The sequence below is a fragment of the Pagrus major genome, chromosome 13, assembly GCF_040436345.1.
Source record: "Pagrus major chromosome 13, Pma_NU_1.0".
Lineage (NCBI taxonomy): Eukaryota > Metazoa > Chordata > Actinopteri > Spariformes > Sparidae > Pagrus > Pagrus major.
Window position 1 is genome coordinate 7,785,820 of NC_133227.1, and position 71,857 is coordinate 7,857,676.

General features: G+C 40.2%; 3 protein-coding genes across 4 annotated transcripts; 2 read left to right on the plus strand and 1 right to left on the minus strand.

The window, feature by feature from the left end:
* Window positions 1-1,640: 1,640 nt before the first annotated feature.
* hephl1b (hephaestin-like 1b) lies at window positions 1,641-19,815 on the minus strand. 2 transcript variants are annotated; one of them, XM_073479412.1, is made up of 20 exons: window positions 19,262-19,508; window positions 15,699-15,943; window positions 13,447-13,659; window positions 12,278-12,478; window positions 11,757-12,011; window positions 10,968-11,136; window positions 9,512-9,651; window positions 9,257-9,388; window positions 8,873-9,078; window positions 7,755-7,899; window positions 7,437-7,649; window positions 6,162-6,378; window positions 5,908-6,047; window positions 5,694-5,819; window positions 5,464-5,570; window positions 5,142-5,367; window positions 4,471-4,610; window positions 4,003-4,156; window positions 3,865-3,879; window positions 1,641-2,070 (listed from the first exon to the last, which is right to left on the minus strand). In XM_073479412.1, exons 1-20 carry the CDS (start codon window positions 19,432-19,434, stop codon window positions 1,985-1,987), a joined length of 3,303 nt encoding a protein of 1,100 aa, XP_073335513.1. In that variant the 5' UTR covers window positions 19,435-19,508; the 3' UTR covers window positions 1,641-1,984. The 2 variants fall into 2 exon arrangements, with proteins under 2 accessions (XP_073335513.1, XP_073335514.1); XM_073479413.1 differs by lacking the exon at window positions 3,865-3,879 and having other exon boundaries at window positions 4,001-4,156; window positions 19,262-19,815.
* A 3,039-nt stretch (window positions 19,816-22,854) lies between these two features.
* tmem135 (transmembrane protein 135) lies at window positions 22,855-30,288 on the plus strand. The gene is made up of 15 exons (XM_073479250.1): window positions 22,855-23,031; window positions 23,503-23,630; window positions 24,210-24,302; window positions 24,478-24,511; window positions 24,621-24,686; window positions 24,994-25,040; window positions 25,125-25,166; window positions 25,257-25,436; window positions 25,526-25,595; window positions 25,689-25,856; window positions 26,115-26,178; window positions 26,308-26,384; window positions 26,561-26,659; window positions 27,455-27,522; window positions 27,741-30,288. The coding sequence occupies exons 1-15, from the start codon at window positions 22,894-22,896 to the stop codon at window positions 27,874-27,876; spliced, it is 1,410 nt and encodes a 469-aa protein (XP_073335351.1). The 5' UTR covers window positions 22,855-22,893; the 3' UTR covers window positions 27,877-30,288.
* A 1,689-nt stretch (window positions 30,289-31,977) lies between these two features.
* Window positions 31,978-45,851, plus strand: ltn1 (listerin E3 ubiquitin protein ligase 1). Its single transcript, XM_073479289.1, has 32 exons — window positions 31,978-32,088; window positions 32,297-32,503; window positions 32,697-32,795; window positions 33,296-33,526; window positions 33,623-33,675; window positions 33,776-33,956; window positions 34,738-34,911; window positions 35,109-35,299; window positions 35,784-35,931; window positions 36,021-36,278; window positions 36,441-36,755; window positions 36,996-37,208; window positions 37,359-37,400; window positions 37,761-37,950; window positions 38,051-38,290; window positions 38,372-38,525; window positions 38,655-38,805; window positions 38,927-39,128; window positions 39,247-39,403; window positions 39,725-39,838; window positions 39,944-40,071; window positions 40,164-40,299; window positions 40,414-40,558; window positions 40,845-41,058; window positions 41,515-41,752; window positions 42,197-42,274; window positions 42,410-42,596; window positions 43,406-43,571; window positions 43,665-43,885; window positions 44,101-44,295; window positions 44,497-44,664; window positions 45,039-45,851. Exons 1-32 carry the CDS (start codon window positions 32,047-32,049, stop codon window positions 45,099-45,101), a joined length of 5,301 nt encoding a protein of 1,766 aa, XP_073335390.1. The 5' UTR covers window positions 31,978-32,046; the 3' UTR covers window positions 45,102-45,851.
* The last annotated feature ends 26,006 nt before the right edge of the window (window positions 45,852-71,857 follow it).

Consider the following 71,857-nt stretch of genomic DNA (forward strand, 5'->3'; position numbering starts at 1 on the left):
CCAGCCTCTCTCTCACACAACACACACACACACACACAGTACTGTACGTGCACCCACACACAATCTGCTCCACCAGGAGGAGGAAAGTAGTTGAACATCTCATGGGGGGAAAAAAACAACAACATATAATTACAAATAGCCTGTTTCTGTTTATCTGCTCTCTCATTTAATTAAAAAGAAAATAAAAACAAATACCATCCCATATTTCATTCATTCTCCTACAATACAAAGTAAATCTAAGGTATAAGAGCTCCAGACAAGTATCAACCCTCCTTACCTCTCCAGGCTCCAAGCAGCACATCCAGCTCCAAACTTCCTGTTGTACTCTGGAACAGTAAAGCGACCAGTTATCTGTAAAGCACCAGGTTTATATACTCAGGCGGGCCTCACATGGCGCCCCCTATTGACCAGTGTCTGCCTGATGTCTGCACATTGTATGCAGACCTTTCATGCTGTCATATCTGTCTAATGATAGGGGCTTGTAGATTGGGAGTCAGTTTATTTAACCTAGAGAGAACACATTTCTAAACATTTCCTTCTAATAGCTGCAAATGAAATAAAAAGGCGTGTATTACTGAGAATAACAGCACTAGTTTGGTGTTATCAAACTCTAACTGACTGAGTGGAAAGGATTAATAAAGCCAAACAAAGTCTAGTGGAGGACATGATGGACTTGTTCAGATAAGATATGTGTTTTTGTCCGGATCAATAACGGGGATTGATGGAGAGATGACTCCCCTGTTGCTGTTCCAGTTGTTGCGTAAACTGTTTACTGATGTTTACCGTGTTGCGTTCAGTGTCCACCGGCGATGAGGTTGGAAGTAGACAGCGGTGCAGACATTTTAAAGCAGCTATTGTTTATTTGCATGATCAATACCGCTTCGTCTGTCTTCATGGATCAAGCCGAAATGATGCAACAGGAACTCTCATCCAAATGTATTTCAATCTTTCATTTGAACCATTTTGATCTTCTTTAATATTTAAATGAAATATATATATATTTTTAAAAAGATGGTTATATCAAAAGCAAACTCGCAGTCAAACTCTGTGTTCCGTGCGGAGCTCTGTGCTGAAACCGCTGATCTATATGCAAATCGATCACTGAGTGGTCAACAGTGAGACATCTACATAAACACTGATATGGTAAATTGTGCTGTTGTTGTGATCAATAGTTCAGATTAAAGGTAAAACACACACAAAAAAAACCCCGCCTAGTTTGAAATTGAAATGCAGCCTGTAAAAGAATTCATCCTGATGGGACATTTGATCTATCGATCCTAGATTAACCAATCAGACTGTTTGAGTATCAGCCGTTAACTGATCAATTGATCCCACGCTGCTGTTTACACACTCATTACAACACATCAAATGCAATTAATCACTGGTGTGGTGTTTAATTTCCTGCAGCTTATCAAACACGTTTAATGATCTGATCAGCTGCGTTACATCAAGCACCCAGTCCACCACAGTGTGAAGTCCGAGAGGTTATTTGACTTCACATGTAGTCTGGGGAGCTGAGTATGGGTAAGTAAGGTTAGAGTTGAGGTGGCCTGCTTTCTTGGCAACTTTCTGTTTGCAAGCAGAGTCAGCGCCCCCTTGTGGCATGAAAGGAACACGACACACTGCCACAAACATCCCAACACATTTGAATAAATGTCTTTATTGCACATTCATAACTGGAATCAAATATTTGGTGAAGCAGTTCTTTGCAAAACAACATCAAACACAGTGCAACACGCCAGAAAACGGCAACATAGAAACAATCCACCAATATAAAATGCTTCTTCGAGTAAGAAACTGAACTTTACACGATTGCACAGTCGTTAGTTTGTTCTGACTCGCTTGATCATTGCTCGATATTTACATACAGAACCTCCAGCTATTACAACAGTGATTTTGCCCCTGGATTTTGTTTTTTAAGTGCATTAATGAGCAGTGTCATGGTCACACACACACATTCAGCCCAGTCGGAGTCCCTTCTTCATTAGTGTAGTCCACCCACAGCCACGAGACAGAGCGCCAGTGACAGCAGCAGCGTCTTCATGGAGACTTCAGTTCCTGCTGCTGCAGCTGGAGAAAGGAAGTGAGAGACAGCAGGGCGTGAGAAGAAAATGGTGAGACAATTAACATGTAGAGTTTAATGCAATATCCGTCAGTCCTTAGTGCGAGTCAAAACCCAACGTGTTTTGGTTCACTCATTCAGTGGTGCACTGTACTTAAGTACTTCACTTGTGTATTTCCATTTTCTGCTGATATAAATTTCCATTCTACCACATTTTTGAGGCAAATATTTTACTTTTTACTCCACTACATTTTTTTGATAACTTCAGGTGCTGGTTACTTTACAGACTACGTGCTGCGTCAGAGCCCAAGCAGCTCATTTTTAAAGTAATTTATTTTATTGTCAGTTGGAAAAAAAACCCAACACTAATTCTGTAAATAGAAAATGGTGATGAAAATATAATAATTATAATATAAATACGACTAAAAATAATCGTAAAAATGCTGAATATCAGATCTGATAATCGGTGACCCCATACAAACCCATATGTATGATTATTTGTTACCTGTACTTTTGATAATTAAGTTCATCTATTGCCAGAAAATTCTGATACTAACATACATTCAATATCTGATACTTTAAGGGGACTATTTGTAGCTATTTACGTGTATCATTCACTTTATTATTGGCCATATGAGAGCAGATTGTAACGTGACGTGAAAAATGAGACCTTCCACGTCTCTCTCAGTTGTCTATACAAGCCTTTGGATGATTTGCTGAAGTTGTTTAATGCGGCTGGACTGTGGATTTCTTTGTGAAGGACTCGGGTCGGAACAGTCCAAAAGATGTGACTTTATGCACGTTCTCAAGTGCCTCGTCTCAGTGCCTCTCTCTGCTCCACTAACAGAGAGCAACAGTAGCTGACGTAAGTTTTGGGGGGGTCGTCTCTGATCTTCACCTATACAGGCCTCAAAGGTCACAACTTAAAATTCTTCCACAAATTTGTATTCTTTTATGTCTGTCTTATCTGGGCAGAATTTATCCGCTGCACTATTTTTTTCTATCAAGTGTCACAGCTCTGGAGGAATGCCAGACCCAAATGATATATTTCTTTCCCTCTAGCCAATACAAACTAAGCAAAGACAGATACCATTCAGCAAAACATTCCACATCTGTTACATAACAGCACAGACAATACCTCCTGTCCTGCTTCTGGCCTGTGTTGAACTACACAAGACAAATGAATGGTACGCTACGAACGTGACCAAACTAAAGAACCAGTGCATGTTTTATATTATTTAAAACCTCATGTTTTTCATCACAGCTTACAATTTTACAGACCAGGTGTATTAGTCATTGAGATGCACTGTATTTTGTCGTTTGGCTTCTTTTCATTACCATGTGACATGAAAATCTAATAGCACACTATTGAAACATGATCGTGTTGTACACTAATAATATCTAACAATCTAAACTGTGTGGCTAATAATCCGTAGCTGAACACGAAATCTACAAGATTTTTGATCAGTATTACATTTCAACTTTTGAATGTTTGAACTACACTACAGTTGAACAGTTTTCACACTTAAATGTCGAAATATTTGTTTCTAAAATCTACCTTAACATCAGTGATTAAAGCCAGTATACGTAGAATTCTATGTTAATATACATCTCTCAAAGTTATTCACTAAAAGCTATGCTGAATTAAATTGGTGTTATGGTTAGATTTACTAATATGTAATGATAAGCTGCAAAAAGTGACGCATATATTTTAAACACAGCACTGAAACAATACTTTTCACCCCAGGCTGTGCGCTGTGAGGTGTTTCAATACTTTATTTGACCAAGAAAACAGATCTTACCCGGTGGGGAGGTTTCTGCAAATGAAAAAGATAAAAAGAGATGTTCAATAACTCTTCTCCATAAGATGTTTATGCACATGTACATAGTGAAGATGCAAACGCACACACACATACACATACATGCACCCACTCACACACCTTTAATGGTGAAAGTGGTCTCCATGCCAGCATGGATGTGGTCAGTCACGTGACAGTGGAGCAACCAAGTCCCAGGGATCCCTGCCACCATCTCCACGGTCTGGAAAGTCCCGGGGAAGAGGTCAAAGACGTCTGCACGGTGCACACGGTCCGTCTGACACACACACACACACGCACACACACACACACACACACACACACACACACACACACACACACACACACACACAAACGAAGCACATACAGTACAGCAGAGGGGAACAAAAAAAAGGAAATAAGCATTGAGTAAAGAACTGGGCCAGCATCACTTCCTGAGTGAGCACAGAGCCGTTTACACACCACATCCGACAGCATAATGAATCGTGATAAGACTTGAATTTTTTGTATATGAGTAATTTGCCTGGTGCTGTTTTCATTATGAATAATAATAGTAAGGTTTGGTTGTGGTGCTGAATGTCACCATGTTACCTTGTAGGTAAAAGTCTCAGCATGGAAGTGAACAGTGTGCATGTCCACCTCGTTGCCCATTCCCAGGAGATACCAGTCGACTTTCTGGCCCTGTGTCATCACCAGTCCATGGAGGTTTCCGTACAGCTTACCATTGATCCCTTCAATAGACACAATAACACAGTGACATTACCACACACACACACACACACACACACACAAACATGCAGACACAGGTGTAGCAGCAAACAACAACAAAAGAAAAGTATCATGAAATTGAATGCTTTTCCTGTTGGTGTGATCCAATTCTTCCTCACAGGGATCGATAAATCTGGAGGGGGCCCAGAGTTTTAACAGGGGTGTGCGGCATGGCCAAATGACGGACACATGGTTCTACATCGCTAGCAAACCATGGACGAGTTTGTGACAGGACTTCCAGGTAAACTTAAGCAAACACTTAATCTACACCAAACTACCAAAACAAAGACAAGAAAATATCGAGAGGCATATCTCGGCACGGTGAATTTCAGTAAGATGTCAAACTGAAGTTGCACTTCTGTATTAATTACAGACAACAATGTCCAAGCAAAAGGCTTGTAGATGTGTGTGTGGGTGGACCCTGCAGTTTGGGAACCAGTGCTTTCATAGATAAGACAGTCTTCCCCTCTGTGCCTGTGCGTCTTATCTCTTACCGTGCATCATGTTACTCTCCTCAAATTCGTCACTCGGTTGAAAAGTATCAGGGTTGACACCGAGGTATTTTCTGATGTTGTCGTCCAAGTACCAGGACTGGTTTTCATCATGGACCATAAAGAGCAGAGCGAACTCCTTCTCCACGTCGCCCCTCTGTCTGTCGGGCCCCTTCAGAGTCCCGGGCCTGCAGATCACCAGCGGCCCCAAGAGACCGCTGTACAGATCCTGAACGTAAACAAATGTCACAAACATCCAAGTTAACACATTTTATTACAGCAACACTGTGAAGCATGTGATCCATGTGACTGTGGGAGAATGTACCCTAATGAAATCGACAGTGGAGTAGTAGGCGTAAGAGATGCAGTTAGGATCTGAGATCCCTGGACCGGAGCGTTTAGGAACATCCCACGTCAGCTCGATTATGAGGCCTGAAGTCGAGTGAACAAAAAACAAACAGATATCAATCCCACTGCTTCTGAGAAGATGCCTGTTGTTTTAAAAACACCAGCAGCAGCTTGTGTTTTCTTTATCTTTTCAGATATAATTCTCACCAGGTTTGACATGAACATGTGCGCCGCTGGCCTTCACTCCATGTGCGCTGATGGAGTACGGCCGGCTGGCTTTGTTCTTGAACGTGATCACGATCTGCTCTCCGACCTCCGCTTTGATTATTGGACCTACAGGGGACAAGAAAACCCCATGTCTTCTTCAGTCTTTTCTTGGTAAAAAAAACCAAACAGCAACAGAAAGAGCAGCTGAACTTACCGATAATTCCCAAGTGCTGCTGGTCGGGCTGCCGCTTCTTCTGAACTTTGAAGGAATCATCAGTGTATTCTCTGTACACCACCTTCTTATAGCGCGAGCCGATTCTGTTTTGCCCTTTCTCCACGAATATATTGCCTGGACTGAGAGACATGTGCCAATTTGCTTCCATTAACAAACAGTAATAAGTAACGCCACTAATCACAGGCTCCGGTTACAACCCTGAAATACATCACCGTGCAATTATATTCACACACCTGTCTTCTAATGTGGTGTGGTGCTTCTCCAGCTCCCAGTCTCTCTCAGGTGAGTAGTCCCACTCGATTTCTTCCGCACTGATAAAATACTGCACAATCTTTGTCGGCTGTGTGTGCGTGTGCTTCACTTTGCTCTGCGGGCAGAGGTTCACTCTGTACTGCTGCCTCATGCCGGCTGAGTAGTGGTCTGTTACTCTGCAGCTCACCTCATACACACCTGTGAAGAGAGTGAAAAGAGGTCAAGGATTTGGACACATGAATGGATGTATTTGTGGCTTCTCTTGCTCAAACATAGCAGTAAAGAAAAAAAACCAAAACATTTGTGTTACTGCTCTCTGAGCACTCTTCTGTGGGTTTTATCTTGGAGGGTTGTCCGATGACAGCTAGTTCTTGTTTCTTGTTGACTTCAAATTCACTTTTGCTTTGGACAAAAACATCTGCCAGAAGAATGTAATGTAATGTACGGTACAGACATTTTGACCTGCAAATGCACGTGTCATAGATTTCCTGCTGAGGCCAGGAAATGAGAAAGTTCTATTTTTGCAGTGGTTTGCAGTGTGTTGCACATCTCTTCATATTTGATTCGCTTGAAACACCTCGACTGCATATTATCCCACCATTACTCTGTTCTGTGCATTAAGAGGTTGTTTTGTAGGTACATTTTGAAGTCCTCCTCCACACAAAAATGTGCTTTGTTCATTGGATGTTTGAGCTTTACTGTGCAGAAGGATGTCTGTGCAGAGTTTGAAATGAAAAATATTTGCATATTATAGCTAAAATTGCTAACTAATTGATAATACTAATAGCTGTTATTTTAAGGTAAAAAAGTTACATAATGTTGCTTTAAATTGGCAATAGACTTATCATATCATAATGAAGTACGGCACCATTTCTTTATGATTTCTCCATTATAGACTAAGTGGATCCTTTTCCACTTTAGAAACTGCACATCTAAGTTTAACTAATACTGCTACTAACCAAGGAAATACAACAGAATAACCTTATCAAGTAATCTAGATTTGCAAAATAACAACTTCACCATAATTTATTGTGGGATTGTCTTTTAACTGGGTGAGGGTGAGTGAGATTAGATCTCAGGATACTGTAAATAAGACAAAGATTGTTCTGACATTTCCTGTTTGCATTGTAGTTATGGATGTTTTCCTGTGAGAGTAGTCGACATGTCACAGGAAAACACTTGTGTGTGAGAGAAAGGGATGTTGTTTGGGAGTGGAAGCACTGTGTATGTGTGTGTATGTGTGTAAAATGACTAACCAGGAGTGTTTGGCAGCATGGCGGCAGAAGTCGTGGTGTGAGGGAACAGGTTGAGGGTGTCTCGTGTTGTGCTCTGCTTCTTGAAGGTGTTCCCCTCGAAATAAACACCGTGGATGTCCACCTCTGTACCTAGCCCAAAGGTGTACCACGTAACTTTGTCCCCGGCACACATTTCCAGTCCATGAAGGTTCCCATACATACGACCATTTACAGCTGAAATCAAAGGGAGGATTCCAACAGAAATCAGTATCATTCAAATTATATCAAAATGAAATACATTGAGAAAATGCTGCACACATGCCAACACACACTGATTACCATGCATTTTATTGCTCTCCTCAAATTCCTCTTCAGAAGGACTTGTTTCGGTGCTGGCAAACAACTTCTTATTCTCCTCCAAATACCAGCTCATGTTTTCATCCATGACAGAAAACAAAAGGAAGAACTCCTTATCGACACCTTTCTGTTAAACAGTGCAAACATAGTCACAATAAGGATGTCTAGAGGCTGCAGATTGCAATGCAACAGCATACAAACAAGAAAATGTATTACATTGTCTTGAACTCTTTGATGCGCCATTCATGGATGGATTATTTAAAGGTCTAATGTGTGTGTGTGTGTGTTTAACATAATAATTATAATTGTGTTTTCAGTGAAACTAAGAATTGTTGTGTTTTCATTTGCTTTGTAAAAGTGGGTCCCCCATGCTGTTTGTACATTATCTCAGAGTGGACAAACCACACAGAGGCTCTACATTTTTCGCAATTCTAGCGGGAACGATAGGTAAGGGGTCTTCATTTGGTTGCAATTTCCACCCTCACCTCTGTTTAAAGTGACTGTTAATATTTCTTTGCAAGTCAAGTACGACTACAAAGAGACACATAATGACCAGAAAGAGACAAAAAATAACAACAGACACAAAAGTACCACAAAAGAACAACAAGCTACCAGGAAGAGACTCAGAACCACCACAGAGACACAAAAGTACCATAAACAGACACAAAACTACTACAGGGACACACAAAGTAGCACAAAGAGACCCAAAATGACCACAGGGAGAAAGAAATCGACTATGAGTAGATGTTTAACTACCACACAAAAGACACAAAAGTACCACAAAGAGACAGAAAAGCTTCCAAAGAGACATGAAATGACCACAGAGACACAAAGAGAGTCAAAAATAAAGTAGCACATACATAAAACTAGACATAGACATAAAGCTACCATGAGGAGACAAAAAGACTGAGAGGGGACACAAGGCTACCACAAAGAGACATAAAGGGACACAAAAGTACCACAAAGTCACACAAAGTACAACAAAGTGATGCAAAACTACCACAAAGACAGAAGAAGAGAAAAAAAATCATTTACTGGTTGTCATTTCTTAAATGTGTGAATTTCCTTCACATCTCTGTGAATGGATAACAAAGCAGCACCTGGGTTCCGTTCTTCTCCAGCGCTCCCTTCTTGCACACAAGCAGAGGTCCCACCAATCCTGAGTTGGTGTCCATGGTAGGATCAGTGGCAGAGTAGTACAGGTAGGGGATACAGGGAGAATCAGATGACGATGGACCTTCTAGCACCTGCCAGACGTAGGTGAAGTTCTCCCCTGGGCCAACGTGAGAGCCTGGCTTGTCGACACCTACAGCACCGCACACAAAGAACTAACACGATCAGATCTGCTATGACTTCAGTCATCTGCACAAGTGTGTGGCCATTTTTTTTTACCCCCCCCCCACTTCTTATCACTCAAGTTTAGTCCTACTCTAATAATTAAAAGATATCATATCCAGAGAGGTTGCTCTTGGCAGCTTCCTCACCGTCTTCATAGCTGCTTCCCTGGAACTGCTTGTCGTAGTTGAGGCCATGGGGCTGGATGCTGTAGTTTCTATCGGCTTTATTCATGAAAGTCACTCTGAGAGTATCTCCTTCCTCTGCCCTCAGGACCGGCCCTGGATGAATGCAGAAGACCATTGTAACCACACAAAAGGTACTGAAAGAACTTGGAAGAAAGACAAGACACTATTGTACTAGTACAAAAGAGGAAGTATGAGAAATCAGGAGCTAGGCCTTACCCAAGAGTCCTAAGTGTTGAGAATCAGGCGTCTGTGGTTTTGTAGTGGTGAAGGTATTGTCTGTGTACTCTTTGTATATCACTTTCTGGTAGAGACCTCCGATCCTTCCACCATCTTTGCCAAAAAAAATCTCAGATGCACTATGAGAGGAAAGGGTGGGGAGCGGGGGAGGAAGGAAGTGATCAAGATGATATACATAAGTGAAGGGGGCAGGGAAGGAGTGAATTAGATCGGATAAGAGAAAATAGCCGGCCAGTCAGAGTAGTCTTACTATGTCAGGTCAGAGTACAATAACAAAGACACAATAACAACTGAGTCACTGCATCACTCTCTACAATGTTTACTCTAGACACCACAGAACTGCCTCACCACAGGAATGACGAGCTCACGTACAACCAGCCTGGTCCAGAGGCCGTACACACAGACAAGCAACTGTGTCCAAGCATTAAAGGGATAGTTCACCCCTTAATGAAATACTGTTTCTTATTTAAAGAGTTAGTTAGCTCCTTCTCAAAAACAACTAAACATGTCCATTTGATACATATTAGACTTTTGGGCTATAAAACACCCAGATTATTTTTACATTTGATCTAATGGTTTAATTACGTCATATAACCCCCAACCTAATGAAAGATTAAGACACATTTTCAGTTTGTTGAAGCGCTTCAAATTTTGTGTGAGGAACCAAGTTTTGAGACATCGGCCGCAGAGATTTCTGAGAGAACTAGATGGCACTTGTGGTGCTCACTGTGCCAAAAAAACACATTGAAAAGTCAACAGCAATGTTTCTTTTCCTAAATCATCACAGCTGTTTATGTGGGAACTATTTTCTTAATGTATCACCTCACTGAAGGAAGTCTGCATCTATTTAATGGACGAGAGGCTAACTAACTAGGCTAACTAAGGTAACTAACATTATAGCTCAAGTGATGACCGCACCATTGATGTTTACGTCCCGTGCTATCAAGAGCACGAGTAGATGCACGCTTCCTTCTTTGCATGATACTTGATATGTTGTACGTCGTTGGAAGGAAAATAGCTCAGACATAAAACTAGTGTTCCATCTAGTTCCATTATATTTGAGATAAGGCAGACATGTCTACGGCCAATATCCTCAAAAGTTGGCAACTCACACTAAAACGAGATGGATAAATAGCACTACAGGTAAGAGAAAAAAAATCAATTTCTGATTTTGGGGTGAACTGTCTCTTTAAGGTTTAAACAGTTTAAACTCGAGCTTCTGTAAAACTGTATACGTTTGGCAACAATTACATGGAGTAAAAATGGTGTCCTCTTTGGCAACATTGGACATGAAACAGTTGAAATTTTCAACATCTTCTTTCAGGCCGATTAACTGTGATGAACAGACCGGATTTGGCAATATGCCCTGCTATTACTACTAATGAGGTTGGATGCAGCAGTATGTTGCTCATAATTTGATAAGTTCTCTGCCCACCTGTCGGCCTCAGTCAGGGATACGTTGTTGATCAGATCCTTTCCTGAGGGAGCATAGTCCCACAGGACTTTCTCTGCTGCCAGGTAGTAAATCCTCACAACGCCGCCCATCTCTGTGGAGCCGGCCTCACTGTCACATGAATTCACTTCATAAAAGGCCTGCATTCCAGCTGGAGTAGAGAGATGGACACAAACCTTTCACACGCCATAACTCACTCAAGTAAAAGCTTGTGGTTAAACTAGACCTTTACAGCCTTTTAGGAAATCTTTATGGCAGAGAATCAATGTGAGAAGTCTAAAAGGTTAGATTTATGAGTCTATAAAATAATCAATATTGCAGAGTTCAGCTAACACTGTCACTTTTCCTTAAGTATCAGAATTCACTTTCAGAGCCTGAGAGGACACACAACCTGTTAAACTACCAAAGGTGTGATTTGTGTAACTATAATATTTGTATATCTTTCTTTAAAAAACAAAGACACAAGAACAGGCCATTGAGAAATTCCTGGTATGATACAAAGGAAAGGTATTCCACAAGTGTGAGCATTATTCATAACATGTTGAGCAAGCATGTCTCATTCAGTTTTATGTTCACTGGACTTTGGATAACTTTGAAATGCAAGTCCTAGCGTGTTAAGAGCAGACATACAGCCTCTGATAGCATCTCTCTTTGACAAAATAACAGTGTGAACCTCACAAAAATGCGTTCCCCCCCGTCAGCAACTCTGCACAACCAGTTAAGTCCCAGAGCACAGAGATGAAAGGTGAGGTCAAAGGTCAGATGGCATACCCTGCAGGTGGTCATTAACCTGGCAGCTCAGCAGCCACTTTCCACTCGCTTTCGGGACCATCTGAGCTGTAGCGAACGTGGCGGGGAACAGGCTGAGGACGTCAGTGCGGTGGCCACGGTCCAGCAGTGTGTTCCCGTGGAAAAAGGCAGAATGGATGTCCACCTCGTTACCCATGCCAAACAAATGCCAGGCGACTGCACGGTGCTGGCATAACTCGATCCCGGGCAGGTTACCAAACATGTACCCATTAATAGCTGTCACACAGAAAAAGGTTAGAAGAAAGGACAAAGAACAAATAAAGCCATTAAACATTCTTTTATGCCACTTATTTAAGGAATTACTAATTTGAAGTGGCTATTAATTCATATAATAGAGGAAATTAAAGAATGTATATGCAGCAGGATGCATGTGAGTTAAAACTTCACTTTAAAATAAACAAGATCCATCTTGTCAACAAACTTCTTATGTGTGGAGTCCTTTCAGTATTAAACAATCTGAGTGAAACCCACAAATTTCTTACCATGCATCAGGTTTGACTCCTCAAAGTCTGGGTCCTCTTCTTCGACTCCACCTGGATCAGTGCATCTCTGAATGTTGTCCTCCAGATACCAACTCAGGTTTTCATCCACCACGGTGAACATCAGGAACACATCCTGGTCCACATCATTTCGGGCAGACTCAATAACCGACTGGACTTGATTGTTGGTCTCCTTCAAGATTCCTGCGCTCACAGAGAAAGATGGGAAGTAGAGAAAAATGCAGGCCTTGGTTGAAAATGTTACACATTTCTGAAGTCAAGCACAGGTCAAGGGAAACTTTAAAGGGGCAATGTATAAGGTATGGCCACCTGTTGAATAAATAGGGGGCAGCATATGATAAGAGAAGGCTGCTGACTGTCACTCACTACACTCTTTGCTTAACTGTGCCTGAAACTACTAGCTTCTGTAAAGCTAGTTAGCTCAGTTAGCTGTGCAGCTTGTGGCCTTAATGTGACTCAATTCTCCACGGAGTTGAAACTCTGAGCAATAGGGGACTGTTGGTGTTACAATTTGGGCTAAAGAGCCAGGCTCAGCAACACGGCCGAATCGGGACCAAACACAGCCTTCGATGTTTGACGACAAACGTGTATGAATATTTCTTTACTTTTGTTTATTTATTAGACTAAATTGCCAATCATGGCAAATTCCTTAAGATATCCCAGCTGGCACTACAGGGGTTGCGGGTTTATCACCTCTTGAGATACAAAGTGGTATTATGAGACAGGGCAGGCCGGGACTTGCTGGTTAGCAATGCTCACTTCAGTTCTGCAACACAATACGCAGACGACTGACTGAAGCATAAGGTGAAATCTCTTATTTCTTTGCAGTCTGTTGATAATGAAAGGTAATTGTTTTTCAAGCCATATTTCACACATGCACCTCTAATCTTTCCCATCATCTCCACCATGTTTGTTTTTCTAAGGAAGCTTTCTTTGTCAATTTTTTCGATGTAGTCATTAAGGGCTTAAGGCAAGGTAGTGTTGTGTAATTTCCTTTGGGTGTGGAGAAGCTGTTGCGAAGAGATTACTAATAAATTTGATTTGACTTGGCATACAGAGAGAACAGACAACAACACAGAGACACATTAGAGAGAAACCCTTCTTCTGATATAAAATCAGGTTAAATAACATGTAGTCACATATCTTCATACCTTTCTTGCAGGTGAGCAGAGCCCCGATGAGTCCTGAGGCGATTTCCCTGGGGGCGTCCAAGTGAGAGTGGTAGACCCAGGTCAGACAGTTGGCGTCGTCATCTGTGGGGGCAAATTCTGGTTTGACCTCCCAGCGGTAGGTGTAGCTGCCCCCCGGAGGAACACAGTCGTCCTTCTTCAGCATGTTTGATGTGCCATCTGGATAGAGTGCCCCTGGTAGACAAATAGAAGATGTTTATACTGGGATCACTTTGTTTCCTCTGAAGTCTACAGAGCAGTTAAACTTGTATGCTTTCACTTTATGTCAGTAGAAAACAATGACATGGTTAAAAAGCACAATTCTGCTTTTAACTGTGTATAAAATAGATTCATCAACTGCAAAAATGTTAAACTGTCACATTCTGGGGGATTTGCCAAATCAAAGGTCATATCCATTTCCTTTAAGGGTCTTATCTCTGTTAAGCTTTAAGACACCACGTGTTAATCTATAACCACATTAATGACCTCATCATTGGTGACCTCTGGAACAGTTCATACTCAACACATCACATGGTTAAACACAGAATTAGCTGACTTAATCAGTTTGCTGACACTACTTCCTCTCCCTTCTCCTCCTCTTTTATCGCCACATCTCTCTCCCTTCTTGTCCAAACTAGCTGGTCTCTCGACAGACGTTCCATGTAGATACAAATCCTGTAATACAGCATGACATCAGCTTTAATCTGTTCCACGAACTAAACTAAATTTTAGTTTCAGTTTCAGTTCCCAAAAGGCTCTGGAAATTCCTGAAGCATCTCCACCCTGGAGCGGGGGTGGGAGGCCTATTGCGTAACAAAGAAAAGGGCTGTAAAGTTTAGAGACAGAGTGTATCTGACAGGAGGATTGAAATTATGCTGTCTGCTCAGACGACAGTGAAGCAGAAGTGCTAAAAACAAGATGCCATGTTTTCTAGACTTACACGAAGTCACAGCTTTTGGGTTAAAAAAAATAAATCAGACAGAAGACATGATTTTCATTTGGCTGAATAATGATTCTGAATGTGAAGATGCACACTGAGCCTTGTGCAGTTAAACCGTCCCACTTTTCTGAAGTTATGCCAAAACTTTGAACTGTCCATTAAGGCAAATCTCTTGATAACTGCTCCTGTACGGTATTATTTAAATACACCAAAAAAAACCCCAATATTATTCTTTCCAAGAAAAATAAGTGATGGCCTAAATATAATACTTACTTTAAATAAGTTGGTTCAGCAGAACAGTGTCAGACTTACTTCCTCAGACAATAATATCCATATTACTATCATTAGTGAAACCTAATAGGTTGTTTTTGTCACACGTTAGTGCACAAACTGATATTTATTTTGGTGGGAAATCCGTTCATTCAGCATTCTTTGTTTTTTTGTGAGGTTAGCACCAGTGCTCTGACCAGCTGGTGCATTATCCAACATAAATGTTTCCATGTAAAGAAGAGATGGTCGCACTAAGGATATATGTCACACAAAATGTTTTTGGCCCACTGGCCTTCATCAGTGTGTACAGTTGCCTTTTTGAGGGTGCCAATTTTTGAACTTTTTTTTCGAATTACTTTCGGAAGTTATCGCAGAATACTCAGAAGGAACTTAAAAAAAGAAAAACAGAGTTTTAATGCACAGTGATGGCCGACTCTGAGGTTTGGTGTGTCCCACTTTGGGTGGAGGCGGTGATTGCGATGGTAATATTCACCTGCTAACTCTGTCTGACTCCATTCGGGTCACACAGTAATTGGGGATTTCATTCACCTGTTAACTTACCTGACACCCTCAAAAAGGGATTGTATCCCTGCCCACTGATGAAGAAAAAGCCACCCTCTCTTTTTATATGGATACATTCGTTGTTTTTAACATATTTGCAGTCCGCTTAGCACTTTTCCATCTGACAAATAATGCTACTTATTATGCTTACTATCGTCAATACAGGTATCATTTTCCTCAAGATGTTTCAGGCATCTCTTTTTTATCTTAGGTGGTGAGAGCTGAGAAGAGACGGGGAAATCAGGGGAGAGAGAAAGGTAATGATGTGTAGCAAAGGTCCTGGGCCACTGTGGTAAGGACTCAGCATTAATAGATGTTACAGGTGAGCTATCTGGTGCCCCACAGGTATCACTTTCCATGAACAGATGTCCCTGCTGTCTGAGGGACATCTAATTGATTTTGCACATCTTGTGTTTTGTTTTTCTTTGAGCATGTGCTGTAAATGATTTGCGTAACACTATACCCTCTGAATTCTTCTCGTAGAAAACTCCATGGGGATGCATAGAGTAGTTCCTGCTCGCAAAGTTCTTCAGGTGGACCACGATAACATCGTCAACCTCCGCTCGCAGTATGGGCCCTAGGAAGCCCAACCAGGGAGGCCGGGGGGCCTGCAGGCTGTAAGTAGCATCTGTATACTGTCGGTACATGGCCTTCTTGTAAACACTGCCGATACGGTGGGGCCCTCTTTCCAGGAATACAGATGCATGCCTTAGATAGAAGTGGAGAGAAACACAAAGAATGATAGATAGAGACAGAGCAGTGGTCCCACAGAGGAAGGAGGGGGCTGCAGCTATAAATCCTGTTTTGTTGGGCATTTCTCAAGGTCAAGGTCAGGTTACTGTCACATTATACAATGATGCATTGCACAATGGCATGCAGCTTTATTTCCCTATCATGCTGCAAGTAATTATTTTTGCACAAAAGAAACAGAAGCAAGTGTTATAAATGTTGAAGCACAAATAATAATAATAAAAAAAGCAGTAATCACAAAAAAATCACAGCAATAGAATAAAGATGTTTGTGAGCTAGTCTATGAATACAAGTGGGAGGAACACAGCATCTACTGTATGACACCACCATGACAACAGTGCAACTGTCTAATTATTGTCAAGACACGGGCTGTATGACTGTAACCAACTATAGAGCTATAAGCAATTAATACAAACAAATAGAAGAGGCATGATAAAAAGTATAAAAAGTAGCAAAATGCAAATATGGCAAAGAGATTTCACAAAAGGCTTTGATTTATCTTTGAGATGATTTAATTTGAACTGTAGACACAATGCTGCGGAACAAATTGTATCTGGTTGCAGGTCTCTAACAATTAGACTTGTTATTATTGTGATTACATGTTTCTGTGGGCTAATAACCTGTTACTGGAGCTGTGGCAGACACAGTGCTGCTACTGAATACCCAGCTCATTGGCAACAGGGAGGAGGAAAGTGCAATAGAATCACAAATGGGTCATAAGATAACTGACAGTCTGACAAAGGAGATTTAACTGAGCACCTGGTCGGAGCAATTTAACACTAATGTGCGACCTCATTTATCCCCGTTAAGCAGGGCGAGGTGTATGAGACATTGGGTGCTACGCAAGCCTTTTTACAACAATTATATAGGTGTACTTATCTCAGTATAGATGAGATTTGAACTTCTCTATGTTGCAATCTATGTACCTTTGTTATTGCAACTGCATCTCAGGTACAGTGACACACGCCACGTCTTGTTTTTCCTTTGGCTGGTATATATGTGTTTTCATGAGGGGCTACGAGAACCACCAACCGGAGGAAGTGTCCGTAGTAGAAATGATCTGCCATTGATTCAATACGTGATAGAAAAAACAAATAAACAATATGATGTTTGGGGGAAAAAAAAGGATTATTGTTTAGTGTATGTTAAAATATCTCGGTCTGAGTACAATTATTGGGTACTGGTCACTAAGTGTTGGCTAAGTCTGGAAAGTCCAACATTATGCAAGGATGTAAGAGGAGACAAACAGCTGCGTAATCATAGCCGGCCATCTTTGGAAATTTATCATAATTATATCCATCATCCGCCTTCATATGATGGTGGGCTTTTATCTCAATTTAGACTTTTCTTCAATAACAAGCCCATCTGCTTATCCTCATATTCCATATTACATTAGGACTGCGTAAACCTCACAAACCTTGCCATCTGTTCTTTACTAAATACATTTCCCCTGAATCTGTTTGGTACTCTTAATTATAGGTTGATCAAACGAGTGGATGGTGTTCTGTGCTGTTTTAAGTGTCAACAGCTGAAACATCAATATGAACACAATGGAAGGGAAATAACTGTTGTCAGGTAGCCTCTTATTCAAGAAATCACCTTTAATCTGCCATCTAAACACACAAATGATAGCACTGACTATAGACAGCCCAGAGGGGCACCATGCCAGCAAGGTTAATAGTATTATTTGTGGGCACGGCAAAATACATTAAAGGATAAGGTTGCAAAAAATGAAGATTTAGTCATTATCTACTCACTCCCATGCAGATGTAAAGTCTCCCGGAGATTCACAGCAATGTGAAATGTTAAACACAATAAAAAAAATTAAATAAAAAATAAAAAATTAAATGAATTCATATAGCTTATTCAGCGTAATCATAAAGCTCTGTTTTTAAGACAAAATCTTCACTGTAGCTGCTGAGCTAAAAGCGTTAGCGCACACCCCGTCTGAAGTGCGTATACAAGCTCCACTGGGTATTCAGTGTATAATAACATCTTTCCTATCAATTTGGGATCTCTGGGCTTCTGGAGACTTGGATTACCTCAGACGAGCTATATGAACCATTTTATGTTGTTTTTTTTCTGCCGTATTATTTTGTTTTAAAAACAAGTCCCCATCTACTTCAGCTGTTTAGAAGAATGCTGCAACACTGTTTTGCTGTGAAGCTCCAGAAATGCTTTGTGGACTTCACCCGACTTTCTATCGGCATGAGGGTGAGTAGATTTTCATTTTTGGATGAACTTATCCTTTAAATGTTCACAACTGGGATGCAGTCACACAATCCTCAGGAACTAACCCATTCACCTTCTGTTAACTCGTAAAGTGCAGCGAGTCATGGTGTTGTGATACAAACTCCTCTCTCATTCATATGGGGGGCAGCTGTCTGTGCTTCCTGTTTCATTTTGGCACACTGACACAGAGCAGAGGAAGTCTCACCTCATGACAGAAGTCACTGTTAATAACTCAAGTAGGAGAGACCGGGTATGGTTGTAACATGGGGAGAGTCGTAACACCACTATTTGTGTGCCCACTTCCTTCCCCAATCCAACATGGGGTTTTTTAAGGCTGGAGACAGGTGCACGCAGATTCTTCAGAGTCTAGACTATATTTTGTTTAGTACTTGAGAAAGTTTGTTCCTGTAAACTACATTAAACACACACACACACACACACTCCTAAGTCAAAGAAAAAGTGGATTTGAGTCATGGTCAGTCACAGAGAGAGAGAGCCGTTGTTCTGAATTGATCATTTATTTCAATAAACCTCATTTTGAAGCACATCCTGTGGTGTGGCATCTGTTTTTGCTTCTTTGTCTACTTGATACAACTCACCCCCGCATGTGTCACCACCTACCCGGTAGAAGGACCAGCATGTATTTGCCATCAGCTCACGAGGTCTGTGATATTCTTGCAGAGGTTTGAATTGGTAGTAAACAAACCAAGACATTTTGTATAAAAGTTTGAGAACAACAGCTGAAAAACTCAGTGAGTCACCAGTGCTGGAACAGAAAGTGTTACGACCATACCCTGTCTCCCCTACTGTCATCTCTCCTGTGGATGTGCCAGACTGCCAGTAAAGCACACACAATGATTTTAGAGGTCTAGACACTGTCACACCCTGAAAATATGTCACAGAACTTTTGACCTGTGACTTAAACCTGGATTGGGGGTCTTTAGGTTTTCATCACAGCCCTCATAACCACTTTATATCGACCCCAACACCCCAAGAATTGATGCGACGTGAATAATCGAAGGTTAAAAACTTATCACAACTCACTCATCATGTTGGACGTCTCTCCCGTTCAGCAGGTTTTTTCCACTGGGCGCATAATCCCACGCGTCCTCGATGATCCCCACATAGTAAACCCTCTCCCTGCTGCGCTTCCCCTCCGCTGCGGAGGAGACGAGAAGCAACAAACAAGTCGCAAACAGCCCCAAAGTCCGTGCCATGTTTCTCAGGATGGCTCCGTTACGCGCAGGTCGGAAGTGTTTGGCGGGTTTTGGGTCAAGAGCAACAAGTGGGAGCCCTCCGCTGCCTCTTCCATGCGATCAGCGTGTCAGCGGCGCTCCTCGGGGGCTGCGGCAGCGCTTATGAAAGTCTGCGAGGGGAAAACAGTCGGGCCATTGAGCCGGGGAGCAGCCACGGTGTGACCGCCTCCTGTGGTATCGGACGTGCACGGATAATTACCGCTCAGTGCTCTCGCGTTAATTATTATAAAGATGTTATTGAGATCGCCCGCTGGGAAATTAAAGGTAATAGATGTACTTAGGTCAAAATGCAGACTCAAGCGCCATGGGGCGTCTGAATTGGCTGTCAGTTTTCCACAGGTTAAGCACGTTATCGTGTCATCAGCTGGTCTCTGTGTGTACGTGCGTGTGTGCGTGTGTGTGTGTGTACAGAATATGATTTTCATTCAGGCAGGTTAGTAGTGGTTTTATTAGGACAGTGGCTGAAGTCATTCTATATTATATACTTGTAAGTTACACACTTTCTATGAAACCAACAATGCTTAAGTCAAGGTAATAAAATGACTTTGGGTCAGATTAATCAGTTTTTGGCAGAAATAGCAGCAATGGGATATGTTATACCCTCATGAAATGGTATAATAATGAAATGTGTTGGCACTTTAATAAGGAAAAATGTCTGTTTTCATATGGTATGGAAATGCCCCAAGACTGCAAGAATTTTGGGAGAACGTTTTATGCACAATTACTAATGTGAACATCCCTTTAGTACCTAAATTATGCATTTTGAATCATATGGACGACAATGATTGGCCACACTTTAAGAAACAAGATTGTTTCTGTTGTTTTTATGAATAAAAGAAGTTAGAAGAAGAGTTATAGACATCAACAATTCACAATATAAAAGAGAAATCATGGTTACAAACCTTTAACACACTAGTGAGTTTGAGTGTCTGATTCCATCATTTTACACAAAATAGTTGTTTGTATCACTTATAACCTATAATCTATAAAGCATTTAAAACTGATTTGTTAACCATAAATAAAGTTATTTATTGGTGGTGATCTTGTCTGACTAATCTTACTGTAAAAGAAAACAAACAAAAAAAAAACATCTGTGGAAACAAAAAAACATATTCCTACTTGAGCCAAATTTTTAAACTGGTGAAAGGTGCAGTCACAAGACAAGTTGCGAAAAAACTCATGCCATCTCTGACTCATAAAGACACTCAGTGAAACCTAATATAAGGCTACATTACTGGAACATTTAATGTAAGGTAAAAAGTTTAAAATCTGTTCTTTTTTTGTTTTTCTGCACATGACCTCAGGTGACCTCTGGAAATGATCACTTGATCCCCTCATGGGTTCCACCCCCAGGTTGAGAGCCAATACATTAAATTATGTTGTGATTTTTTTCAGGGATTTGCAGCAATTCTTTGCAGCTACTGAAACAAGTGGGCATTTTTAAACCGAGCACCAACATCCCCACATCTTTCAGACTGCAGTTTTGTGTCATCCCGTATCAAAGAGGTGAGGCTGACACCTGCTGACCAGCTCTTAGCATTACAACCGTAGACACCAAAGTGGGTAAACTGATGTCTCTGCCTTTACAAAGTAAATGCAGAACACCTTGATAATACACAAACAACATAACTAGCCACTCTGGTCTTGTCCCCCTCATTTGGTTGGGTGAGTGTGATCCTTGAGGTCCCTATTTCTGATAATCCCTACAAATCTCTCAATACAATCTGCACCCCAAGCACTGTAGAGATATGCAGTAAAGACATGCGAGTAATGATGTGGTTCTACAGGAAAATAAGGTCCTTAAAGCAACAAGGCTGAACAAAAGTACATCTTATATTTATATAATTCTGTTTTGTGCTTGCAGGTTGCAGGGTCAAGTCAAGTTCAGCTCAGGAGCTGACTGTGTTCTTTTGTCTTGTAGCACCCTGAAATATAAATCCACAGGAAGAACGCATTGTTCCACCTTCCATACAATCATCGGTGCTTTTTATTGTGATACAGGCCCCAGACCAGCACTTTACTGTGAGATGGAAATTACATGTGATGTCCATATATTTAACTTAAACCATGCTATTCTCAAATTGGTTTGTGGCTCTGCAATGTTTGTGCTGTTCCTTTATGTCACAGTCAAATGCAGGGTATAATTATCTCCACTGTCACCAGATGTATGGAAGAAACACTGAGTTTACATTCACATGCATCAATTTGAGCACCAACAGGGCTTAGCACACTTTTTACAGTGGTGGTTAATGCTTTGTGTCAGATTAAGCCTAATCTAATTCCAGATTTAGGCATTTAGTTGAAGATTTAGGCAGATTTACGTATTTAGATGGTCTATATCCACAGTGAGAGAGCAGGTGGGGAATAGCAGCATTGTAGCAGAGAACAAATCTCATACATCTTGTCACACAGCTATCCACCTCTTTCATACTAATCTTTCTGATTCTGGTTTTTAATGAATAATGGGCTTTTTGCACAAGTGCCATGTCTCCTAATATTGCATTTTGAGACCTCAGGTTTAGAGAACTAAGCCTGAGAGAACTAAACCTCATTTTGAAGGCAGACTTTAAGGAATGATACATTTATTCATACTTATCAAAAAATGATCCATACATTTTGTAAAATTAATTTTGACTGTAGCTGTGCCACCTGTCCCTATGGTTTTTAATATTGATGATTAGATGATTAAGTGACTTCATATTTAAATCAAGGCTGATATGGACCAAATCGTGAAGGAAATCTCTTCAACAAACCACTGGTTCCTTATTTATTTGTTGACCAGTATGATGGTTCTATGGAAGCCCAGTTACACCAAATTAAACAAAAGATAAAAAATAAGACTGATGAAACAAAAATCCAATGTGAAATCAGAATTATGAGATAAAAAGTCGACAGTTATCCCATAATTATGACTTTTTTAACCTCATGATTGTTTTTTTAGCTGATAATTTTGACTTTTTATCTCATAATTATGCTTTATCTCACAATTATGACTTTAAATCTCATAATTTTGACTTTATATCTCATAATTGTGTCTTTAATCTCATTATTTTGCCTTTTCGTCTCATAATCATGACATTTTATCTAATCATTTTGACGTTTTATCTCATAATAATGCATTTTCATCTCAAAGTTATGATTTTGGGGATTTTTACTTTTAATTAATGCGTTTTCATCGTCTGTTTTTCTCTAACTAGCGGAAATGGGCTTCCATACAACCATCAGTGTACAGATCCATGAGTCCAGTCCATGGATGTATTATCTTATTATTATCTTATAATAGATCCATGGTCCAGTCCCGTCAGCGCCGTGCGCGTCCACAGCTCCTTTGCGTGACCGCGCTCCCCTCACAGTGCACGCGCCCGGCAGCGCCTTGCTGTCTTCCTGCTGGTGCCTGGCGGTGGCTGTCTGTATACAGACATGGCTGCCCTCAGCAAAATACCGCACAGCTGCTACGAGATCGGCCATACGTGGAACCCGTCGTGTGTGCAGGCCGCTGTGGATGTAACCAGGGGTGCTCTGGAGGTCTCCTTCAAAATATACGCCCCTCTTTACCTGGTAAGTTTCACCGCTTGACCTGTAAATATGTGGACACTCTGAAGCTAAAGTTAGCTTGCTAACCTAGTAAAGCTAACTAGTTACTACTTAGACAAGCAGTAAACTGACATGACGCTAGCTTACACTCGGGGGCTAAGGTCAAGTTCATGCACGACAACAAAGTCTGTAAAAGAGGAATAACATTGCACCAGGTTGCCTTTATACAAAACACATTTTGACACAGTCATGAGTTACAGGCTAATTACCAGTGAACTGAAAAACATCATCTGATAAGTTCTGCAAACCGCTGAATTCCGGAGTTAACTCGTTTGACCAGTCAGCCCTGATCCTTTCACAGATTTTGTTACACTAAAAGCATTCCGCAATGCTGCTGAAACCACCAGTCCCCAGTGCAAAGTTCATATAATCATCCACATTTTTTTTTAATGATTTTGCAATGTTTGGCAACCAAATGTGTGCTGTGTTTTGCAGATAGCAGCAATTCTAAGGAGAAGGAAGAAGGATTACTATTTAAAAAGGCTTCTCCCTGAGATCCTGTGGTCTACCTCTTTCCTCACTGCCAATGGAGGGCTCTACATTGTTTTCTTCTGCATTCTCAGGTTAGTTGGTCCAGCAGATGTCACACAGATGCACACTATCAATCACACAGCTCAGCTGAAATAACCAGGATTAGATGCAAGGGTTTCAGAAGCTCAGCAGACACATCTGAGGATCAGTTTGACTGTTTGTTCTTAAAACTGAAGATCTAATGGTTTACACAGCAGCGTGAAATAAGCTAATTCACACACGCCTACAAGCTAAGCAGTCATGTGTCTTTGTTCAGAGTTGTTTAAATGTGCCCTGTGGATTTTTCTGGTAAACAAAATGTAATGTCAACATTTAATGTTCCTCACGAAAAATCAGTGGTGTGTATCATTTAGGTCCAACAAAAATGTGTTGGCATTTCCTTCCTCGTAAATCATTTGCAAACCATACAAATATTAAAATAACATTTTTGTTTTTGATTTAAAAGGAAAAGAAAGACTTAAATTTGACCAAAGCATTACTTCTTTACATAAAATCTGGGCTGACAGTGTGCTTGAGTCTGTTCATTGCTTTCCAGTTGAGAAAAGCAAACAAACAAAAAACAGAAACCACCAAACAAACAGTGCAATAATGCTGTATATTCCTAACTTTAGGAAACTTTTGGGAGGGTTCAACTCCTGGTCTGCCGGGTTTGGCTCGGCGCTGCCTGCCTCCTATATTGCCATCCTTGTGGAGCGCAAGAGCAGGTGAGATTCTGTCTGTTGACTTTCACTCGATTTTTCTTGCCACTCCTACTCTCTGAAAGTACGTTCATGTTTTGTGCTAAAACACAAAAAATGGCACTTTCTTTTTTGGGATCTAATAAAATTGTTGGATAAATCTTGAATAAATATTGATTCTGTGTCTTTTTCTCCCCTCCAGGAGAGGGCTGCTGACAATATACATGGCAAATCTTGTAAGAGCTACTCTGTTCATTTAAATGTTATTGTTATACGTGATGAGTTATATCTGCTTTCGCTACACAATGTATATGTAATAGTATAATCTTGTAATCTTGTTGTCAGGCCACTGAGACTTTGTTCCGCATGGCAGTGACACGAGGCATGGTCAAACCCATCAGGCATGGCGAGGTAAGATGAAAGGGAGGTCTGGGTGAGGTGAGAGTGAAGAGAGCTTAATTATATCGCACATAATATGGGAGAGTCGTGTCTGTCGTCACAGGCTCTCAGGTCTGCTTTAGCTTTCTGTTATCAGGTAGCCACGCCTCCGCACGACTGTTTTACCAGCTGGAGAATAATATTTGGATGTACAGTAGATTACGCCACATGTCCAGCAGCCCCTATTTTATTGCATAGTGTAAATATCCATATGCATGGCCTGATGGTTACGTTTCACCTGCTTTCCTGATGCCCTTGTTTTGTCCCTTTTTCCCATTAGGTGCTCCTCTTCTGCATCACTGCATCTCTCTACATGTTCTACTTCAGGTCAGACAAACTCTCACAGCCAAATGTGAAACATTTATAAAGGAGAATGCTCACATTTGGAGTTAAATTTGTTTTTTGCTGCAGGAGTAAAGATGGTCTCAAAGGCTTTGCATTCTCTGCATTAAAGTAAGTGATCCCTATTTCCACTAATGCCTTGATTTAGATTCCTGCTGTGTTGGTAAAACTCACAGGTGTGGTGTGCGTTCTCTGTGACAGGTTCATCATTGGGAAAGAAGAGATTCCTACTCACTCTGTCACGGCAGCAGAACACACCTGCACAAGGCCCCTTGAGAGGACAGCTGCTATAGAGACTGAGGACTCGCTGGCGTCAGCAGAAAGGCCCAGCTCCAGGAGGAAAACTCTGCTAGCCTACACCAGGGAACTGCTAGAATCCATGTGAGAGAATGCACACCTCAACACAGGCACATATGGGTTTTAGAAAGAGTGCCCAGTATTTACTTTTTTTTTCTTTTTTAATAATTCAGATGCAAAAAGGGTCCAAGGCACAGATGTTGTAAACATTACCAGGATAACTGCATTTCCTACTGCATTAAAGTAAGACACTGATTTAAAAATCCTCAAATTCTGTATCATTAAATGACAGATGCACAGTATTAAATACTTTTTTTCTTTTCTGGCATTGTGCAGGGTTTTGTCAGGATGTTCAGCGTTGGCTACCTGATTCAGTGTTGTCTTAAAGTGCCCTCAACGTTCAGACAGATGTTCACTAAACCCTCACGGCTCCCCTCCCTCTTCTACAACAAAGAGAACTTCCAGCTAGGGGCCTTTCTAGGATCCTTTGTCAGTATCTACAAGGTACATTTCATACTTTTTTCTGTTTTCTTTCTTGCTTCAATTCTTGCTTTTAGGTTGGCAAACAACTGCCTCCAAGTATTAGAATATATCGACTGTACAACAGATATTTCTGCCTCCCATCACCTTATAGACACATTTGATTTGTAATATCTGATTTCTATTTTTGATAGATTTTGACTGATTCACATTTCCCCTCTTTTGTGTTGTCATGTGAGTTTTACATTTTAAGTTTTATCTGTGTGTTCCTCTTTCACACAGGGAACAAGCTGCTTGCTGCGCTGGTTGCGAAACATTGATGATGAACTCCATGCACTGATTGCTGGTAAGGCAGGATTGCCTAAACTGTCAAATGAAATCACTGTAGGGCAATCCTGCTCTGGCCTTTTTTTATGTCCCAGCTGATTTACTCTGTTTGATAGCTGTCTGTTTGCATTTCTCGCTGTTTTTCAAGGCTTCCTGGCTGGTATGTCAATGTTCTTCTACAAAAGTACGACGATATCCATGTATCTCTTCACGAAGCTGGTGGAGGTAAAAGAAAATATCTGAGCATGAAGCAGACAAATCATTTTCTGATAAGCACCGTATTTTCGTCAAAACAGATAACCGAAAATTGGCTTGCAGGGTGGTGTTATTGTACTTGTCTGCTTATCTGTGTTGGACAGTTTATCATTAACAGCACATGCACTCTGTCTCTCCGTCCATAGACCATGTACTTCAAGGGCATTGAGGCCGGACGGTTCCCCTACTTCCCCCATGCAGACACAGTCCTATATGCCGTCTCCACTGCTATCTGTTTCCAAGCTGTAAGTAACATGTACACGAACATGCATACTGACGCCCGGCTCTGTAGTCTGGTGTTATGGCTATGGATCCTTTTGTATTGCCAGACGGCAGCAGGACAACTATCTTATAATCTAGCATTTTATGATGGCTTGTTGGTTTATTATTATGAAGTTATAAAATTACTAGGGAATACTGATAACTCTAGCTTAAGCTTGACAAAATTACTATAACTGGGCAGCCACATCTGTAGGATTACATGTGACGTAGGTGTATGAAAGGTAACCATCATTAATCTTACATAGCCATAAATAGATGCATAAAGTCACCACTCTGCATCCTGCAAACAACTGTGATGAAAAAAGAAAAAAAAAGTATTAAAGATATGTCTCATCATTCTTTCACTTGCTCAAAAAAAAACAAAACAAACTGGCATGCACCAGCCAGATCAAGATCTTTGTCAGGAAATGATGGTGCTCTTACTGCTTTTGTCCACAGGGGTCACCAGAGTCAACACAAACTGAGTTTCTTGTAGCTGTTTTAAATGAATATGTTTTTTTTTAATCTTATTTCATCTTCACATGACTGGTGCTGTTAATGCAACTCATGCGCTTACTGCTGAGCTGACTTGTTTTCTCATCCAACACATTTCAGTGTACTGATGGCCCTGTGTTAAGCTACATATGACTAATAAAACTGAACTGAACCAACTCATAATTATATATATATATATATATATATTTATATATATATATATTATTTTTTTATTTTTTTTTGCTGAGTAAGGACATAATGTATGACACATTACTGTTACACAGGCCGTCATGGAAGTGCAGAACCTCAGGCCTACATACTGGAAGTTCCTGCTGCGTTTGACTAAGGGCAGGTACGAGTGTTTTTTTTTGTTTTGTATTTTGAGAATCTGTTATAAATAACAAGTGAGCTGAAATGTTTTTTTTTAAATTGACCCATAGCATGTAAACAATTTAATCCAATCCTGTCGTGATAGATTGTCTATAACCGGACTCTTTCTGTCCACGGTACAATCCTCTGACTTGTAATTTTCATGATGGTACAGAGATGATTTTCTGTCTCCTCTCCTAGATTTGCTCTGATGAACAGACAGGTTCTAGACATGTTTGGGACTCAGGCCTCCAGGGACTTTAAAGGCTTTGTGCCCAAACTGGACCCTCGTTTCACCACCATGCTCCCACCAGGAGCCGACATCCAACTCGGATGATTTGGGGCCGAGCTCTGGGATGGGTTTTAGGGTTACCTCAACGGGAAATGGACAGTTCTGACTGTTCTTTCTGAGTAACTTATGGATTTTTTAAAAGATGTTCTAACAGCTCAGAAGTGGTGATGTTCGTGTTATGTGATGGGATATGCTTTGGAGGATGTAAAAGGCCTGTCCAAAGCAAGGTGTAGCCAGTGTCAAGCGTGGTGTTGCGCAAGCACATCGACTGACGGGGACTGTATGGATACAGGTAACTGGTAAAATAAATGGAATGCATTATTTTGAGGAAATAATTTGCAAAACATTAAAGATTTCACTTTGGATCCAAAAACATTCCTTTTATCCTTTTAGTGTAATGTTTCTTTATTTTGCAAGTTACCTGTTTGTACTGACTGAACACAGTTTGGTTAATCGGATGGTTGCTTATGTCAGCGGGTGAAACTTCACTAACTAAACTTTTTGGAATAGACACAGTGATATCTGAGGAGGAATTTGAGATTATTCCCTGATCATTTCTGAATGTGTACTTTTTCAAGACGATGGATGCAACTGATGATATTTATAATTATGTAGCCTTATCAAATATTTTATTCTTTATTAGATTATGGGATTATGAGATGTATTTAGATTGTGGTCTGTGATGTGAAATAGGATGTAAAACACAGGTGGAAAGTCACCATTTTTAACCTGTTGCAGGTGATTTTTTTTTTTTTTTTTTTTTTTTTTTTTTTCAGCATTTCATTGATTTCTAAATGCTCTTCTTCTTTAAACGACACTTGACAGAAATTACTACAATAGAGCTTAATGGGGTAAAAGAAAGCATCAAGGACCATGCCGAATTTGGACGTTAATTTTATGGGGAAGATGGTGATTAGAATATACAATTTTTTTATGTCATTTAATGGGGAAAAACAACTAATAATTTTACATTGAAGACACATAAATCTACAATTAATACAGCTAATGAAACATGTAATAAATCCGTTGTTTACTTGTAAGCTATATTGAGACTAATAATGTCAATGAATGCATTCACAGCACACACAGATCACTAACTTGATTACTTTAAAATGTGGATTTACAGGTTGCAGATTGTCACTAATCACATTTCTCTCCCGCAATCTATTTTTTAAAGAGACTGGTATATTTGAAGTGTATTAAACATTGAATGTTGAATAAGAAACATGTAATCATATATTATAAATGATTTGGCCAGAGGTGGATGGTGCAGTGAGAACATGGCATAGAACAGATAAAATAGGTGCCTCTGGTTTACAGTCAGATACACATGTAGCTTCTATTTACTGCAGAAACTGTTCAGATGTGATAAGAAACCTTTTGATCAGAGAATGGGCTTCTAAGTTTTTACGAAACAGCCTTTAATTTACAAATGTATTACTTGAGCTACATCACTATAGAACACTGAAGAGCCAAGTTTGTCATGTGATGCACAGGATGAATTGCAGATCCATGTAACGCTCTTAAAAATCAAAGTTCTGCACTATAAAAAACATTTTCTTCACAAATATCAGAAAGGCATCGTTAAGGTCAACCTGCTCCATCTTTTTCATTCCACTCTCTGGAAAGTGTTTGGATTAGAAATGACTTCAATGTTAAATATTTACTAATACTGCTAAACACAGTTTGAATTAAATATGTGGTAGTTTCACAAGAGCTCCAAGAAAATGGTGTTGGCTGTTTGCATTTTAATTAATATTTAGTGTCGGTTCCGAGGTGAACCCCGTTGCTTAAAATCCACATTAGATTGAAACACAGATCGAAACATTGTTTACTGAAGAATTTGTTGTCACACTGACGTGTTTGCCTGAAGGCAACAAGGAATCGGTTTCTGTGAATAAAATGCACACAGCTCAGTCTGCTTTTGTTTTTCATTTTCGTTGCTGAGAGATGAGGATGTCTGCCAAAAAGATGTTTTGACTTGAATATTTCATGTTCAAGTGATAAATAGTCAGAGTGGTTCTGCACTTCATTAAATAATGGGGACAGTGGGCACTTCTGTGGTTCCTGTAAAATTTCTGTGCTCAGTGCAAATGACGTCTTTTCCCTTTGGGGCCATTCAGAACACTTTCATTCCAGATGTGAAATGATTGCATATAATTAGACTGTAAAAGTGTAAAATCTTTTGGTACACATCTCAAATTTCTGGCAATTATTTACTGTTTGTTAATGTGAAATTTTGCTTTCACTTCTTTAACTCAACCCAGCTTTAGACACACCTGACCTCCATACATGAAGCCATGATTGTAAAGAATGCAGAGCAAAATTCATATTTATAGACAAGGTGTTTGAAAAAATAGTGACATATTAACTAAATCTACTCAATTATAATACAATTCTGTAAATGTTTTTGATTTATGTAAAAAGGGTGTATATTAAAATATTTTTTAATTCTAAGTGTGACTTGTTTGATTTCTGTACTAATTTTGATCTCGTATCATTTTAATGATAAGGAGAAAGATAATGTAAAGAGCAACCATTAGGCTTTTGATCCTCAGGGCAGTAGACAGTCGACATTTCTTCAAGTTAAGTTGTTGGGAATACGGCACACTGACAATCCACACATACTCCTCATTCACTCTGTTGCATTTCTGCATATCTCAAGGTCACAAGAAGATGGAAGAGCTACAGTTGATTCTAAGCTGTTTCACAAATTTTCAAATAAACTCTTCTACATATAAAGCTTGCTTGTAAGTTAGTGAAAGAGTTATAGGTAAGGTACGTGTACTGTGTCCATGTGTCGTCCTCTCCTCATGTTGTCATGTCACCTCACGTTGAAAAGTTGAATTTATATTGTGTGTCATTTAGACAGTTCATCTTTCGATCCACTGATGTAGTACAGATGCTGGGACATGGTAGAGGCTGAGCAGTGTGATGCTCTGTTGATGTAATATGTTATTGTAGATCTGTAGCCAGGTCCATTAGCTGTATAATTAGAGTGCTGGGTGTTTTAGTTGTCAGAGTTCAAGATAAAGGCAACTTCAGCTTCTTCAAATGTCAATGCAGTTTTATATTCTTGGGTCCCACTGTATGATTTCTCATGATTTTGGAAACCTAAAGCTTTCACCTAACCACACTATCATAAAATTCCCCTTTGCCAATACTTGTCTGTGATAAGGTTCCTTGAAAATGGCTGAATTTCCGTGAACTTGGATGTGATGCTCAGAGGATGCCTCCTAAATGAGCAGGATGCCATGAAATTTACTATGAAAAATATCACTTCCAATAAGGAGGACCCCTTTTTTCTTTAAACATCAAGACTCCTGACCTTAGTGTCTGCATCAGGCTACCCATACACAAATAATCTAGCCTGACAGACAGCAGCTGTTATGAAATGTACTGACTAAATTTATGCACTGCGGACGACACTTGAAGACCTTCCCTCTCCCATCACTCTCAGGCCAAAATGAACTCCCCCTTGTCTGACAAAAACAGAATCATGTCCCATTATTTACAGGGCTGCAGTGTCTGCAGTGTGTCAATGGAGGGCAGTGATGAGCACACAATGCTTTCAGTTGACTCCAAATAGATAAGGGGAAGAAATCCATACCGGAAGTGAGTATCTGTGTCAAGTAAACACATGTAAGTGCTTTTGTTTTATGAGTTCCTATTCAAAATAAAAGCGTGTGACATCTCATTTAAAAAAGAGAAAAAAAAACATGTTGATTGTAGTTAAATGAAAACTATTGTATGCATGTATACATACAAAAAACAGTAAAGACTCGATAACCAGTATGGCGTTATGGTGCATATCATCTGTAAAAAGGCAAATCATTTATTCATGGAATAGTCTTGACTATTTTGAGTATATTGTACTCACTTGTACTCAAATGTACTAACACCACGTAATTTTAAATAATTATTATTGATTTAAGGACTATTTTTGACTATGCACGTATTTTCACGTACTTCTGGAGAAATGAATGAATAAATAAATAGCGGAGCTGTATTATTGTAAAGTATGGCTACTACACGTCATACACGCGTGATTAATGTTGAGGTTGACGCTTTATTTTGAAATATTTCGACAGGAAGTCTTCAGTTGTGCAGCATGAGCACGAGCAGTAGCTTCCATTCCCCAGCATTACTGCTGCCAAAGCCACTCATTAATAAGTTACCTTCTGAAACGGACACTTTTAAGGTTAATGTGTATCCATGGGGGGTAAGAATAAACAGCGAACCAAAGGAAATGTTCGGGTAAGTACCGGTTTCTGTAAGTTAACGTAACGTGCTAAAGTAAGACTGCTAGCACAAGCTAATATAAACTTCATGTTAGCAGCCAGCAGGCAGCTAAGCTAACCCTACGTGTGACTGATGCCCGAACTGTTTCATAATCAAGACACTTCCGTTACCACATTTTACTGAGATTTTTTTGATAACCCATAGTTTCTCTTCCCGTTACCAGCCGTCCAGTAGCGGCCGAGCTGCTGAGGTACTGACCCGGGAGGGTGGTGTCATCCCGGGGTTCGTGGGCTTTGACACAACGGTCAACTCAGAGCTGAGTTATGTCCCTGCTGTCCACGGCGCGGAGGAGATAGACAACCTGGTAGATGCTGATTTCCGCCTGGTGCTCAGGAAACTCTCCAAGAGGGATGTTGTCACCAGACTTAAAGTGAGTAAGAACTTCAAGTTGTTCCAACTTACCAACCACATGTAACAACCAAGTACTAACCATGTTAATAAATAAAACGTATGCACTTTAATCTAACACTTCAAATGACACCAATAACAATCTTGAATTGGGTTTAAGTCTGAGGATGTTGTATGGTTCAGATGTGTGTTTTAATACTGTGTGCTCTCCACAGGCTGTGCAGGACTTTGGGTCCATGTGTCAGGAGCGGGATGCTGAAGAGGTGAAAGGTGTATTGCCATACTGGCCCAGGATTTACTGCAAGATATCAGTGGTGAGCTGATCCTTGAAATCCTTTTTTTGTGTCACACTGATAGTTATTTATCCCATTTCACAGATGCATTAAATTAACGAGACTTAAATGTGTGCGACTTCAAGTGTTTGAGGTGTGTCCACATAAGAAGAATTTTGTCTTCATTAATCAGAATCAGAATCAGAATTCCTTTATTTGTCCCGCAAATGGGGAAATGTCTTTGTCACAGCAGCCAAAGAACAGTAATTACAGTAAACAATAATAAAAAGTAAAAAAATAAACAATATAATAAGAAGATAAGAAATAGAATTGACTTGTATATACATAATATTTACAATATGAACACTGTAGTAATATTTACAATGTGAACAGTGTAATTATAAACAGTGTGGTATTTTTATTTACAAATAATAATATGACTATTAAAATTGTCCAGTTAGTGCAAACCAAAATGTATATGGGATATGTGTAGAGTTTTTTATGGCATAGTGCACATGTGAGGTCTACATTATGTCTATCAGGACCACGATCGCCGGATCAGGGAGGCCACCCAGCAGGCCTTTGAGCAGCTGGTGCAGAAGGTGCGTCGCAGCTTGGCACCCTTTCTTAAGAGCTTGATGGGCCACTGGATTCTGTCCCAGTGTGACACATACACACCCGCAGCCTCTGCTGCGTGTCAGGCCTTCCAGGCTGCCTTCTCACCCACCAAACAGCCTGAGGCTCTCAGCTTCTGCAAGGATGAGATCCTTAACGTGAGTAGTTGTGTTGGCTTTAGTGTGGACAAAGGGAATTGAGCTTTAAGCTAATGAGCTAAATTTAACATAACATTTTGTATTCATATATTGCAGGTGCTTCAAGATATTTTGCTAAAGGAGACAGCAGACACGCTGAGCGATCCGCAGTAAGTTAAACTTTAGCTCATGATATCTCTGTGTCCATTCCTCTCACTGACACAATGATAATATATTCTGTCAGAGTCACTGGTTCCCTCTGTTCCCTAGAAGTGTAACAGAAGAGGAGAGAGAAGCCAAATATGTGCGCATGCTGACCAGTTCTCTGTTGGGGGTGAAGAGACTGCTGTCCCTGCTGCTCCAGGATGACAGGACCGCCCTGGAGCCACGACTAGCACATCTTGTTAACTCTGGGAAGTTCTGGAAGTACAGCAAACACAAGACACCGCAGGTACTGGCACCGAACTGAACTGTTGTACTTATAACAGAACCTGAAATGCGTAACCATGTACAACCCTGATTCCAGAAAAGTCAGGACTATAAGTAACTTGCAAATAAAAACAGAATGCAATGGTTTTCATCGAGCTTTATTCAATTGAATACAGTACAAAGACAAGATATTTCATGTTCAAACTGAAAAACGTAAGTTTGATAAAGTGTAAATAAATCAGAATTTATCTTTGGTTACAATAATTTTGTCTGTGGTGTTCTTGCACTGTTGCTACATTTACATGTAAAAAAATTTAAGGAGAAAACCTTTTCTAGGTTGCACAATCATATTTTGTAGACATGTTTTATTCTAAGTGGTGTATCGTAGGCAACTGGACTTGTGTCAGTTTCTTGAAGACGTTTCACCTCTCATCCTTGCGACTTTTAAAAGCCTGCAAACTCCCCTCCAGTTTGTTAGAACTGAAGAAGCCTCTTGGATGAGAGGTGAAACGTCTTCAAGAAACTGAAACGAGTCCAGTTGCCTACGATACAGCACTTAGAATTACCATGACCTGGATGACTGACTCATCAACATAGACATGTTTTAATCTTGCAAAGACATTTGTCCTACACCTACAGTTGAGCTGACTGCAACATAAAATGCAAAAAATGACGTCTGTTTGTGCTGCCACATATACAGTAACAATACTGTTGCAATAATAATAATAATCATAATAATAAATATATATAAGTAATCTGTCGTGAAGAAGATAGTTGCCTTACTACATTGTGTTGCTCCACAGGTGCGAGGGGCATTTTTCGAGATGGTGTGTGCTCTGTGTGAGTACACTCCAGGACTGGTCCAGGCTGAAGCAGCGCGACTCTGCCCCGCTGTTCTCCTCAGTGTTGACGACACAGATCCTGTAGTGCTGCCTCCTGTGTGGGAGGCTGTTCTTCATGTTGTGTCTACAGTCCCTGTAAGCTTGTGTTGAAAGGATTACCTCACATTCTAATGCATTTTATTATCTATGACATATGTTAGTCTGCAGACTTACTAGGTTGCGCTAGGAGGAGATATATTAACCTGTGCTAATCATGTCACAAATGTAAAGACACCGATGTAGATTCATAGTAAGGTTGCGTCTAATTTTGTATCTTTCTGTTCCTATTTCAGGATTGCTGGACACATGTGAATGCTAAAAAGGGCTTCTTACCAAAACTTTGGGCTCTGCTAAAAGATGGTGGCAAAGGCATGGCTAAAGCACTCCACCCTAATCTAATGCCACTCCTCAGCAAACTGCCCCAAGAGGTCACTGACCCAATGTTGGACTTCTACACCACCTTCTTCACGTCATTCATACAAGGGTGAGTTGTCTGTATGTGTCTGTGTGTATGTGTCTGTGTGTGTGTGTGTGTGTGTGTGTGTGTGTGTGTGCGTGCGTATCTATGCTTAGGCTAAATGCTAATTTATTTTTACTATATATCAAATTTAAAGGGAAATGAATATTGACTATATATTCATTGTCTTTTCATTTTCAAATCAAATAAACGATTCTATTCAAATTTTAATCAGAATATAAGAAAATTAATTATTTGAATTCTAAGTATACACATATGAAGAAAGTTTCCTTTTTTAATGTGGAACACTGTTAATTGCATTGAGCATTCATTTTGTATTTGAATTTACAAACATTTACATTACTTTAGATATATAGATATAAAATGATGCACTTGCTACTCTTGTTAGATGTTATAAATCATAATTTCTGATTAATTTAATAGTTGACAACGAATCAATCATTAATTGCAGCTCTACTGTATAACCTTAAGTGTTTGTGTGTTTTCTCAGTCTGTCTAGTGAGCGTGCAGCAACAAGCCCATCAGAAAGTGCCGTTATAGTGACTTCTGTTGTTGAGTGCTTGAGGTACTGCATACTGCAGCATATAGAAGAGGAGGAGGATCAGAAAAAACTACGGACCATGCTTATTTCACAGCAGGTGGGATCACACAATCCTAAATTTTTCAATCATGTTAAATCTACTTAAGTTCTTAGCTTTCTTACATTGTTGTGTTTGTCTTTTTGTAGCTTCTGCCACTCCTGGAAAAGGCTCTGGCAAATACCTCCCTTCAGAATGGTCCTCTTTTCCTTCTGGTCACTGAAATGCTCGTTTCCTGGGAGAAAAGAGCAGGGTTACACAGTGAAGATGAAGCAAATGAAGGCAAGGATGTCTTTCAAGGGCTTCTTGCAGACTTCTGGGAGGGGCTTGGTCTTATGTTTGTGCGTTATGTCGACAACAAGGATGCAGATCCACAGGCTTTGGAAGGGGTAGCCACCTTGCTGCAGGTAAGTTTGTGTTTTTGAGAATTCAGGGAAATCTCCATGTTGGCACAAAGGATACAGCAAATCAATATGGCTGTCAGAGCCACTCATGTCTTAAAAAGTGGCCAAAGTGAAACAGAAAATGCCTAAATAAATCTATTCCCTTCTATTCTTCTTTCTATCCAGGTAATGCGTTACCCCGAGAGAGTAAAAAGAAAGCACGCCCAGAAGAAGAAATCTGTCAAGATGTGTTTCTCTAAGCCAGAGGACAATGAGAAAACTGGAGCTGAGGAGGAAGGTGGTGTTGAGAGGCCTGTGCAGACGGCGTCAGAGCTTGTGAACGAGAAGGCACTTGGGTCCCCACAGACCAAGCATTTTGAGGATGTAGTGTGCCAGCTGGCCCAACTGTGCCTGGTGCATGTGAATGAGAAAAAGTCAGAGAGACATCTTGTTTTCCTCTCCCTTCTCTTGCGGTCTTTCCACACACCCAGGGTCTTCAGTGTAAGTCATGTTCGATGATCAGTGGGAAATCGTGTTTGTAATCTTTTGAAGGTGGTTCTGGTAAAATGGGATGAGATCAGTATAAAAAAAACATGGTACACTTTAAGAAAGTCTTTGAAGAGAATCATTTGAAGTATTTGCAAACACTGGCCCTTTCACATTAATTAAGTATTAAGTTTTAACAGCCCTGAGAATTCTTTAATGCAATTGACTGTTTCCTCAAAATATTGCTTGGCTTAGACCTTGGTCGAGTTGGATGAAAAAACAACAAAGAACCGTGAGCAGCGGGACGAGCTCAGAAATCCAGCGATGCAGTTCCTGCTGGAGCAGGTGGTGGTGTGGCTGGCTGAGAAGGGGCGCCAAGACACTGAGCACCTGGTGGAGATGGTCTTCAGCGCGCTCTACTGCTGCAGCCGGCAGGAGACCACCCGCATCCTCAACCACATCACCACGGTAACGTAAAATGCAGATGTCATAACATTTAACCTGTTGTTGATTCACATGTCTAACGCCTATAAGACGTGAGGATCCTTCTTTTGCTGTAGATTCAACTGTAATTGTTGTTTCTGTGTTCACATTCGTGCTCTTCACTCTGCTTTCCAGATGGATTTACAGTGGGGGATTATCCTGCAAATAATACAGAGGGTATGTGTCATTTTGTTTGGAAAGACTTTCATCAAAAGGTTTACCTACTTAATAGGGCTGCAACAATTAGTTGATAAACCTATTAGTCATCCGTACTATTTTGATTATCAATTGATCGCTTCAGTCATTTTTCAAGCTAAAATGTCAAACATTTGCTGGTTGGTTCCAGCTTCTTAAACTCTGGGAAATTGGGATGAGCATTTATCACAATTTCTTGGACATTTTAAAGACTAAAAGATGAATCATGACAATAATTGGCTGATTATTCAACAGTGAAAATAAGCATTAGTTGCAGTCCTACTACTGATACGCCGCATTTACATTGTTATAAATGTGCAACTCCAATGTCCGTCCTATCAGGCATGTGCAGATGCTGACGCTCTTCAGAGCTATGCTGATTGGCTGAAAGGTTCAGTTCTGGGTGAGCAGCTCCTGGGATTGACTGAGGAGCTGTGCAAGGTGGGACGCAGCTCTTCCTGCTCCACCTCTTCTACAAGCAACCACAGTTGGACTCTTATCAGCCTGGTCCTCTCTCAGCACCATAACAATGGTGAACACAAACACACACCCAGCAAAAAAATCTTTTCCGTCTAGAAATGTAAATTTTTGTGGATTTTCTTATCATCTGCTATCTGTTCTTACTTGCGCAGAGCCTCTGATAGGGGAGGTGTACATGGAGAAGATCTTAGAGAAACTCCACGCCACTCTGTCCGAGACCAAGAGTCTGTCAGATGCAGGCAACATGGAGCCACTCATCTCCTTCATCTGTGATGTGGCCTCCACATTCTTCTCTTCAGTACAAGACTGTCTTCTGCTACTCTCTGCTGAGGAACTCTTGCTCACTGTCTTCCAGCTCACTGCCCAAGATCAAACACATAGTCACCTGTCTGGTAGGTACCGGCACAGTTCACAAACATATATACCTGTCAGATAAGCTAAATAACTAATGTTTGTTGATATTGCTTCAAAAGACTCACTTTTAGATAAGCTGAGGAAAGTGTGTGCAGCTGGGGTCCAGTCATTGGTCCAACATTCTGAGTATGAGGTCAAGGAAGGAGGTTTCTTGCACAGTGCAGCCCTTTGGGTGACAAATCAACTACTCACCGTCTCTCTGGACATCAAAAGGTAACAACACACCTTCCTCTGATGTAGTGTTTATATCGATTTGTGTTGGTATAGGTTCAGCCATTTCTTAAGAATCTGTCTCAAAACTTTGTTGTGGCTCCAACTAACTCTTCTTGGCGTACATTTTAGTCTACAGGTTCTAGTTGTGGCTGTACAAAGCTTAGTGGAGACAATCATCTCTGTCTGCGATCAAGACTCCCCCCTCCTTGTCCAGTTCTTTACCCAGTTGATGCCCAACCAGACAGAATGGACAAGAATCAGACAAGCCTTACCTCCTCAGGTGAGCTGGCAAATAACTCAGGCACTTATTAGTTATGAAGAACTATCTGTGGATGGATACCGTTTCCATTGAACAGGTGACATTTACACATCGTTCTTTCACTTTTTTATGTCCTCTGCAGTGGGTCAAAACCCCCTTACTGGCCAGCCGTCACCGAGGAGTCTATGAAAAATCCTCCATGGACACCTGGAAGTTTAGGGTGTCAACCAGGCTGCCGGCCCACCTGTGTGCCTGCGCCCTGCTGGGGAGGGTGGCCCGGTCTGTTGCATTCATACCTCCTGACCAAAAGGAGTTAGAATGTCCTTCACACCTCAGGCACACAGGTACACAAACACACAGGACATTTGTCTGTAACTTTGTGTTTATTTACCCTTTTTACAAATATGTTAATCTATGATGTGCTTTAACATGTTTTCGTATATGTATATTTTTCTTGAACAGTTTCAGAACTGTTGTACGCACTACAGTGGTGTAAGGAGGTCGAGTACAGCCCTGCTATAGTGTCTGCTTATCGCAGTCTACTGACTGACTGGGGCCTGTCAGAAAGTCTCCACAGCCTGGTTCCAATGAAAGATCTACTGGAAAAACTCTACTCAAGGTTAGCTACACTCTTTGATTTTTGACGAAGGAGGAATTAACTTAAAATCAAGATCAAGGCGTGTAATGATTTTCTACATAAACAGAACTTTTAGTCACCTTGATCTGCAGAGCCTCTGAATAATTTGTCGGACTTAACATGATCTGGAAATCTATCAAAACATAACTGATTACACAGATGGATGAAAAGAAATTTAATAAATATATCCTCTTCTGATGAAACTAGATGAAAAATGTATCTGCATTGATTTTTGTGCATCATTACTTTCCTAGGCAGTTATTTGAACTATCCACTGAATATATGCGTATTGTTTCCCTGTAGGTCAGTAGAGGATGGAGGTCTATGGTCTTTGACTCTAGAAAACTACATCTTCACCAACAACTTGGCAGCCACTCACAATGCGACTGTGAGGAGGCTTTACGGCAGCGCTGACAGGTTAATAATTTACCTGTTCGTGTCATTTAATTTTCACTTTCAAAGCCTTTATATGGCTACTGTTATCATGATTTTACATATTGAATATTGTCTGTCTTTACTCAGTTTGTTCCCAGTGTCTCAAAGCAAACTGAGCACGCTCCAGGTGCTCTGCCCCACCATGACCAAAGAAGACAGAGAGACTCTCGTTGCTCTGGCTACTGCTGGAATAATCAACTGGCAAGAGAACGATAGTGAGAATACACATTTAAACACACGCACACAAATGCATATGTAGGCATTTTGAACAAAGCAAATAATAATAATTTTTGGCTGTGTGTCACAGATGTGTATGGATGTCTAGCGGTGCTGCTGTGCTGTCTAAAAGCCAACACACAAGTAGAGGAGGAGGTCCTGCAAGCAAACCTGGCCACCGTGATGGAGTGGAGGAACAGCAAGGAGGACTGGTTCCTCTTTGGCAGGTGATGTAATCACTAAAACATTTACACATTTTTATATTTATTAATATCTCCTGAAACATTGTTGAAGTATAGATAATCTTTATTCATATATCTTTATTTGTCTTTGTATTTCAGTGACCTGTCTAAAGCAACTCCAGAACAGTTGAACCTGACTGTGGAGATGATGCGTTTCCTGTCCTGGCTGGTGACTCATCGTTCGACAGTTCTCGGGGGCAGCCAGTGGGACTTTTTGCTCTGCTCCATGTTAGCCTGGTTGGAGGTGAGACAGAGATCATATGCTTTGTGTTGTTTTGTGACTCTGAGGTCAGGGTCAACCATAGAGTAGTGCTTCCATGAGCTTGTAAGGATTTAGTTTCCAGGACAATGAGGCAGGGTGGATGCCTCCTGTCATGGGGTGTTGAACTGTTGAGCTCAGGTCTATTGTTACTCAATATGCTACTCTGCTGCTTCCTCATAAAAAAGAATGTTTTGTGGTTTAAATATCACTTCTACATATTTTTGGTGATACATTTTCATCCACTTTATTTGCTTTCTTTCAATCTCAGGTTGCCAGCGAGAATGTGCGCAGTCTGTGGAACCCATGGGTGCAGTTGTTTGTGTGTGAGAATGCGGCCTTGATAGTGAATCTGAACCAGTTCTTCACATCATCTTCGCCCGAAGTCCTGGAGAAGCTGCCGTCAGAACTGGCTGGTGAATGGGCGGACTTCTTCGTAGAGGGAATCTACAACCTGCTGCTGCCTCTGCCCCTCAGTATCACAGGTGTGTGTGTGTGTGTGTGGATTTTATTTTAGGCGGTATGGCATAATCTCTGAGAAACAAATTTGACAATAATTGCTTCTCATTTACCCGTTCATAGAAGTGTTCAGATCATTTACTTCAGTTAAAGTACTAATACCCACTGTAACAAATCTCCACTACAAGCTTAATGTACAGAGATGCAGTGGAGTAGAGGTAAACGACTGCATAAAACGGAAATACTCATGGTTGTATCTCAACTTTGTAATTAAATACTTGTGTAAATGTACGTAGTTACATTCCACCACTATATTGAGCATATCGCAAAGTATAACAACAACAAATCCTAAATGAACAACATTCACATGTTTGACTTTGTTCCAAACCTGCCATTACAAAATACAAGCAGTTAAGACAAATTTATATCATCACTGTGCGCAACAGTCACAGTCCTTCTGTCTGTTTGTTGTCTAAATGCAGATGCCTTCACTGAACCAGACGACCCTGTGTTCCCTTTGGCGGTGCTGCAGTCAGTTGGTGTGGCTCTGACATACGTGCCTGTGCAACAGCTAAAACAGAACTCCCTGCCCCCGCGCTTCATCGTGGACCAGAATACAAACCTGCCAGAGCCCCTACAGACACTACTCAACACTTTCTGTCCTCTGCTGCTGTTTAAGGCCAGGCCTCTGCAGATGACTGTCTACCACTTGTTAGAAAAGTAAGGACTTTTTTTGAGAGTATGGATAACTTTTCCTTTAAGGGCCAGTTTGTAGGATTTAGGTGCAGAAATGGAATATATTATTTTGTAATCATGTCTTCATTAGTGTATAATCACCTGAAACAAAAACATTTTCCGACAAGGAAAGTGGGTTCTCTTCCACAGAGTCTGCAGTGTTGCCCCGCCATGTTTCTGTAATAATGTTTTTAGCCTTTCACATTTTCAACATTTTTATTGACCACCGTATGGGAAGCTCAGTAGAGGGGTGTCTCGTTGGTTGCAATCTGCAACCACACTGCTCGATGCCATTGAATCCTACACACTGGACCTTTCAAGTTCAAGTGATACAATCCCCTTTAAGCCCCTGAAAATTATCACCTCATGCTAACCACAAGATAAAAACCTAAAATGAACATACTTGCTTATTGCTTATTGTCATTACAGGGTGATGCCTCAGCTGCCTGAGTGTGATGGAGAAGGAGACAACAGCAAGTCTGATGATGATAGTGATGAGCCATGTCTGTAAGTCAGTGAGGGAGTTCATATTACTGTGGGTTTTACACATACATGACAGTTGCTTGATTCTAAGTATTGTCATGTGAGTTCTTACAGTAGCAGAAAAAATATGTACAGGATACAGTTTATTTTTGTGTTCAGTTCTCCTCCAGCGTCTCTGATGGCCGTCCTGTCGACCTGTGAGGAGCTGTGTGACAGCATCCTGGCAGGACTTCAAGTAGGAGAATTTGCAGTGGTCCAGCCTCTCAGTGTGGAGTACTCGTGCATCCTGGGCTATTTACTGGCCTGGAAGCTGCTCCTCACCTTTTTCAAATCCTCACCCTCACATGTGAGTCATGATCAGGCCTGGCTTCAGAATAACAGATGCTTTGTACAATGTGTCTGCTGTTTCTTCTTCTAATTATCTTTTCTTGTTTAACTTTCATGGAGAGAGTGGCCGTGTTTCCATCAAAGCATTTTCATGTGCAGTTTGGAGTATCGCAGTGGAAAAAACATACTTTCATTTTGCAAAAAGGTTTCATGCACGCTCAAGGTGGTTTTTGCTGTTTGTGGAAACATGTTAATGCCTTTAATGAGAAATGTAAAAAACTTCTCCGAACATTCAACTCATATGACTTATCAGCTGTTTCCACTACCAGAGTATAAGAAGAAGTTTTCAGGGTCGACAGCGTCAACACAGATTCTTTCCCTCCTCTTGATTTTTGTCTTGTAGCTAGCCAAGGCAAATAGTTTTGTTTCTACTACTACTACTACTACTACTACTTCTTTGTCCTCTTCTTCTTCTCATCCTTTCTCTTCTCGAGGTTTATTGCCGGTTGGCAAACAACTGGTTTTGTTTTACGGTTCACAACCTCTGCTTCTTCTACTCTTATGGCAATGTGCAATGTAGTCTAAACTACTAATTTCTGATAAAACTAGGCATTGCATTGCTTGTTTTATTCGCTCCAAACAGTCCATGTAAACAAATGTGCCTAATTTGCATTATCTTTTTGTGTTCTTTGCGACATTTCAAAAGGTCACTTCAGATTTGCTTGACATCTAGATGGAAACATAGCAAGTCTGTATGATGTCTGAGAAGACTAAAGTTAATAGCAAATTATTGTCCTAGTATTGACTGCTCCTCTGATTTATTTCTAGCTGCGTGCCCATTATGCTCAGTATCTTAAGAGAAGCTGCTCCCTCAACAAACTCCTCCTCCACCTCTTCAAACTGATGCCTGAGAACCCCATCTACCCGGGCCAGGGTGCAGAGACGAAGGAGACCAGAACCTTCTTCACAGAGAGCCTGTCTTTGGCTGTTGACAGTAAGTTACACTCACACACCTACATGACTTCTGTACACGGGCTGTGAAATGTAAACAAGCTTAGATTTCCCCTCCTGTGCGTCTTGCCTGCAGAAAGCGAGAGCGTTGAGTGGGAGCTCCCCCATCTGGCCTGCAGTGTGTACTACAGCACAGTGCAGGACCTGCCTGCCATGGTGCGGCTGTGGTGGAACGGCCAGGAGAAGAGAGTGAGCGCAGCTGTGGAGAAGTTCACTATTAGATACATCAGCCCTGTTCTCTCAGCGCAGGAGATCTCATCGGTCCACTCCAGCACTCAGATGTTTGACAGCATGACTGTAAGTTACCAAATACAGTGCGTGTGTCTGTGCGTGTGTGTGTATCTCTAAATACTTCTTAATAACCTCAGCATACCTGATCGTTGCGTTTCTCCAGGAATAATAGGCAGATTGTAAAGCAGATGTCTGATCATTAGACTGAAAGACTGCCGATAGCAAAGGCAAACAGTGTATTTATTTATTTATTTATTTATTTATTTATCTTCTTTCCCCAGGTGAAGGCCCGCTCAGCAGCTCGGGAGGTGATTGCTACCTATTCTGTGGATGATATCTTCATTGAGTTGGTGATTCAGCTACCACAGAACTACCCTTTAGGCTCCATCGCTGTCGAGAGTGGGAGGCGCGTGGGGGTTGCCGTTCAGCAGTGGAGGAACTGGATGCTGCAGCTGAGCACCTACCTTACACACCAGGTAGAAACACAGACACACAGTGGATATAAACTCGAGAAGCTGTTTTTTATAAGTAGTGTCTGCTCTTAGATCTGAAGACCTGAAGCTAGGTTAAATCCCTACCGGTGAAGTTTTCTTGAGCAGTACAGGCCAAGAGGGTGGTGAAGATTATTTTGAAAAAGAAAACAAATCAGAAAGATGTAAATGTGTGTGTGTGTTCAGAATGGCAGTATAATGGAGGGCCTGGCTCTGTGGAAGAACAACGTGGATAAGCGCTTCGAGGGGATAGAGGACTGTATGATCTGCTTCTCTGTCATCCACGGCTCCAACTACTCTCTGCCCAAGAAGGGATGCCGCACCTGCAAGAAAAAATTCCACTCAGCATGTTTGGTGAGACTTATGTGTAGAGATCATGTTACATCCAGTAGTGGGCTGTCTGGATCTTATGATATGATGATAAACTTTGAGCATTTTTTAAAATTTTTGATAAGAGAGAGGGAACAATAGCAATGGCAACAAACTGCAGCTCGGCTATGTATGAGTAATCTTGCATAAATTATGTTTTATGAGGATTTGAAGGCATAATTCATAAATCCTCAGCCCACGCTGGTTACACACACTTTCCGTCTCAAATCACACAAATACCAGACACAATTCAATGCATGACAACACTTAGTTTAAAGTCAACATACTTTGCTCGCTGACATTAATTTGTTGTTGTCTTTAACATTAATCTATGTTTTTTTCTCATCATCTTCCCACAGTACAAATGGTTCACTTCCAGCAACAAGTCCACCTGTCCACTGTGCAGAGAAACCTTCTTCTAACATGCAGTCGGCCAAAAGGTTGACACTTCTTCAATCAAGCAGTATTGTATCGGTTGTGATTACACAAAGGAAGTTATTGAAAGTTTATTAGATCACAACACCGGGGGGCATTGTTTGGTTCAGAAAATCATGTTTCATGTGCTGAGTGGAGGTTTGAACGAAGGTACAGTAAAATCTAGTGAGAATTGGAGACTTTTATCTCCACAATCAGCAGTGAGGGTTGATAAACTGTCAGCAGTTTTTTACCAGTTCTTTACTGTGCTGTAAATGCGCAGCATCAGATGGTCCCTGCAGTTGTTTTTTTTTTGTTATTATTAATGAAGTTTTTATCCTTTTTCTTGACTTAATTTTTCTTTGTAACATGCAGGTGTGTAGAGGCAGAATCGCAAAGTTGGGAACACCAAAGCTGTCCAGGTGCTTCATATAAACACCTGTTTAAGTGAGTCGTTTTGAAAACAAACAAAAAAAGATAATCCAAGTACTGCAATGCCCAGGTTTCACAAATCTTTCCTAATATTTAGGAGTGTAAATAAATTATGTCTCATTAGTGACATGCCTTATTATATTATGACATGGAGAGATCACACATGAAAAGCAAGAAAGGGAGCTTCTTTAGGGTTTAGGTTTTTCATTTCTAAATGCCACTGCTCACAAATATCAGAAGCTAATGTGATATGTGTCCTTCCCTGTGCCTGCATACAGCTGTAAATGATGCTGGAAAGTAAATAAAATACAACCAGGTGGATGTTATCAACAGATGCATGTTGTCTTTGATTCAACAAAGCACACAGACAGAAAATATGTAAACCACGTTCCACACAGAAACTGATTTGTAAAAATGAATTGTGATGTGCTTGAAGCTTGAGCTGATCTGAATGTAATAGACTGCAGCGAGTTATGTCAAAGCTTTATAGTTTTGTGTATTACCATTAATTATCATCTATGAAGACTCATTTAATAGCTTTGTTTAACAAGACGACAGGCTGAACTAGCACGCCCTACATGACGTTACAGCTACCAGACTGAGTACAGAACAAAATACAGTGTCTACATTTCCCAATGGCTGGCTTACAGAACAATGCATATGCAGGAGTATATAAATATCTGGCACAAAGACTGTTCATGCATATTTTTACTTTGTGCATACACAGACTTTTACTGTTGAACTCACAAAGTTTTTATACATCTGGTCCCAGGTGTATTGTTATGCTCATGATTCATTAAATCCCTTTGCCAAAAGCTAGCCTCTTTTTATACCTTGATGTCGATCATTATCTAGAATACTGCAGTTTTGATGGCTTAGTTCTGTAAATATAACGACTTAATGAACACAAAAGAAACAAACTGAAGAAATGTACTTAGCTTAAAGGTAAACCTATTGGGACTGCAGAGATATTTGATTCCAACTGGGACCAGCTCGGTGCTAAAAATGAAGAAGTGGCTATATAGGTCAACAAATGTGACATTTACAATATGCCATCACTTTAGTCAAAGTGAACAGTAATGAAGCCCAAGTGCTTCCATGAACTGTTATGTTAACCTGAGCCTCCAATTACAGTTATATGATATTTCCATACAACTGTTACTGTAAGTTAACCTGTGCTAGTTTCCAAGAAAAGACTGTAATTAGCCTCAGCCTGTGACTGCTGGCTCCAGTCTCCCACACTCATTTATCTTGGGTCCACCTCCTCCTCCTCATGTTGAATAATTTATCTGTTTAATGGAGGCGTGCTCTCATCACAGTTGTTCCTATGGAATTAATTATGACAGATTAAGCATGATCAATGAATTTATCCCTATCGTTTGCTTTGCCGTCTATGCCTGGGTGTTTGTGCATTTGTAATTTATTATTGCGGTCAGATTTTATCAATACATACAGCCCGGCATCCATCATCATCTGCCCTTGACCTTTTTAATAGCCATTGATCTGTTTGCCGGGCATAAATATTTATACTGAAATCCCCCTGTCTCACGAGTTTTGACACACAACACACCCACACACACACACACAGAGACAGCTTCAAATCTTATTGCTCATTATCTGCTTGATTAAGCAGTGGTGCAAATGTTATGAACTACAGTACAGTCCTCTGTGCAGCCTTATTCTTTTCACAATGTAGGTCAGCCCCTACCAGGAGATGGCAGCATAAGCCCAAGACACAGCTGTGAAGGACAAGAGTAAAACTATGTTTGGAGATGTGTACACATTAACCTGAAAGAAAAGAGATTACTGATCCGGACTATCTAGGGAGGTTAAATTACTAACAAAGATCACAATTTTATTGTTACGTTTTCTGTTTCATTTAGCTCTCCTGACAAATAAATTCCCAGATCATCCAAATAATTAATGGGGAATATTAAAAGGGATTTAATAAGGGATCCCACAGGGATTATTAATGTGCCATCTTTAATTACTCAAATGGATTTGATGAATAAATTCAGACACAATGCTGGAACCTGTCGTTTGTGACATTCAGAGACCCAGATTAAATGTTGCTAACATACCTGACTAAGAGGAAGTATTTTTTGGGGGGGCGGCTTCCAGTCGACACGGAGATCAGTGACTTCAGATATTTTGAAAATATCTGAAAACATATAAAAATTAAATAAAAATTAAAACTTATTAAAAAGTAATAAAAATTAAGTGCCTTTAAGCTATTTCTGTTTTACAAACTGAACTTTTAAAGGGTCACTATGCAGTCATTCACTGGAGAAATGGTTTACACTTGCAGATCCTTCAATTAGTCAACAAAACATGTTTACGATGCAATCCTTGTATTTTTTGTATGTATGATATCTTATGTATGGAAGCCCATTTCTGCAAATTCTGAAAAGTATTCCCATGTTAAGTCATAATTTTAAGATAAGGGTCTAAATTATGAGATAAATGTTGATTTTTTAACTAATAATTTTAACTTTTTAATCTCATAATTTTGATTTGTATCTGATAATTATGGAATATTTTTTTTATCAAGCTTAGTTGTCATCTTATTTCCTTTTTTTCCTCCAACTGGTAGAAATGGGCTTCCATACTTACTTCATCATGAGTGAACATTAAATCATTTTCAGGCACTGAATGAAATGAAGGTCTACAACACAAGGTTAGCAAACAACATTGCGTGTCCTGTTTTGTGTTCACGTAGCTTCCAACACTGTCCCATGGATCCAATTTTCCTTTAATGAAATTCCTTTTGTCTGTTACATTGTGAAATATATCTTACCTCTGAATTCGCAAAACTAACCTTTAATAATTGAATATAACCAAAGGATCAGACGTTAAATAATGAGGTATGGGGTTTGCAGGACTGGTGTCGATCAGCTAATGAAGATTTTATTTTCTTCCTTCCATATACTGACACTTCTTGACATGCCACCCAGCCATTAACCACCCTACGCTGACACACTTGCATGAAACTGCTGTACTAGTAAAAGCTAATTAGCAGCCAACCTGTCTGCAACCAGTCAGTTCACTGGCCTTCCTGGCCTTCGAACCGATTGGCTGAGGCTTGGTTACTTCATAATTAGCCAGGCCTAGATAGCTCTCATTTAGCTCTCCCTGACCCATTTGTGAGCGTATTAGCATTCCAAGCCATTTGTAGGAGGCTGGTCCCATCCTAGTCACGCCACTCCTCAACACTGCAGGCAATTGCTCAGCTCTGGAAATGGCTTTGAATTAGTCTATGTGTGCGTGTGTGTGTGTGTGTGTGTGTGTGTGTGTGTGTGTTTTGCGTGTACATGTGCATTGGCCTATCAGTATGACTCTGCTGATATTAGTTCTTTTGAAATGAATCCCACACAGTCATTTTATTTGCCTCTGTGAAGCCGGTCTCCCTCACCTCCTCCATCTCTCTCTGCCTCTCTGCCATGTTCCCCAGCATATAGCTCGCTGTATGAAATTATACACAGCACACAATCAATATCTGAATACGTTGAACGTAATCCTGGGAATTTATCGGGTTCATTTATCCTAAACTAAAGCAGGGAACTTTACAATTCTATCGGGGCTATTTTCTCAACTGCACTCAAAAGCAAAATAATCAATTTTATTAACATTTGCTGTTTTGTATAATGAATGTTATAAACAATGATTATTGACCTCAATCTACTGGCTCCCAGACATGCATTTGTATTAGTCATTATGGCTGGGAGAGGCTGCCTGGTCTGCCACAGTTTAAATCTACTGTTATTACTCTGTCATCACGTACAAGCCTTTTATGGTTTTCTATTACCACTGCCATGTTATAGCAGCATTGGAGGACACCAAAGGCCGGGTGGCTGAGTGTGCTGTTTTCAAAAGACTCTGGCTGGGATTCAGAACCACAGTGGGCAAATTTGAAGAGAAAATTCTGTATTTTTAGACAAGAAATGAAAAGGAGATGGTCCGTAAAGAATAGAAAATTGACAGAGACGGTGTGGTGACAGTAAAAAGAAGAACTGTACAGTCTTGTCTAGTTTTATTTAGAAATGGTTTTAGTAGTATATTATATCATTTTATATTGAAACATTTCATCAGAAAAACTGCAAAGAGGCTAAATCCACCCAATATCTTTGAATCATAGCTGCAACACTTTTAAAAGTGCTTTTTAAGCCCAATTGACCTAACTCTTTCCCCGTGATGAAACTTATCAGTCCAGGGGGCAACGCATGGCAACAGACTATTTAAGTATTCTGAAGCGCTGCCTAAGTTCACAGTCAAGCACCAGCAGCACAAGTCTGCCTACAAATAACACTGGCGGTGTACTTTTTGTCCTAGCAGAAAACCTCCTGCTTGTCGCTTTCCTCAGAAAACCCTAAAGTACTGCCCTGGTCTACATGGAAATAACAGCACATGAGAAATGTAAAAGCAATCTGAGCATGACCAAATCCTTTTAAATACAACTAGGACAAACACATGAGTGGTACCTCCTGAATATTTCAGGCTGTGTGTGTGTGTGTGTGTGTGTGTGTGTGTGTTAACTCCTGCACACAAGCTAACTAGAGGCAGGGAATAGGGACTGTAAGGCTTCACACTCCTGGCAATAGCTCTTTCTGCAGTGTTATCGTTATATAAAGTCGCAGGGCTGGATCCGATGTGCACTCTTTATGACTCACAGTGCAGGGGTAGCAATTAGGTACCAAAAGTTCACACAAGACAGACCTCTATCACAACCCATTCCCTAAATTTAGAGAAACCCACAGGCGTGTTCATATATTGTACAAATGCTCTATATATTGTGATAGAGGGTAAGAAAATGGACTTCTTTTCCCTGAGGCAAAATTTGATTTACTGTTCTATTTAAATGGCCGCACTGTTTCAGAGAGGTTGGTATTGCCATGGCTAAGCCTAAGGGTGTTGAGATACATCATGCTGTAAACTAACCAGACTTTTAACATACAGCATAGAAAACACACTGAGCAGAGGAAAACACTGCACTTACCTCACCCAAATCATTTTGATGCTGTGTTGATAATTATTTACATTTAAAAATGGCAAAGCCTTGAGGTCATGAGTTAATTTAATTTGATATCTTGAAATAACAATGCAAATTTTCCTCTCATGAGTTCATTTATCTCCTTATCTCAAGAAAAAAAAGCATATTTCTTGAGGTAACGAGATGATTTCTTACAAGAAAACAACTTGTAAAACTCTTTAAAACATTTTAAAGCAAAAAACTGTGAACTTCTTGCAAGTGTTTTCTCTAGTTACTCGATGCAAGAGTTTTTATATTATGACTAATTATTGTAAGGCGTAGGCTTGCATACTGTAGCCTTCGGCGGTGACTTCATGTGTTACTTTCCATTAGGCTACAATCAAAAGGATTCTGGTTGGCATAGGGAAACTAGAAAAGAAACTACCCAACATTATATAGTGTATATATAGATGAGTATAGGATAGAAGATTAAAGTACAGTCAGATGGCTTAATCAATAATGGGTGGTGGATTGATCTGACATTTACTGCCTCAATCAGTTGCTTCACCTACCAAGATGCCATCTATGCATGCTTGCATGGCACTCCTGATCTCTGATAAACTTTAAAAGTAATAAGAAGAAACTACCTTTTTTTCCTCAGATAACAGGTTGATTATCTTGTTGTGACAAGAATACAAAGCTTGTTTTCTTGAGCTAATGAGATAATTAACTTGTCTCAGGAATTAAAATGTCTCAGGAAAATGGCAAGGGAAATTGCAAACTGGCCAAAACTCGGAAGCAGTTGTGGTGGTCTATAAGGAGCTAAATAACAAAACAAAACAAAAAAACCCTTTTAGCCAGGCTAGCATTGTGGCTCCATGGATGGTAGGCTGACATAGCAGTCTTCTACTGGGGGGCATTGGGGGCCCCCCCAAGGTTAAATGTAGAGATGTATAAACCTAGGAAATCTGACAAATAGTTATAATTTCACTGCTTCCTGATTGATCACCAACTGAAAAGATAATGTATAGTCAAAATCTGGAGGGACATCAGGCCATATTTGAAGGTAAAACAACATATTTTATTGTCAGATGTGTTTCTTTTGAGCTGGTGATCAATGAGGAAGCGGTTAAATAATAACAATCATTGGCAGTGTAGGTCAGTTGGTTAGTTTACTACTGTGGTCTGAACTGAAATATTTGACTAACTATGTTATCAGCGTACTTAGCTAACATGAGCTGATTAGCAGATGTTAACATGCCAACGTGCTAAACTAGGATGGTGAACATGGTGATCATTGTCTCCTAAACATCAGCTTTTTAACATCACTGTGAGCATGTTAGCATGCTGACATTAGCATGTAGCTCATAGCAAGGAAGCCTCACAGAGCCAGTGGTACGGCTTTAGTCTCTCAGTCTTTTATTTTATCTCAAAAGACAGATCTTTTTGCAGAGACAAAGACGCGACGCTCAAACTAAACTTGTCATTTTGTCACCTTGCCATCAAGGTTGACCTGATATCTTTGCTGACAGCGATAGAGACATATGTTTACCTTTTTCAGTTATTGGACTACCTGTGCTTCGGCTGTAGTATTTATTGCGGCGAGTATATCAAAATCTGATCCAGTCTGGTTCTGCTTGTCCGCATCCATCATCAGAATGGCTCAGCTGATAAACAGGTATACGGCGCGATAAGGCCGGTGCAGTGCCACAAACTAAGCGAGAAAGCATCAGATCCTTGAAGTTTTACACAATTAGGGTAAATCCTAATTGGCAATTACTTTGATTTGTAATCCTAAAGGTATTTAATGAGCTCATTTAATGGTGCCATGGAGCATGATAGAGTATGGTAATTGGTTTTTATAAGAAGTGTAAAAATCAAGGTGTGCTTGTGAGGTGGGTGGTGCCACTTATTTGCCAAGCCATTATGGGGCATTAGGAGAAAGTTTTCGACAAAAGAAGTTTGGAAAAGACTCTCGAAACCCCAGCTGTAGTCCTTCGGATAAAAATAGACACACATGGAGTTTTGAAGTGAGATGTTTTGGTGCTGGCAGCTCTCTTCTTAATGATCATCCCCTGATGATGATGTGTTTATGTACATCCATCTTCCAGGGTAAAACTAAAAGGTAAAAAAAAAGTCATCCAGCTGCCCTTGCAGCTTTTTGCAGCTGTAAAAGTGGACGTCTCACTCTCCAGTTCTAACAAGGTCGGAGCTGTCAGGAAAGAGTGAGGCCGGGGAGCTAATATACTCAGGCCAGGAGGAAGAGTCATCTCTCATACGCGCAGCAGACGGAGGACTGGAGGAGAGAGAGGAGGGCGGAACAGTGTGAGACCAAGAAAAGAATGGAGATGAGCGAGCAAAAGGGGAGAAGGGGGAGATTAGGACAAGCCAGACAGGAAAGACAGAGAGAGGAGGCAACGAGATAATGTAAAAGTGGAGCAGGGAGTCGGGGATGAAGGGTGTAGAGGAAGAGAGGGGAGCTGGCTGCCCTACCCCAAAGCAGTGTTGATATGACAGTTTTCTGAGGCCAAATCTGAGGCCAACTCATTCCACTGATGAATGCTTCTGGCTTCACCAACCTTCACACACTCTCTCTCTTTTTCTCTATCTGACGGTCTCTTTTGTAACACTACTTTAGTTTTAGATATATCTCAGCTATCATTACAAATTCCCTACAAAAAGGAGGCCAATTTTGGCTGATCCGAACCATAATTCATTCTCATATGCTATGTTCTGACACAGCCTTTATCTTTGTGACATTAGCGCGACTCGGCCATGCTGGCACCAGTCAGCAGCATTCAAGGCCGTACACTCAAACGCCCTGCTTATCATTTCTGAGCTGGATTGGAAGCATTCAGCTAATGGCTAATAAATAAAACTAATTAAGCATACGATAATGGAATGATAATTCAGCATCATTTGCTCACTCACTGCACAACTAGGACACTTTGGTATTTCACTGAGTCAAGAGCAGAGAGAGGGCAAAGAGAGATACCTGAAACCAATGGTGCCAGTGGGCTAATACTCACATTATGTCTACATTATCTCACTGTGCAATGGAGCCATATCAAGGCAAGAAAAATAACAAGGTAATCAATTAAGTTAACCATGCAATTAGGTTAATTAATTGCTTGTATGCCCAGGAGTTTCCTGGGCCTTGTGCTGTGGACCGCATTACTACACTGGCCAGTGATTAGATTACAGAGTTAGTAATGCCATTTGAGGCTCAAGTGTGTGAGCATGGAAAGTGGTGTCCCACTGGTTTGCCCAAGCTGCTATCTCCAAATTAACACTATAACGCTTTTGAGTGCATCAGCAGCATAAATGTGGAAGTTGTTTGTAGGGATACAAGTATAGTTTAGAGGTAAATCTCTGCATACAATATTTCTAAAAATAAAGTGCTGTGTGCTTTTGTTTCCTGAAGAGGAAGTAAAGCAAAATTGCTTCGGCATCAAACAGACGAGTGCATTAGATAATTTGCTTACTGTGCACAGATAAACAGCTGATGGAAACACAGCAGGCCTTCCAGATCCTACCGACCCAAGAGGAAAATGTCAGTGTTGAAATGTTGCTTATTTCAGAGACCATTTGCTTTGTGACTTATTTCTGTATGGAGCGGGATTTGAAAGGCAATGGTCACACTGTGATAACATGGGAAACTCACTTATATCACCAACTTGCTAACACAAAAGGGGTATTATCAAATAAGTCAAAAATCTGTGCTCAGAAGAGTGCCATAACGACACAGGGGGAAAAAAGGTCCAATGACTAATGATAAATAATTCACATTTAATGAGTCTATTGGATAACTACTCTGTATTATGCTTAACTTTACTTGAAGTACACAAATAGAGTAACTAATAATTAAGTAATTAGTAATTAATGAGTCATGGCTGGGTCGTGCCACTCAGTGGCTAGTTCATAGTTAATCAGGAACAACTCATGAAGAAAGTGGTCAGTATGTCGATTTACAGATATTGATGAACTAATCATTATTTATTAATACATCATCTCCCAGTCTCTTCTCCAGGAACACATCATTATCTACTATATAGTCCTGATATCAGTTATTCAGTAATTACTCATTAACAATTCATTAACTATAAAGCCGTCCCTGATTCATTCCTCACTCGCTCCTCAGGAACTAGTCACATTTTTGTGGACCTCATTGTGACCGTATAATCGTATAGTACTGTTTTATTGACCTGAGTGTTCCCGATTTTTGGCGTTGTAACAAACAAATTTGTATTCTATGTTTTTAACAAGGGTGAATACATAAGCACCAAGAATTGAATCAAATGTTTATGGCACAACTTAATTAAAGCAGTTTGTACATTAGTAAAAAGAACATAAGCAAAACAACATATTGTGCTTTGTGTTTATTGGACATTATACATTTATCATGTATTTTATGGTTTGCACTTCTTATTGTTTGCTGTGTTTGCACTTTTGTTTAATCATGTTGACACTCATAAACATTAGTAAGCATTAATCTCAATGATATTGCTGAATATGCAAATTGGAAGTTAATGGGCATTCTGTAATTACAGAAACCCAAGTTAGCAGTCACCCCAAATCCCTCATCTGTTTATCGATTCACCTCACTCCCATTTTAATTTATCACAAACTGAGATATGGTGTAGAAATGCAGTACTTTAAAGAACAAAAGATGGAATGGCACACTCCCAGCACGCTTTCTGAGCTGTCAAACTCTTTACTGGTGGGGTAACATTTTGGTCCAGACATAGACTTTATACATACACAGCCAAGTCGCCAGGATAAAATGCTGGCAGTTAATGTTTCTGCAAACCACTGACACGTTCACATTTGTAAGTGTCATACTTACCATATTAACATTTCAGCAAAACTTTCATTTCAAGAGGTGGAGGGGATGGTGGTGGATTTACAGGCAACAAAGCTGCCAAGCCAGTGACCACAGTTTGAGACTGCATTTCAAGATTTGTAAGCAAGAAACTACTGGATATTCTTAAAAAAGACACAGGACAATTTTTAGCAGTGTTTGTGGCAACAAAAATCTGATAATTTTGACGGGAAAGTTGGGACATATCCAGCTATATTTGTCACGACTAAAACAGGCAGAGCCTAACCCCAGCATTGTCACAAGATAACATTGAAAACAAGAGCTGCAGCACTGTATTTCTCTGTCTTAGCTTCTGTCTATTTAAGGTCCCACCTCCTGAATATCCAGTCTGCTCTGATTGGTCAGCTCACACAGGCCTGAGCTAGTACCGCTAACAACAACAGAAGAGCTGGGCTAATTTAATTCCTGCATGCCAAACTAGCTGCTTGCCGACGTAGTGTGATGTCACAATGTCAAAGAATTAAAGACGGGGCTACTGACGAGGCGTTTCAGGAGCAGTGTTTTCTGTGGGAGAGAGGAGCTTCTGTTGGTGCCGACTTTGACCTTTTTACCCTTCAAGATCTTTTATGTGCACAAGAACCTATATATAACACTTCAGGAAAGGAAAACAGAAAAAGCACAATAGGTCTCCTAAATTATAAAGTGGATTTCAACAAGCTGGTGACAACTGTTGACCATATAACATACTTTTACATTAAACAAAGTAGTATCGTTATGTTTGGCTACGCTACACACTTGTGTTTGCACATCCAGAGTTGAAATCCCTCCACACACACACACGCACACACACACACACACTCACACACACTCTCACACACTTGCAGCTGCACTAGACGTCTTGGTTGGATTTTACCAGAGCAGAATGTGTCCCTGTCTCTCTTCCATTTTCTCTTGTATTATAATGAACACGCTGACAGTCGAATTAGCACGGTGTCACTGTGGCAGTATGCTTCAGCGACGTGCTGCACAGCTGTCCCACTGTGATAGCACACCACACTCTGTTAAAGGATCATAGTACAGCCAATAAAACATGGAGGATGGTGTGTAGTGAAGAAGGCTGAATGTACCTTTATTTGGATTCCACAATTGGCTCTTTCTAGTAATTCCATTCAATTTTTAGGCTTTTTCGAGAGCTTCTTTTCGAATGAGAAGGATGGCATAGCCTAATTTCAGCCAAATTTTTACAGGATTTTACAGGATTTGCCTTGTATTGAGAATGTACAGGAATATCTACAGTGATGACAGTTAAATTGACCAGATGGGATTTTAAAGGGCTGTTTTGAGGCACCATTGTGTAATGCAAAGATGGTTTTCTTACAATCAACAACAGATTATATATCCAGGAATGTAAGATGTTGGCACTGAGAAGACCACGTTCAGTCGTTTTGTGGATATTCCACATGCACACAAACACACACACCATGCTTGAGGCCTGCACCTGAGTCCTTGTTCCGCAGGTGAGGGAGGCAGGGGGAAATAAAAAGCTCCTTTTAATTGAGTCCCCCTGAGTAAGCTGGGGAAGTTCACCCATCACTCTAACACATGGCTCCTATTTTTAAACACACGCACACACTGGAGAGGCCTACTCTTTAATAGGCTCCCCTGGGTTATAATGTTATTGTTGATACGCTTGCCGAAGACACAAAGACGTACATAATCAAATTCACATGTAAGCACACACAGACACAATCGGCACACATGCATGAATGCATGAACACAAGCACCTCGCTCTGTCTTGGTCTCGCTCTTTCACTCGCACATACACACATGCAAACACAAACACACACGCACACACCATACAGTATCTGGACCTCCCAGCATCATTCTGTTGTCAAATGATGTCTATAAACCTGATAATGAACCAAAGAGATGAAAATGTGAATTTTATTGCACCAAGTAAGAGTCTACTCAGAGAGGAGGAGTATTTAAACTGTGCCTGTTTCACTTTTTGTTGAGTTAAATCAGTTAATAGTGTGCTTTAATGAAAACAGTCCCAAATGTTTTCCATTTTAGGCACTTTATCTCATCCGGTCAGCATGCGCTTAGTGAGGCAATAAAAAGCAAGATTGTTGTTAGTGTCTTCCTCCTCCCCATCTGATTTATTGTGAGAGATATTTTTATGGTTGAAAAGTGCATATGTGTTGCTAAAAGTTAAATAAGGACAACCGCACAGCATCGTTTTAATGAGTTCAGTAGGATACAATGATATTGTTGATTACGTACTAAAACTTGACTATATTCTTGGTTATATTGCACATTATGCTGTATAGCTACTAGGTGTTTGCAATGTAATTTTAGCAAAGTGCCACTGTGACCTTGTGTGTGATGCAATGTCAATCACATTTAGTCCCAAAGAATGACTGAGAGTATTTCTGACATGAAGCCCAGCACAGGGTGCACTGCTACATACAGTATGCTTATCACATAAAGTCACCAAGATTGACGTTAAACATTTTTGACACCAGGCCTGCTGCAAAATATCTGAAAAAACAGGTAAATATGAAAATTAAATGGCTGCTTGATAATGAAATGTGAAATTTATGATTTTAAAAAGCTCCAAAAAAAAAAAAAAAAAAAAAAGACTGTAACATAACCATCAGTAATACTAGCAGACTTGGGATTAGTTACCATCTTTGCCAAAACATGACAACAAAAATAACAACAACAATAATAATACAATTATTAATATGTAAACATACATCGAGCATTAAATACTCTTCTAAGACAACATCAAGACTGAGACTAATAGTCCAGATTCAAATTAAAATAAACAAACTGTATGAAGGGCAGACTACAGTTGAATCGATGCACAATTTCAGTGGATCAAATGTTCATTAGGACCATTCTGCTTTCAGACATCCAATTGATCGATAACAGGTTTGACAGAAAGTAACACCTTGAAGGAAATGTGTTTGGTGTCGCTGATGTTGTAAAAACAGAAGAAAGAAACTGAAGATCACAGATACACAGACGTCCTCTGGACCTGTCAGTTGATTCTGCCATCATGCCAATGGTCAAAAATGGCTCTTGTTAAAGTTAATAAGCACTTTCTATCACAGTTGATGAAATAATGTTGCAGGACTGAGACTGGTCACTGAGGTGACCACTAACCACTGGGAGGAATGGAGAAGTGTTTTATTTTGAAGAACTGCGGTTGGATTTTCTTTTTCTGTGCCGTTCCTCAAAGGTCACCTGTTGTCACTGGTGGATTTTAAAGGTCAGTGGCAGAAGGAGAATGTGGATTAGTTAAGTTTCAGTGCAAATTGGTGGTACTTTACGTCTTTGTTTCTCAAAGGGACAGTTCACCCCGTCAAAAATCAAAAATACATATTGCTCTTAGCAGTTGTAGTGCTCTCACCTGCTGTAGTGTTAGCAAGCTAACTAAGCTTGCTAACGTTACAGCTCATTCAGTCTCAAGAGGACACCATTCATGTTTACATCCCAAAAATAGTTTCTTCATGAAACTCCTGACAACATGGCCTTTCATCTTGAGGCCATGGATTACCTTGAGTAGCGGGGTCGTGATTTCTGGAAAGAGACACTGCAGTTGGGTTGAGAACCACAAGCCGAGTGCCATCTAGTTCCATTATATTCGAGAGAAAGCAGACATCTCCAATTATCTCTATTATCTCCTAAATCTAGTTGTATAAATAGCGCTAGTCTATGGGTAAGAGGGGGAAAAAAGGTATTTTCGATTTTGGTGTGAACTGCCCCTTTAAGATTCTCAGTTTTCTATTCAGAACATAAAGATATGAATCGCCCATATTATGTGCCAAAGAAGAAACTTGTTTTTTGAAAGACATCTAAGAGTTCCTGTTATTATCTGTGTACCTGTTTATTTTTCTTCCATTTTATCCAGAGAGGCACTCCACCGACCGTCTTGTTTATTACCTTGATATTTTTACATCACAAATCAAGTGCTTGCTATTTATTTTTCGAGTACCACCAAAATGAAGTTTACCCATTTATATGCTATTTGTTTAGTGCCCCGGCGGCTTACTCTGCACAAACAGTACATTTCTTTGTGCTAAGTTCAGAAATCTACATGCTCCTCGTCTCTCGTTTCAGTTTTGGCAGCGCAACAGGCTTTACTCAAACAATTAGCTTTGGGCATTCTAATGGACATGACGAGGGCACATTTCCCTTCATTTTATTATTGCACAATATTTTTGACCCCCTCCCTGGCACACTCCCGTGACCCTCTCTAATTTGCATGTCTCTCAGACAGATGGGGTAATCATTTTTCTCTTCAACATCTTTTACAGCCATCGGGAGGGCTATAAAACACATCTAAAACCTGCGTGCCATTTTGTTATTAGTATTCATCTAGCTGAAAGATTAAAAGAAATTTGGTCTGGACAATAAAATTACCTCTCAGACATTTGTGAGGCAGAGATGGCCAGAGGCAAGGTTGAGCAACACCTGCATTCTACAGAGCTTTCTGTAGAAGTGCTGAAAATTGAGACAGCAAATTCACACAGATATTACCCACTTTTTGCACCAAAACATCAAAAATAATTCTTTTCTTTGTGTTTTTTTTACCATGAATTGTTGTAGTTTCTCACTTAAGACCATGTTAAATATCCCACTCTATTGTTATAACCAGTGTTTCTTAATAGCAAGATAACATTTGTCAGTGTGTCACATTGCTCTGCATAAAGTTTTTCTCCTTTGCTTTAGGTCTCTGAAGAGTTCAAATGTGATTATTCAGTCTTTGACTTGTTCTACCATCTGCCACTGCAGGAAACTGCTGTGTTTTTTGTAAACTGTGCTGAACTTGAAGAAAGTGTTCACTGGCTTCAAATTTGAGCTCGGAGCTGCAGTTTGTTGTGTAACGCTTTCTACAGTGTGGAAAACTTGTGAAAAATGTTGTTTTTCTTCTGCCTGCAGTTGAATGTTCGAGGTTCACTGTGAACAATGATGTTTGTGCAGAGTTAGACACTAGAAGACTTTTTTCACACTCATTGCTGCAAGTGTATATTTTCCTTTTAAGAGTTCTTTAGGGAACAAAACTACTTCTTAGGTTGAGGAAAACATCTTGGTTTGTCTTAAAATAACTATTTTACATACATTGATTCAATTATCTAATGTACATGACGTCAGGGTTAGGGTTAGTAAGTAAGTTAGTAAGATAAGATAACTCACCACTGACTTTTGCTTTCACACTGACCACGAGCAGCGGTCTTCTGGGTGAAAGTCCTGTGCTTGTTTGACCCAACCATCCGTCCCTGACTTCCTCCCTTTGCAGACATGGCACTCTTTTATTTTGGAAATTATACTTTTTGCAAAGACTGGTGTGGAGGGCATCTTTAAAATATAATAAAAGGTTTGTGTGTTCCCAGATTGGGGTGCTAGTGACTCACAGAGACCTTTGACATCCTCACTTTTCTTGCTCACTTGATTTATGTCAAGTTGATTTATGAATTCAATTTTTATTTATAGAGCCCAGTGTCACTAATCACAATTTGCCTGTGGGGGCTTTACAATCTGTACAGCACGTACCACCATATATCCTTAGATTTTGGCTGGAATAAGGTAAAACTGTCGATAGGATGGACAGATGTGCAATAATTATGTCGTCAGAAGAGGGGCAGAAGAAGTTTTTATTAATGTTAGTTCACCAGAACCTGATGGATAGAGGCAGGTGCCATGTTGTTTGTGCAGTCAAACCAGCCAAAACATGTTTTTAATGTTGCCACATTTGGTTTCTAGTTTCAGGCTTATTCCATGGGAATAATGAGATTATCAAGGAAACCTCATGCCCGTTTAGCTCTTTTATGATGTGTGTAAACTGTGTTTACAAAACAAATTAAGATTCATTCACATTTTCAAATGTGTTGTGATGATGTCTATCCCCCAAAACCGACATAATCAAAGTAGCCACAAAGTAGTGTGTTGTTTAGGTGATTACTTGATTGCACAGAAAATTGAGCTCATTTTGATACATTTCATCCATTTGTTGATACGATGCCAGCTCTCCAGAAGAAGAACAGGGTGCCAAACTCCGCGCTAAATCAACCATATGGCAGTTCAAAACTCATGCATCACAATCACACAGCTTAACAAGCTCAAGTTGTATAGAAGATACAACATCTTTGTGCTATATTTATCACCTTTTTTATATGCAGTTCTGCACTTAACCCTTGTTTACTTGAACTGAAATGTGTCTGTTGCTCTGCCCTTGTGATCTCTATTGATTTTTAGCAGCTTTGATTTACATTTAGCTAAAATCTGGCTGCACTGACACATTGCATTTCGGTACCTCCCCTGCAGTGTGCATAATTATGTGTATTGATGTGAGGATTATATGAAAATCATGTGCCTGCTACTTTGACATCCTATTTGCACTTTTGAACCGTACTGCAGAAAAAGTGGAAACCTTGATGTCAGTGTCAATGCGGCTGCTGTAAATGTATCTTATTGTACTTTGGCCTCACGCTCCTTCAGAATGCACATGAAATAATTTAACTGACATAAAATTTATTTTTTACCATAGTCAACGTCGGCTAATCAGAGCAAAGCGGACCATAAGCACATACGATACACACAGACAATATGCAGACACACACACACACACAGACAAAGGTGCAAAGTCACACTGAAACCCACACAGACTCACTTTGGCAGCTGATCTTAACTGGGCCAGGCAGGGCCTTGGAGGGAGAACGAAGCAGGACAGAAAGTACAGCAGCCAAATGGAGAGGTGGAGGGGCCAGAGGGCTGGTGTGACTGGGGAGCGGTGAAGAAATAACAAAAAGGAAAGAGTTGTGGGAAAGAGAGGTGTGAGAGTGTAGAGAAAGAGGACAAAGCTGATGTAGCCCCTTTAAATTCAAAACACAGTTTCTTTTTCCATCTTACTCTATTATATTCAAGGTGATTTTCATTTATTTCACTGCAGCATTTAAGTTGCACTATGTAAGAATTTTCTGTTTAAAACATTCAAAGAATAGAGGTGCAATTTGTGAGAATTAGGGCTGAAAACATTTACCAAAATTATCACAGAATGTGAAGAAATAACAGTTATGATGTCTATGTATTGTGTTGCCGTGATATCTACAGAAGTTAGCATGTTAACTAGCTAGCCCCTGCCAGTCACTGTCCAAAGCTCCTGGCTAGCCTTGTAAACACCAACACTTCCCCAGTGCCTAAACTCCCAGTCTTAACCACTAGCTGTGTGGCTAGTTGTGCTAACTAGCTAACGGCAGCTACAGTTAAGAGCAGTTAACGGTCACTCTAGTGATGTGCGGACCCTCTATTTGTTTTGAGTATGAATTTTACAGGTGGCCAATTCTTTCATATTGCTAAACTTGTTGTGAAGGCAGCCAAGCCAATGACCACTGTTCAAGACTGTTTTTTAAAGATATACTGGGGCATTTTTTGCCTCTTTTGTTTTGACATACAGGGTGTTAAGTAACCTTAAGTTACATGAAGTTGCAACAGAAAGAGACGTAAAGTTTCAACATATTTGTGGTTTGCGTAAACGTACATTGATGGGGTTTATTCTGGCGTTTGGGTCGTCTAATCCCTGTTTACCCAGCTGAAAGTATCCCTAAACTGTCTTGCCTAAGGTTGCGGAAATGTATTCTAAAATTTTAAAACAATCGAAAATGTTTGTGCCTCCCTTTCACAAATATTTGGAGATCAGCACACTAAATCTTGCATTGCTTTGTCTTCACACGGCTTTGAGTTTTGAATTGCTAAGTCAAAGACAGTCAGTAAAGGAGTACAAATGTCATTACACCCTATGATGCTGGAGCATGTCTGCCCTCTTACAGCATTTAAAGTTTGGCTTCTAAACTAGAAGTGTATTACAGAAGTCAAACAAAAGGTGTTTGCTTGCGGTCTGGCACCGAGTCCTTTTCGGCCCATCTTAATGGCACATCTTTAATAAATATTTATAGGGGGCACGGGGGGATATTAAAAAACATGACATGCTAAGATGGCTTTATTCCCATGAAGATAAAGATCTATGTAGAGTTAGAAAAAAGGAAGAGAGGTGAGGGAATCAAGGCCAACAGATGACTTTGGCAAGGACATGTTTGATAGATGTCTGTTACATAGTCTATATAAACAATGAAAGCAACAACCTTACGGGCAATGCAAGGGCAGTTTTGTGGAAGAGCGTTCTTGAAGAAAATATTCAAGTATATTTACTGGTAATAAAGGTTTTTTTTTTTTTTTGACCATAATGATTATAATGGTTATATATAGCAGTTGTTTAAAAGGTTCACTTCGTCATCTTGTATCTGACCTTCATGTATTCTTGGTTAGATGTTTACGTATAAAGTAATGATATAATAATATAATCAACTATTTTAATTTATAGTGGTTTTGCTTTTTTCGAGCGAGTGCATAACCTGAGGCCCAAGGACTTTTGTTATGTAAGCATAACAATCAATTATACACTTAAAGAATAAGTCTGAGACCCTCGAATAAGTTGGCAGTGAAGGGTTTATGGTCAGAGGAAGTATTTTAGAAACATGCAGCAATATGTGCAAGAAAAGACATTTCAGAGACAAGGAGAGAGAATTCACTCAGTCATTGATTGCAAAGGATTTGCAACCAAATATTAGTTATGACAACTTTAAGTTTACGTCAATTACTAACTAACAAACCAACTACTAAATAACTTTCCATCAGCAGGGCGGCAGCCGATGTGGATGCTAACACCCTCAGCACTCAAGTTGACCCAAAAATGAAAAGTCAGTTATTATCTACTCAGCCTCAGGCTGATAGAAAATTGCTAGAGGTTTGAAGTCCTCAAAACATTTCTGGGGCTTCACAGCAAAACAGAATTGCAGCCTTCTCCTTACAGTACTGCAGTAGATGGGGATCCATTTGAAAATGCAAAAAAATAATAAAATAGTTTGAATTAATTTGAAAATATGTTATTTACACCTTTAACATGTACTCGAGCTCTCGCACCTACTTCAGACAGCGTGCATGCTAACACTTTAAGCTAAGCGGCGACAGTGATGATTTGGGCTTAATAAGGTGTGAATAAAGTCTTTTCAAAGGGTTTATGGAGACTTGGATTAAGCTGTAAAAGCTGTATGAAGCCATTTTATGTTTTTTCTCAGTTGTTTATTTACTTTTTTAAGTCCCCTTCTGCTTCAGTTGTTTAGAGGAATGCTGCAATGCTGTTTTGCTGTGAAGCTCCAGACATCTTTTGTGGACTACGAAACTTCACCAGAGTTTCCATCGTCTTTGGGCTGATAACAACTGAATTTTCATTTTTGGTTGAATTTATCCTTTAACCTCATAATCACTGTGTACAGAGCTGAAGCAACAGCTAAAACACAAAAATGTGTTACTATCTCAATACTCTCTGACTGCACTGAACAAAGATGCATCACTAGAATTTAGAATTATGCATGCTTTAATATGATATATTAATATTGCATGTACAAAAAATACGACAATATAATTTGTTAGAGAATCATAGAGAATAATGACTTATTCATAAATTCAAAGCAGAAAGTACAACTAGATCCTGTTTTAATGACAAGCTATAGGAGGAGAAAAATCCCATCTGCATACGGAGATGGAGGTTGAGGTCAAGAACTAAATATATACAAAAACAGCTCCTTTCTTTGGATGTAGCCGACCGAAATCTTTTAAAGCCCTTTACACACAAGTGAGAACGAAAGAATAGAAAATTATGTTGTTTTTTAAAAAAAAAAAAAAAAAAAGTGTTTCAGTAACACGGACAGCAAGATGATATTGAATCACCCTCACGTCAACACCATCGATTCAGTTTTATATTACCATTCATTATCAGTCATTTTGTACCTGTACTTGTTATTCTCTGGTCTGATACAAAACTGAGAAGTCACATTAAAAAATTCTAAGTGCTGTATCGTAGGCAACTGGACTTGTTTCAGTTTCTTGAAGACGTTTCACCTCTCATCCAAGAGGCTTCTTCAGTTCTAACTAACTGGAGGGGAGCTGCAGGCTTCTAAACTCTGTGGTGGTGTGACCTTACAGAGTCGTTAAGGACACGTGTGAGCTCTGAGTTTCTGAGTTGTTAGGGCCACTTGTGGGTCGTTGACTTAACTGGCCTTCATGTGGGTTGTTAAGGCTAGGTGAGCCCAGGTGTGAATGGTTGTTAAGCTGTCTGGGGAGGGAACTCAGTACAGCATTGTAGGTGGGTGATAAGTAATGATGTAGGCCACCTCCTCTGTTCAAAGACGGTCGTTCCAGTTTGACATAGATGAATTCCTTTACTCCTCTTTCAAACCATCTGTCTTCTCTGGCCAAGATGTTTACATTGTTGTCCTCAAAGGAATGATTTTTCTCCTTCAGATGTAAGTGGACAGCAGAGTCTTGACCTGAGGAGTTGGACCTCCTGTGTTGTGCCATTTGTTTATGGAGAGGTTGTTTTGTCTCCCCAATGTACAAACCTGTGCAGTCCTGGCTGCATTGAACAGCATAAACTACATTACTCTGTTTATGCCTGGGTGTTTTGTCCTCAGGATGGACAAGTTTCTGCCTCTGTGTGTTGGTAGGTTTGAAGTGAACCAGGATTTGATGTTTAATGAAGATCCTCCTGAGTTTCTCAGATGTTCCTGCGACATAAGGAATGACGATGTTGTTACGTTTTCTCGTCTCCTCTCTGTCTGCTCTGGATCTTTCAGATATTGACAAAGGTCCAGTTTGGGTAGCCACAGGTTTTAAGTGCTCCCCTGATGCTTAGACCTCCCGTGCTTCTGTTCCTTCTCCTTCCCCTCTTTCTTTGTGGGCACGGTCTCAGCCCAGTGGTTTAAGGTTCTGATGACCCCCAGCTTGTGCTACAGTGGGTGATGAGAGTCGAACGGCAAGTACTGATCTGTGTGCGTAATTCTTTCTGTACACCTCAATGTTGCTTTTGTCCGAAGAAGCCTCTTGGATGAGAGGTGAGGCATCTTCAAGAAACTGAAACACGTCCAGTTGCCTAGGATACAGCACTTAGATTTACCATGACCTAGATGTCTGAGAACCTTCACCAAGACATTAAAAAAGAAACAAATATCAACATTCAGTACTATTACTAGTCATATCATGTTTTTGATGCTTACAGTATGACTTCAATAATGATTCCTGTACAGAAAAGTTTCCTAACTTCAGAACATTTTGAAATATTCACAAGATCTTTAATTAAATTTACAAATAAACGACAACAAAAGACAATTATTGAGGTTTATCATTCACCATGCCTGGTGTAAGGGCCAAGGTGCTGGATTCAGCTCAGTTAGTCACAGCTCATGAAAATGCCCTGCAGTTGAGTTTCCTTTACTCTCTCAAACACAAAATCAATCAAACAAAGAAGGAGGAAAATTACTGCACAATAGCAGAGGAACAGCATCAGAGTCAGTGATTATATCTGTTGTTGTCAGTAATGCCTGTGATGTGGGGACAGTTGACAGTGTCACATTTGGTCCCCGTGAGGTAAACCCTAAGTGACTGCTTTGTGTGTGTGTGTGTGTGTGTGTGTGTAAGGTAAAATTCTTCACTCTCGAAAAACCAGCGAACAGCACACTCTTACTGCGCTCTCAAAATGTTCCGCTGGGAATAGTTTGCGCTTTTAATTTGTAAGTCGCTGTGGGACTCGGTGTCTGTCGAGCTGACGTTGTTGTGTGACTTCCACAAACAAACAGAAAATGTGCTGACGCAGCAGCTTTATCCATACACAAGATCATAACTGCAGTAACACACCGGACCTGATGTCAAACCACACCTTTAATGAGACACTAAATGTGCAGAGCTGAGCAGAGTGTAACTTTAATGATGTGCATGATTCAGAGTTCTCCCCGTGTGCCTGCCTTCCATCAGCGGCCTCGGCTCAGGACACTCTGCTCTTTTCAGAGGGGGAAAAATGTTGTGCCGTACGCTTTATTTTGTACTCCTTGCACAAATGTCGTCTCTGCACTAGCTGGAAGTAGACTGGCATGCAGCTGTGTTATGAGTTAGTTTGTTTTTTAATTCACACAGTGTAAACTTTAACACATGGCACGGTGGCAGAACTGCCTGACGAGATTTTTTTTTTCTTTATGAGAGCAGGTAGTGATTCGAGTGCTTGAGATACAGGAGCACAGAGCTTGTGTTGGATGTATATCTATATATTTGTGTATACCAGTATTTATGTATTCAGGAAAGAGCCATACAATGGTGTTACATCATTTAATTACAAAATAAATGTAATTAAATGTCAGTTACAGTTATTCAGAAAAAAACATTTGTAATTAAAATTACAGTTATCAATCAAACTGTTGGTGATTAAAAAGGGGTCACATCCCAATATAATCTTTTTCATAAAGAGCTTATATGTAGAATATATCAATACTTTTTTCTGTGCAGGAACGCCTGCATTTTTCATATTTCCAGACAATGTTGGTCAGTATGGAAGCCCTGAGGGGCAAGTGACAATTTTTTTTCTATCTAATTTTTTTCACACATTTTTTTTCGTTTTCTAAGTCTGATCTAAATTATTTTCTCTCTTGTGCTTATGTCTTGTGATCTGGAGGTTTTGCCAGGACAATCTTTCTTAGTTTGTTAATTTTTTTCCCATAAATGTGGCTCAGCAAAGCAGTTGGGACAAAATTTGAGTGCAACACCTTCGAGGGTAAGATGGCTTACGAGGAGTTGTCTCTACATTTAGTCAGGCTCCTTTCATTGGGCAGGACACACTTAAATTTTGAGCGCTGTTTCTGATTGGTTCTCATGTTTCAATTGGCAGCGCCTCTCATCTGCCAATCAAATCATATTGTTCAAGGCAACCTGAGTGTACCATATTTTTTTATGTGTGTTCAAGAGGTAATTTAGCTCATTTTAAAACACAAAAACAAAAAGTTATCTTAAAAAAATAATCAAAGGAAATAACTTACATGACTTTGAGGAAGTAAATGAAAATAGTTACATTCCTCATTGCACTTTTAACATGGTAACTAGTAATCTGTAACCTATTAAATTTCAAAAATAACTTTCCCAACACTGGCTGTGGTCATGATATATAGAGAGAGACTGGCATAAAGTCAGGACCTTAAAACAGTATGGATTACAGACAGAATGAGGGCAGGAAGATGGTGATTTTGGCCCGAAACGTGATGAAATAAAGTGTCTCCTCTCCTGCAGAGTAACACCTCCTAAACACCCCACTCACTGTGCTCATCTGTTTTCATGCTCTCCATATTGTCACATGAACCAGCTATGGTTTTTCAGAGACTTTGTGGTGCCGTGTGGTATTTAATGGCACTTGTTATGACCCTGCAGGATTCATTAAAATTAAGATGCATCTCTGATTATGTTTAACATCTGTTTCATATTAAAAGATGCGCTCCCAGGTCACAAACCCCAGGGGATATTCTCTCCCTTGATGCTAAGAAGACATTTGACCATTAGAGATGGATTAATTAAGGTCTTTGCTCCACAACATCCAGGCTTAAATAAAACCTAATTTTCATAATTGAGGATTTTAATATCCTGTCGGCGGTTTAGTGCTGACAGGTGATGCGCGTTTAGAGTCTCTAGGCTCTCTCAGGCTATCTCCTCCTTTTATTTCCCTTATCTCTGGAGCCCATTACCAAAGCAGCGTGAGTCTGTGGCCCACCAGCCAATCACCATTTAAGATGCCTCCCATTTCGTCCCTCTTTCCGCTGATGACATCTCGATTTTCTTCCTTAAAAACATATTGTGTAATTTTCAGTAGGAGATATCTGTAGTGTCGTGCAGAAGATTGCACATAAATCTACTCAGTATGCTTTGACGTTGGTTTGAGGGGCCGATTGACAGAACCAGCCGTTTAGTATTTTATCGGAGATCTTCTGAGGAGAATCTCCCTCCCCAATAGGTTCCCCACTTGTAGTGGACGTCTCAGCGTGGCCATTAATCAAGTCATATCAGTGAAATGCCTCAAAAGTTTGCTGAAGCTAAATGCAACTCATCCATCACATTACTGAAAGGCTTCATATGTAAGCGATGTAGACATTTTTCTTCTCTATCCCTTGTCAACGGGGGATATGATCTATATGCAAAGACAGGTTCCCCCCACACTTGATTAGTTTGTGAGGTCCTCCAGAACGAGACGAGAGGGGGAAAGACAAAGGGAAGGATAACAGTGAAAGGTGCATGTGGAATAAAGAAACAGAGAATGAAAAAGTTGAAGGAGGGGAGAGAGACATAGAAGGAAAGACAGATGGAGGGGTACGAGGGAGATTGGGTTACTTGCAGATAACATCGCTGTGTGATAGATTCCAGCGGAGACTAAATTGGCCTCGTGGGCTGAGAGGGAATCAGTCTAAGTCCTGAGTGACGGGGCAAAGAAGCGCTTATCAATGACTAGTGAGGGGAAACTGGACACCTCCTGAATGGCCTCATGATAAAGCTGCTCATTTGTGTGTGTTTCTTGAACGGCACACAGCGCGGTGATCGATAATTCTTTGACATCAATTCAAAACGTGCCATTTCATTCTCTCTCTAATCTGTACTTAGGCTGACGTAGATATTCGTCCGACCATTACAGCTGCACTCTAAAAAATGAACAGCAGACCCCTACAGACACACAAGCCTCATGCTATAATACTTTTATCTTCAGGTTGAGCTGAGTTTAAACCCCATACATTGGTTTGTGGACTCGAAAGCCATCTTGTTTTGTTTTTTTGGAGCCAGAAATGACCATCTTTGGATGAGAGGGTGGAGCTGGGGAGGATGTCCTGATTGAATTCCACTGAGAAGCCGAGGACACGCTGTGGTAATGACTTGTCAATCACAAGCTAGCTGCGCCCTAATCCATACGCTGCTTTATTGTCTATTTTACTTCTAAATGGGAACATAATTGACTAAATAAACATCACGCTGTGTTGAAGAAGACTTGAAATTAGTGATTGACTATAGACTATAAACTCATTAGGAAGAGTAATATTATTATTATTATACATGAAAATGACACGTTTCAGATAGTATATAGTATAAAATAATATACAAGTAATAATGTATTTTTGAATGAGTGTCATCCAGAGTTATGGTTATATTCTGAGCTTTTTTTAATGTAGATATTGAATTTCTCTCTATATCTCTTACTTCTGTATTTAAACACTGCTTGCCTTTTTCTTGTTTCCTGTTTCCACTCTTTGTGCCAAGCTAAGCTAACAACTGATGGCTCTAGCTACATATTTACTGACATGAGAGGGGTGTCCATTTTCTGATCCAACTCTCATAAATATAAAAAGCAAATAAGCGTATATTTCCCCGTTACGGATCCTCAAACTTTACCTTTAATAAGGTTCACTCATGTTAATGACAAGGGGAGCAGAAAGTCACGGTGGTTCTTCTTTGTCTCTGCTGAGTTACTGCACTTGTCCTCATTTTCACCTTGCTCCCCTTCTCTGTCTCCTCCTGTCTGTGCTCACTGTCCCACTAAACTGGCTTTTAAAGCTCAGACCAGATGGCTCAAGAAAATGAATGGCTGTGCCTGGATATGTGTACGTGTGTGTGTGTGAGTGTGTGTGTGTGTGTGTGTGTGTGTGTGTGCGCGCAGTGACACATCCAGGGTTAAGAGGGACATTAGTGAGAAGTGATTTTGACAACCCATCAGGGAAAGAAATTTCTTAGTCCTTCACCTCGTTCATTCATCTCCATCTCTATATCTCTCCTTCACTTATTCAATCTCGCCGTTTGCTCTCTATATTTTTGCATGAGCATCTATTTAGTTCTCAAACAGGGTTATTTAAAAATGCCGTCTGGCATGTTGCAGCGCTGTGAAGAAAAATCAGCCCTGGGAAGAGCATAAAGGACACAAAACACCTTCTTTTGCAGACTGAAAGGAGCAAAAATGGGCCACTAATTTTCAGTGAATAAGGGCGGTGTGGAGCTTTTATTTCTTTCAGCTGAAAACACTGAAACTAAAAAATATTTAATTCACAATTTACTTTCTTTTAAGATCATATTTATACAAACGCTGTACACAAATATTTCAAAAAGGCAGTTTTGTTCGATAAATGATGCCTCATGGAGCACTCATTTCTGAAAGACAGGTAATTATGTCATTCTATTTAATCCTTTCGTGACGATGGGAAGAAATTAAACAAATTGTGATTACGTACTGTCTTTAAATTGCTCAATCATCATCACTCCTCATTTGAGATGTTAGTCAAAGGCATACGTCAGCTGGTTCTCCAAAGAAACTGAGTTATTGTTTTGACTGGAGGGAAAAATGCTAATGTTAATATCTCTCTTTCATAAAATCTATTCTGCAAATGTTGGTTAACAGAGGCGAGGACATGCCTCAAATCTTCCTGTCTCACTTGCATACCTGTATATGCCACGTATGCATTAAGGTGGAAAGCCATGCAGTACACAATAGTCACATGGAAATTGATTTATCATGGTAGACAAATATACAGCATAGATAAATGATAAAGAGGATTCGTAGTGCATATTTCCTCCTGAGGGAATTCTCTTCTATGTCACAGACATATTAATCACCTCCGGGAGGGAGAGTGACAGCATGA

What these genes read in the sequence shown, in the direction of transcription:
- hephl1b (XM_073479412.1), bottom strand. Translation starts at nt 19,434, where the DNA reads ATGGCACGGACTTTGGGGCTGTTTGCGACTTGTTTGTTGCTTCTCGTC. An exon ending in CTACGAGAAGAATTCAGAGG is followed by an intron (nt 13,660 to 15,698) that starts GTATAGTGTTAC and finishes TTTGTCTACCAG; the next exon opens with GGGCACTCTATCCAGATGGC. An exon ending in GGTTAATGACCACCTGCAGG is followed by an intron (nt 11,137 to 11,756) that starts GTATGCCATCTG and finishes TCTCTACTCCAG; the next exon opens with CTGGAATGCAGGCCTTTTAT.
- tmem135 (XM_073479250.1), top strand. Translation starts at nt 22,894, where the DNA reads ATGGCTGCCCTCAGCAAAATACCGCACAGCTGCTACGAGATCGGCCAT. An exon ending in CTTGTGGAGCGCAAGAGCAG is followed by an intron (nt 24,303 to 24,477) that starts GTGAGATTCTGT and finishes TCTCCCCTCCAG; the next exon opens with GAGAGGGCTGCTGACAATAT. An exon ending in CTCTACATGTTCTACTTCAG is followed by an intron (nt 25,041 to 25,124) that starts GTCAGACAAACT and finishes TTTTTGCTGCAG; the next exon opens with GAGTAAAGATGGTCTCAAAG.
- ltn1 (XM_073479289.1), top strand. Translation starts at nt 32,047, where the DNA reads ATGGGGGGTAAGAATAAACAGCGAACCAAAGGAAATGTTCGG. An exon ending in AACACATAGTCACCTGTCTG is followed by an intron (nt 38,291 to 38,371) that starts GTAGGTACCGGC and finishes TTGCTTCAAAAG; the next exon opens with ACTCACTTTTAGATAAGCTG. An exon ending in CAACTGGCAAGAGAACGATA is followed by an intron (nt 40,072 to 40,163) that starts GTGAGAATACAC and finishes TGTGTGTCACAG; the next exon opens with ATGTGTATGGATGTCTAGCG.